The sequence below is a fragment of the Ruditapes philippinarum genome, unplaced genomic scaffold (assembly GCF_026571515.1).
Source record: "Ruditapes philippinarum isolate M1 unplaced genomic scaffold, ASM2657151v2 ctg1734_1_1_1_1, whole genome shotgun sequence".
NCBI lineage: Eukaryota > Metazoa > Mollusca > Bivalvia > Venerida > Veneridae > Ruditapes > Ruditapes philippinarum.
Window position 1 is genome coordinate 177,618 of NW_026853883.1, and position 72,089 is coordinate 249,706.

At 32.4% G+C, this 72,089-nt stretch overlaps 1 protein-coding gene across 1 annotated transcript; it reads left to right on the forward strand.

The window, feature by feature from the left end:
* The first annotated feature begins 4,068 nt into the window (after nucleotides 1-4,068).
* Nucleotides 4,069-39,046, forward strand: LOC132738241 (3'-5' RNA helicase YTHDC2-like). Its single transcript, XM_060725707.1, has 34 exons — nucleotides 4,069-4,188; nucleotides 5,599-5,747; nucleotides 7,298-7,388; nucleotides 7,697-7,884; nucleotides 8,200-8,402; nucleotides 9,464-9,630; nucleotides 10,678-10,780; nucleotides 12,338-12,494; nucleotides 12,919-12,973; nucleotides 13,216-13,268; nucleotides 14,089-14,278; nucleotides 14,804-14,964; nucleotides 15,656-15,848; nucleotides 17,841-18,016; nucleotides 18,275-18,362; nucleotides 19,155-19,242; nucleotides 19,945-20,025; nucleotides 20,338-20,420; nucleotides 20,543-20,648; nucleotides 21,547-21,666; nucleotides 22,394-22,559; nucleotides 23,078-23,184; nucleotides 23,870-23,964; nucleotides 24,617-24,793; nucleotides 26,528-26,760; nucleotides 28,262-28,377; nucleotides 28,898-28,993; nucleotides 29,492-29,588; nucleotides 30,240-30,386; nucleotides 30,995-31,218; nucleotides 31,789-31,934; nucleotides 32,387-32,471; nucleotides 33,234-33,372; nucleotides 33,977-39,046. Exons 2-34 carry the CDS (start codon nucleotides 5,603-5,605, stop codon nucleotides 34,165-34,167), a joined length of 4,467 nt encoding a protein of 1,488 aa, XP_060581690.1. The 5' UTR covers nucleotides 4,069-4,188; nucleotides 5,599-5,602; the 3' UTR covers nucleotides 34,168-39,046.
* Nucleotides 39,047-72,089: the final 33,043 nt, after the last annotated feature.

A 72,089-nucleotide genomic window follows, 5' to 3' on the forward strand; every position in this document is an offset into this window, starting at 1 on the left:
TTATGTTGCATTTTTTTTATTTTCAGGGTATTGTTATTATAATTTTGGATTATTATGGGAAAATGTTAATTTCAATAAATTTTACAGAACCTGCATTATATTATCAATATAAGTTTATGAGTTCTGTGTTTTTGTATTGTAACAAGTAATTTATTATCATCTTTGTCCATCTTTTTTAGGAATATATTATACTTTAATTTAATAACTTATTGGTAAAAAAATGGTCAATGAGTAAGAGAAAATTGCTTTAAGTATATTCAAATAATCTTTACATAACATAGAAGATAAAAAAGATCGTATTAAGATAAAATGATCTTACATAAAGGCCTTAACAGACGGTAGGATTCAGAAGTACAACACCAATTACAACTTAATTAAATGTACAAGCAATTCTTATTGCGTGAAGGCTACTATTTCATGAATTCATAAACCATAATACTAGATTTACAGGATAGGACATGTTCTATATTTTGTAATTCTTGTTGTACAGAACAGCTTAACATTGCAGGTGACACATTTCCCTACACAGTCCCCTAATAATGTGTTTAATGAATGAAATTCCAGGACAATTTGGTCTAAAATGTGAACATAGTAGTACGATGGAGTAGAAATGATGTTGAAAACTCTTGGGGAGCCCTGAAGTTTTGGCATGTTCGAATACAAAATTACTCAGATAATGATTATAGACTAAAAGGTTTAAAAAATGGAAGAATTTCCATTATTAATCATGAAAGAAATATAATTCGTCACCATGAGACCAAAATACAGAACAGGCTTTAATGTACTCAGTCATTCCATTCATTCCAGGATATGGCAATTTCCTAAATGCTCTCTTCATGCTATCCATAGCCGAACTTTTTGGTCTACCTTTAAAACATTCTCCTTAATTGGCAAATACCAACAATTGTAATATTTACATATATTCTAGTAATATTAGAGTGTAAATTATGCAAAGAATCTATTTGGAGGGAAGTGTTCTGGGGGGGGGGGGGGGGGGGTCTGGGACCTCAGAATTCATACAATTTTGAATTACGGTCTGAATGCAAGTATTGTGTTGATTTGAAAAGTGTACACCAGATCTTTATTAAGTGAACATACAACAGAATCCTACCGTCTGTTGAGGCCTTAAGTTGAATTAAAGCCGCAGATAAGCTTTTAAATTACATTTTATTAAACTTGTTTTAACAAAATGTTGTTTTATATTACAATATCGATGTTATATGTTATATTAAAAATGTGTAATAAAATAAATACTTAATAAATAATTACTGCCTTGTCTGTCTAAAAATAATAAAATGCAATAGATATGTGTAAATTAAATGTTGTTTTTTATTATTTGATTAAACGATAAATGTAGGTCCGTCAATAAATAAATTTAACAATTATATATCGCACTTACAGTAAATCTTATCACCTAATCAACTGGGAAAAATACGATGATTGATAATTCAATAGGTTGTATAAACAAGAATCAACTAATCAGTTGTTTATTGGTCCATTTAATGCACACCATTCCTCGGAAATAAATAATGTTTCACTTCATAAAAATTGCAAATATAAATTTTATAATGTTTAAGTAATGGTTTAAGAGAATGTTAAATGCTTAATTGTTACCTGAAGAAAGTAGCGATAGATGTTGAATAATTTGTCAATTTGTCCTAAAGGTAGCAAAATGTAAACACAGTAGTATTTTGACTTCCATACGAAATACTTATATTCACTACAATTGTACTTATTGCCAAAATTCAAAGTTTAATAAGATTGTTTAGTTTAGTTTAATAATATTTTATTGTATAAATATACACACAATATACAGTTTCATTATTTTACAGACATAATCAAGTGTACATACAAAAGGGTATGCCTAAAATACGAAAGTAAGATTTTTGACGAAAGTGAGCGAAAGTGACCTTTAGAATTTAAATTGTACCGTTTTAATAGAATTTTACAGTAACATTGCTGTTTGTAGACGAATATTATTAGCAACTTATAATATATATTATAATAAATAACCATAATCATGCCATTTATTTGCCTAATTTCTATATACAAGTTCAGCGATCTTCTTTTCTCTTGCATAGAAGAATACGAAAGTGACTTGTAAAGTATTAAATATAGAGTTTAAATTGAAAATGTACTAAATTTGCAGTTTGTGTATTATAAGAAATTAATATGATTTATTTTCTAATTTAATCATTATGATGATTTATAGTTTTATACCCCTTTTTTGCATAATTTCTATATACAATATCAGCGATCTTCTTTTCGTTTACATTGAAAAATATGAAAGTGACTTGTAAAATATTAAATATAGAGTTTGAATTGAAAATGTACTTAAATTGCAGTTTGTAAACGTATATTTTCAGAAATTAATAATTTGATATTTAACACTATATTTCAATTAAACTCTTTATTTGATATTTTAGAGGTCACTTTCGTATTTTCTATGTGAGCGAAAGGAAGATTGCTGAACTTGTATATATTAAAATTATGTAGAAAAAAATGGGGTAAAAATCATAATAATGATTTTTTGAAAATAAATAATATCAATTTTTGATATTATACGCCTGAAAATTGCAATATATGTATGACTTTCAATTCAATGCTTTATTTCATATTTTACAAGTCACTTTCGTATTCTTCAATGTGAGTGGAAGGAAGATCTCAGAACTTGTGTATAGAAATTATTCAAACAAATGGTGATTAAATCATCATAATGATTATTTTTGAAAATAAATATTATATATTTCTGATAATATACGTTTGCAAACTGCAATTTTAGTATTAATTTCAATTTAAACATATATTTAATATTTTACATGTCACTTTCGTATTTTCCAAAGTGAGCGAAAGGAAGATCTCAGAACTTATGTATAGAAATTAGGCAAATAAATGGCGATTAAATTATCATAGGGATTATTTTTGATGAGAAATATTATAAGTTGCTAATAATATACGTCTACAAACAGAAAATTCACCGTAAAATTCTATTAAAACGGACAATTCAAATTTTAAAAGTCACTTTCGCTCACTTTCGCTCACTTTCGTCAAAAATCTCACTTTCGTATTTTAGGCATACCGCATACAAAAGGGTTGGGCCAAAAGTTCTAATAACATTATCGTGGGCCCATTAAGTAATTGGCTAATGGGTAGCTTTTTGGACACTATAAACTTAAAACCAAAATTAAAAAACTTTTGAGAAATATATAAAAAAGAGGCATAATGGGCCTTTAAAAACAAAACACCTATAACAGTAATTGTATATAAAAAACATACCTACAACAACAACAACAACAACAACATCACCACCAACTACAGTGAAAGAGTGAAGCGTCTATATCTACCATCTTTAATTGTAACGAATATACATAATTGACAAAGTCTATTTGGGAAAAGTTATGATAGAAAAATACGTGTGACAATCATAATCAATTTAAAAACACCAATAAACATATGTAGTGTATAACCAAACTATATAACCAAAATTAATGTCTAATGATTACAGATATAATTGTGATACATGTTTAAATTTCAGACTGAAGTGTGTACATTTTCTAGTTTATCATAGAGTCAGACTTAATTTATTTTTGCATTTCCTAATATTATACTTAGTTTTGTTTCACCCCTGCCTGCTTGTCATGTAATGTTTTGACAATAATAAGGCAAAAACAGCATGCTTTTTTCTTCTTCACAAAATACACTGCAAATATCACAGCTTTAGAAATAGAAATATTACAAGCAATTATAAAGATTATTCGGTACATCTTATCCAACAAAGACATAATATTATATAGTGTATGTTTATTGTCTATATATAGTTCATCCTTTGATAATGATAAATTAATTAACAAATAGAATCCTCATTATTTTAAAGCATTACCATACAATTGTTTTCATCAGAAAAAACACACAACCAAAACAACAGAAAAAACAACAAACAAAACAAAACATAAAAACGACACAAGACAAAAGAACAAACTAACAAAAACAACATTTTGGCCTATTTGTTAGGCATCCCATGCTATACCGTAGGTACCGTTAATTTTCCGTACCGTTATACACGGAAGAAAGACACGTCTAGTTGCAGCTACAACAACAACAACTACTACAACAACATGAACTTTTGCTTTCTGTTTTGCAGTTTTTGAAAAATAAAGGAACATTATTCATTTGATTGAGGATTGAAAAGTCAGCCTTTTTATTATTTCTTCATACATATTTGAATTTATTTCATATCTTAAGACGTCGTGAAAAAAACTTGAGCAGACGAATTGGAACATTTTTATCTCGATACAGTTTTATCAATAGATCTTTAGATCCATATTACAGTGTATTAATCTATTATGCATACTTTGTATTTTTTCAAAAAAATGTTTGGTTGATGATCCAAAACCAGTGCAGGCCGGTAATAATAAATTGCAAATGAGTCTAGTTGGTGGGAGAAACATAAGGTAACATAATGCTTGCAGTAAACTTCAGTTAATTGAAGATGGCCAGTATTTTGGAAGAAGAAGGTGAAATGAGGTGTAACAATCATTTGCAATTATTTTACTTGATACACTTTTCATTTTTTAAGCATTAAGTACACTAGTTATTAATAGTACTCCATGCAAGTACCACATCCAAGGTTCATTTTAAGCACACTACTAATAGTTCTCCATCATCCATGCTCATCCAAGGTGATATTGCGGTAATCTGTATATATCGTGGGGTGCCCTAAATACATCCCTGTCCTAGAGTCAACACCTATCCTGTGTATGTCATAAAGTCTTAACAAATTGTTGTTAAGAGATAAAGCAGTTGGATATTTTTAAACATCAAAGTAAATTTAATGTATCTGCCAAATTTCTTCAACATAGAATGCTTGGATCATTAGAAAATAGAAATAGAAAAAGTTGCACTGTAAAATGCTTAGGGTGAAGAATCATGGCCACCTGAGGATATGTATTTATTTGCATATGAAAATGCCAGCATAAATATTGCAGATGGAATTAATTATTTCTTTTTTCATCATGGACATTTTTTAAGGCCCCAACTGGTTAATCACGTTAATTTCACATTTATAAATATAGTACACAACTACTACATTTCTATATATAATTCAGAACCTGTGAAGAGGAAGCAGATTCATCTTTAATTTAAATAAACGTATATTTAATATTAATTCAGAGTATACACTTCAGTAGAGTCCACAGAAACGCAAATGCTGGTGTCCAAAACATCAGCTGAAATCATTAATTTCTAACATCCCTTTAGTCCAATGCTTTTACAGTAGCTGTAAAATCAAACTGAATTACACACACTTGTTAATAACATGTTTTGAGTCATGATTTGATAGAAGAAATATACCCAGATAGTTTTAATGAAAAGATCTTGCCAACAATTGTGCAATGTTATCTTTGACTTTAGAACATGCTATAACTTACCAGACTATCAGTGGATTGATTTAAAAGTTTTTGCTGAATTTCTGGCACCAGACTAATTAAGATCAGTAGGCATAGTACATGTATTGCTAAATGATGGTATGAATAATTTTAATAAAAAATGTTTGCAGTGAAGCCATAAAAAAGTAGATCATTATTTAACTTGCTTCTACAGGAAGATGCCTAAGAAAGGAAAGAAGCCAGCATGGGGTGCAAGACCTGATGTTGGACCAAAACCTAATCAAGATGTATGCATCTCAGAAGAAGTAAAGATAGGGATAAACCTAGCTATTGAAAGATTCAGGATGGATGATACACAAAAAGGCATGTGATAGATTTTGTAGAGTTTGATTTTTTTTGCAACTGTATAAAGGATTGTTTTATTTTGAAATTGGGGAAAAAAGAGGTTACATATGTACTTTGAATGAGAATGAGTTCATAAAGCAGCCCCTGGTGATACATGCAGGGTGAATATGCCCTGTTATAGATTCAGGCTCTCCTGCTTAATACCTTTGCAGCGTGCATGGCTAAACTTCTGTTTACCAACTTAAGTTTGATGTTTTGAGATTCAAATTCATTAACAGTTGATCTCTTAGTCTACTGGCAGCCACAGGTCTTACCCATGTGATCAGAGCAGACGAGCAGACCTACAACATGGTCTGCACTGTTTGCTTTTCAGTCACTGTCAGTACAAACCATGTATTTCACCCCCCCACCCCCCCCCCCAAAAAAAAATAAATAAGTAAATAAAAAATAAATAAATAGATAAAAAGAATTAATCCATTTTAGCAGTGTAATAATAATGATTAATAAGTAAAAATTGTGTATGTCAGAATGTTGAGCCAATATTTTTATCATTAACATGATTATAAAGTCATTATTTAATTTTACCCATGAAATATGGTGCTATATCAGTCAAATATATTTCATATTTTTTAAAAATAAATATGAGTTATAAATATGAAAGTGGGCGGAGTCAAAACTCATATTTATTTCAAGGGACTTCTTTCGCCATTTTCATACATGTGAACTTTTTTCAATGATCAAGTGGGAGATTTTTCTTTAAAAAGAGGGAGATTTTAGAATTTGCAATAAACAAAGAAGGAAGTTCTGAAATCAAAAATAGGTAGATTTCTTTAATTTGTGAAAATACCCCTTATTTTAAGAAAAATCTTTGAAAATATGGCTGCAGAAAGTGGTAGTCTCCCGCTAAAAGTGGGAGAGTTCACATGTATGCATTTTGTTTGAAAAATCTGATAAATACAAAACAACTTTTTCTTGAATTTTGTTTTGAAAACTATCTAGAATGATAGAAAATGGTCTAACTAAGAAAATTAATCCGAACACCAATATCTTTAATTCAGTAATTAACGCTGTACAGACGTTTAAAGAATTGTTTACATGACGTCACAATGTAGCGCCAAACAGCGCGTGCTTACGCATAAATTACTGCGCGCTGTACAATTGCAGTTGGTAGCAAGCAAGGGGTTTCGTTACCATTTTCTTTGATAATGAAATTAAATAAAAAGGTTATTTTTTAGTTTTTCGTGAAATATGGTATATATTTTCACTCAACATGATAAAATGCTACATATTTTCACTCGCCGTACCGGCTCGTGAAAATATGTGGCATTTTATCATGTTTCGTGAAAATATATTTCATATTTCACTCAAACGAAAAAATATCCTCTTAGTATTAAGCTTGAAAGTGCATGTACAATTGTACATGAATATGTAACAATTAAAAAGGTTTGAGATTAAAGAAATATGGGTTGTAAAAAATGATAAGAATAGAGAAATGAATGAAAAATCAGTTTTTTGTACTTAAATATGTACATGTAGTAGGAAATACTAAACCTGTCAATTTGTTTCAGAACTGGAGTTCCCTACATCTTTAACAGCAACTGAGCGTGCATATATACACAGAGTGGCTGATGAATTGCATTTGAAACACAAAAGTAAAGGGTAAGTATAGAAAATATTTATTCGTGATTTAATGTGCATGTAAGCTTATAACAAAATATGACCAGGCTACCAGCCAAATATAAACAGTGCAACCTCTTCAGAACATCAATCTGTAAAAATACAGCAAAATACAGTAAAACCCCTCAATTAAGACCACCATTATACTACTAATGTTTGGTTAACAAACATTCTAAGCATTCTACAATTGGTTAAGAAGCATCGTATGGTATATTTTGAAGCATGACATATTCAAATTTCAGGATCAAAAAACCCATCTTTCAATAGCATTTATACATTTTTAAATTCAGGCAAAAAGCGTCTCGGTATCTTGTCCTCGCAAAGAAAGATGTAGGCTCTATGACTAGTAGAAGTGCGACATTTCAGTTGGTTCGTAACTCCCTATACCAGGTTAGCAATATGCTACACAGGTTTCCAGTCAGCAGTAAGGAACGTCTTGAATTGCTACCTAGCACAGATAAAAGTCAAGTAAATGAAGGTACTGGCATTTTGCTTGTTCTGTTTGTTTCACAAAGTCTTATCAAATATTCATTAAGACAGAAAGCAGATAATTTTAAACGTCAAAGTAAATTTTATGTATCTCTCAAAGTTTTTCAGCATAGAAAGCTTGAATTATTAATAGGTAGAGTGTATTAAACTAGCATTGTGAAAATTCTTAGGGTATCGAATCGTGACCACCCGTGTGTATATTTTAAAAATATATGTTATATATTCTATTAATTTACATTTGTAATCTAAACAATCAAGGGAGCAATTGTATTTAGCAAAAAAATACATGTACTTCCATTTTCAGTGTCAAAGGAGCTGGCCTGCACGGCTACGGGGCGTCTAAATAATGGTATACCACAGGTCCCTCCCATGAAAGGACCTTCAGACCTACAACAGTTCACAAAAACCCTTCCCATTAATCAGTATAAAGATGAAATAATGAAAATGATAAGAGAGAATCAAGTTTGCTTAATCTCTGGTGAAACTGGATCTGGAAAGACAACTCAGGTTTTGTTTGTTTGTTTGTTTTGGGTTTTACGTCACATCGACACAGTATAGGTCATATCGCGACGTTCCAGCTTTTACTGGTGGAGGAAGACCTCAGGTGTCCTTCCGTGCATTATTTCAGGCACGAACGGGCACCTGAGTAGAACCACCGACGTTCCGTAAGCTAGCTGGATAGCTTCCTCACATGAAAGAATCCAAAGTCCCTGTCGGGATTCGTACCCACAGCGATGAGGGGCAAGTGGTTTGAAGACGACTCGGGTACATACTTGTAACTTGTACAGCTTTATCATAGTTGATGATGTTTGTTGAAGGGACTCCACTTTCGTGTTTTGACATTAAAGGAATGGAAATATATTTTCAAGATTTATGTACCATTATTTTGATTATGTCTGGACCCAAAACGTGTGTGCAAAAACTTCCCCTGTTGATCTGTATGTAAGATAATCAATTTTTATGTGTTATTTTTTGGCATATCAACCTCCTTTGATTAATGCTTGAATTCATTTCCTTGAGTAATCTTCTCCATAATTCTCCCATATGATTATATTATTTAAAAAAAGAATTGCTTGTTCTGATAAAAAATTTGAACTGAATTAAATTATGCATATATTAGTTGTAAGCAGAAGAGTAGTTTATCACATAAATCACATTGTAGATGAATTATAAAGCCATTAGATTAAAACAGTTATACATTTGTGTAATAACTTTGCATTATGATGTCATTTGCGTTTAAAACATAGTGTAAAAAACACAAATTTTGATGTTTCACTACAGCCACCTCCCATTGTAGATTAATTCTTTTTTTACTGTAAACTGTTCTTACTTTGGGAATGTGATAAAAGGAATATTACACTCTTTTGGGTATGTGATAAAAAGAAAATTACACTCTAATGTGATGAAAAGAAAGATACATTCTTCAGGTTAAATACTAAATTTATTTAACTTGATCAAAACCACCAGAGGAGAGCTTAATATATTTTCATTCAACCCATTCAATAAATTTAATATCGAACCTTCTTCCATAAAATATCCTCTATATATTAATTTATTTTCTGATTCAGGTTCCACAAATGATTCTAGATGAATGTCATCAGAAGAAACAAGCGTGTAGGATATTTTGTACGCAGCCGAGACGTTTAGCTGCTCTCAGTATCTCAGACCGTGTGGCGGCTGAGAGAAAGGAAGATGTCGGGCAAACCGTAGGATTTCAAATAAGACTTGAAAGCCGGTAGTGGTTGTGTTAATATTTAATTGGAGTTATAATTCATAATAACTTGCATTGTACAATTTATACTATTACATGCAGTTATAAAGGTTTAACAGCTTTTATGTCCCTTTATAATACTGCATGTTTGTAACATCGCTTTTCATTGGATAATTGTGACATTTATATGGTTTTATATATACGGCTGCTGTCAAGTTATGAAGAAATCTCACTTTTTTCTCTTAAAAAGGAAGCTTGCTGTATTATAAATTTGTTATGAATACTTTTGACAAGTTATATGGCCATATTGATATATTAAGGTTTGTTTGTAATATTTCCAAAGAACTGTTTATATAGGGCCATATATACTGTCAAAAAAATCTTTAAAACCAGTTTTCTGGTTGTTTGCATATAGTGGCAAGGGTGATATTGCAAACAACCCTTTATATACAGCCATATAACCTATCAAGAATATAATAAATTTATTGTATAACAATATCCTTTATTTGAGAACAAAAATTAAGTTACTTCATAAATTGACAGCAGCTATGTATTTAGTTAATAAAAATATAACAATTATACAATAAAGGTTGATGTCATGAAACATGCAGTATTATAAATTTTTATTTACAAAATGTTTATATATTTCATCATGCTTTATCTGCTTATAAAGAATTTTAATTTGTTTGTATAGGAAGCTTTAAGCTTATAGACACAATTAACTGATTGCACAATTTCTGATTTGTTCCTGGAACACTTGGTGTAAAGTTTCTTGTTCAAATATGAAACAATGATTTTCCACTGACGGGTTTGAACCTATGGGGCAAGCAATCCTTAGACTGCTAGTCAGACACATTAACCACTAGGCCATGCAGCCGCTTTTATTGATAGATGTTGCTAGATGAATGTATTGATTCAGGTCCCTTTCTTTGATGCTTGTCTGAGAAAAGGAACTAACACATCAAATATTAAATGAAATTTCTTTGTTAACATATGCTTGCTTGTGCTTCCGTGTAAATATAACCCTTTTAGGCTGTACCTTAGTATGTATGATTTTTATTTTAATTTCAGGGTATCTCCTAAGACTCTGTTGACATTTTGTACAAATGGCGTGCTGTTACGTACACTGATGGGCAGTTCAGATGCTTTAAGTACGGTGACCCATGTCATTGTTGTAAGTTATTGATTGCTATATTGAACTTCCATTTAAACTTTATTAGTATTTGAAAAACTTAAAATGTTTTATATTTATAGCGTTTGTATGGATATTTAGTCACATTTAGCAACTATCAGATTTACAAGATGTATTCTGACACTGCCATTTGGGAATTTAAAATCAAATTTAGAATCCAAATGTTTTTAAGAAGGTCAACTAACAGAATTTTCCTACAGCTAGAAATTAATTTTGTGCAATTAGTTCTCTTCTTATAGGTTTATAAAATTGTTCAAATGATAATATATAAAAAAAAAGATTAAATTGCAAAGATTTTATCAATTTAATTCAAAGATACTTTTATAAAGTGACATTATGCTCATTTTTTTCATTGCCAAGTTGAGCTGAATTGTCTATATATATATATAGATAAAATTATAATGTTTAAGAAATAACAAACTCTATGTAAAATCGGTAGCGCTTTCAATGCTTTCTTCGCATATCTTCAGCCGAAACTTTAATAAACAATAAACATATAAACAAATGACGTAACGTCATGAAAAAAAGCGGGAACGTTAAATGATAACGTATTTCCCGGCAAACACAATATGGTTATTTATACTGAAAAATTATAATATTACGGACATTGAGCATAATCCGTACAATCTGGCAGTGAATTAATGATATTTATTAAAGGGAGGTAATTAAATTCACAAGTTAATGATTTTATGGCCACAAATTGTATGGTAATTAACAATTTTTACTCAATAAATATTGGTAAATAAACGAACAATTGGACTGAATAAAATCGCAAGCGTTTCTTTCATAATTAAAAATGAAGAGATTGTAATAAATATGAAGTACTTGTATATATATACCTTGTTAAACGACTGCACAAGGAACATTTATCACATTTTAATATATATATATATTATATATGGTGATTGACCAACAGTTGATATTGGACAATGTTTAGCATAAAATATAAATCTGCCTTTGATATAAAAAGACTGCCCCACTTATTTTATAAAGTGAACTTTTCAGGTAAATTCTTATGGATATTTACAGAAATTTCCCTGGGCCACAAAGATTATTTATCATTCATGCGAATAATTTAACTTTCAACTTTCACCTGTTTACTCACTATATACCCTTGGATGGGCATAGTGTCATTTAAATGAGGTAGAAATTCATTACATTTGTGTATTTACAATTAGTTTTTTTTTTATGAAAGGTCACTAAGGTTATTTAGATCATTAAGTTATAATATAAAGATGTGTTGAGTTTCAAAGATTGGATGAATTTAAAATTCCAAAGTTAATTAATGAGCCGCGTCACAACAAAACCAACATAGTGGGTTTGTGACCAGCATGGATCAAGACCAGCCTGCGCATCCACGCAGTCTGATCAGGATCCATGCTGTTCGCTTACAAACACTATTACAAGTAGAGAAACTGATAGCAAACAGCATGGATCCTGATCAGACTGCGCGGATGCGCAGGCTGGTCTGGATCCATGCTGGTCGCAAACCCATTATGTTGGTTTTGTCATGACACAGCTCAATTTCATTCTATACAGGATGAAGTACACGAGAGAGACAAGTTTTGTGACTTTCTGATGATATCTCTAAGAGACAAAGTCCGCAAGAGGCCAGATCTTAAGGTCATACTGATGAGTGCAACATTAAACACGGAATTATTTGTCAAGTACTTCGACAATTGTCCTTCCATATGTGGTAATTGTTTTCCTTTAGATAAATGTTTTCTTTGAAACCATTTTTTGAATTAATGCTAAATTATAACATTTCTTTCAGTAGTTCATCGATTGTGGTAGGTCTGATTTAAGTGTCTTGCTGTCAGTGGTGAGATGTGTGTTTGTTTTGTTGCAATTAACACCACTTGATTTTCTTAAATGGACTTAACCAGCTTCTAGTTTTGGAACAGTCCATTATCAGTAATAAAGGAGATAATCAAGATGAAAAGAAAAGAGACAACAGTCGGAATTTTGACTTTCTATGCACATAGATACTTTTTGGACAGCTTTAAAGAAAAACAGGCATTTTTTCACTTGGGAATAACTTTGGAATGATTCTTTGTTCTACGCCTATTTAAAGAAAGAGATAAAACAGCGAATTATATATATTTTGTATATTCTTTTAGTTCCTGGCAACTTATTTCCAGTGGAAGAATTCTTTCTTGAGGATGTGCTGAAATGGTATGGTTTAAATTTGATATTTTTCTGAGTGTTAAAGAGATAAAAAGCTGTATTTGATGTTGTTTTTTAAATATATAAAATTTATGAATGGTAAATGCTGTTTCAATAATCTTCTGGTTGATTCTGCTTTTATTCAATAATTATTATTTGATGACTTTTGAGACATCCTGTACATTGTAAATGCTTATTGGTTTAGTACCCATGTAGTGAGTAATAATAATTAAAAAAAATGCATTTTTCAGGACAGCTTACACTAATAGAAAGATGGAAAACTACCGCAGAGAACTAGATCAAAGTATGTTTTTGGTAGATTCCTTATCTGTCTTTGATAGATACAGTATCAGCCTTGTTGAGCATTTTCAGCTATTTTATTCTTTGACTGACATCTTTTAGTTGTTCCTCACAAATAAAATAAATTAGCCACATTGAATTTACCAGAGCACAGTTCAGCCACCGCTACATTCCTGGGCAGGCTGTCTAGCCGTTTACCAGTACTTACTAGTTGCCTTCACTTTCGCAAGGAACTGATTACTTTTGTACATGCCAGAGCAGAGGTACAGTGTGAATGACGTTAGTGAGGATTTCATGATCAATCACAACGAAAATGAACTGCGCCATCCGGGAATCGAACCCGGTTGCAGGATTCACAGTCCAATGCTCTACCTATTGAGCTAACCGGACGACTATCTCGCTAATGTAAAGATTTTAGCTGTTAATATCACATCATGGGGCATCCTCATTCATAGCATATTTCTCATTGCATTATCTTTATATACTCTACAAGTGGATACTTTCGCGTGTTGAAAAGTTGGCAAATTTAAAATTGTAGACATTTTGCTGCATGAGGAAATATTAGCAAATCATGCAAGGGTAGAATTTAATGAGGGATTGGTTGATATTGACGTTGGAGGAAATTTTAGCGTTTTCCATCAATTTGCAAAATTTACAAATATTCCCATGTCGTTGACTTTACCACTTATACAGTATACAAAGCTTGAACCAAAATCATATGTTTAACATGTCTTAGACAAGGTGTTATAAATTTTCATATTGCACTTTCAAATTTCTGTATCACACTAAAAAAATCCATAACATTTTAAATTTGTTTTTTATAGTGGCTGCACATACTGAGCAGTTATCTAAATGGTGCAATCAAGATCCGGACACTGTTGATCCTCGCCTTCTGTTATCAAGGAAACGGAAGAAGAGGAAGCAGGTTTTACCCGGCGTATGTGCCGACATTGACCTCGATTCATCTAGTAGTGACTCAGAGAGGGAACCGGATGATCGTGGTGACCTTACACAGTAATGTAGTTTATGAAGATTATGATACGATTTAATGTTGACGCAGTATTTGAAGCGTTTCGCAGTTGTTAAGATTGTATACTGCTTATTTTTTTCTGTTGACAAAAAAGAAGTCTGTGTTGTTTCGAACTAGGTATTTCAGTAATTTTTTTATCTTGGTATAGTATGTTATATCACTGTTAAGCATTCTTGAAAACCGCGTTCTGAGAGCTATTTATAATGTGTTTTTTTTTTTGTTTTTTTTTTTAAATAGAAGATCAAGAAATGAATTGTCTGCTATACTTATTTAAATATAGATTGGTCATATCAAGGGGTTTAGCTATTGTTGTAAAAACACTTTGCATTATATACAAACTTAGCACCAATGTTAAATCGCACTTTTAAATATATACCGTTCTTATTTTGCATGTATGTGATAAATAGAATATTAAATTCGTGCAGATTCAATACTAAATTTATTGAACTCATTTAATAAATTTAGTATCGTTTATACACTCATTAAATGTCTGCTATTTATGTATTCAGACAGTTATCCAGTCTTGGTCTGAGCAAGGAGAAGGAGAAAGACGAGCTGGAGCCATGGTTGATACAGGAGATGGACCAGTGTCTGTCAGAGATATGGTTGTCGGGATCCGAGGAAAAATTCCCACAGGTTTTCTACCTCATAGCTTCAGAAAATGTCAGTGGTATGTGTATTGTTTATACTTGGCAGATAGTGAGGAAGTCTCTGATATATTGAAGCATATACAGTTAAGACACACTTTTTAAAGAAAGCTTGATTTTAAGGTCATCGGTTGCAATAAAAAGAGTCGAGCTACATGTATTACGATAACTGTGGCATCACCATCGTTGTTGTAATCGGCATTGTTGTTATCATGCAAAAACTTCAATGTAGGTCATAACTCAAACAATTCTAAATATGAAACTTTGCATACTTGCTTATCATGGCAAGGTGCAGTTGTTAGACATTGAGCATAAATCTGAAAGCAAATATTTTTGGAAAATTCCCTTTCAAAATCAGTTAATTAAAAGGTAAATTAAAATAGTCATAGATGCTTCCATATTGATAAGTGATATGCGATAAAAACAAAGTATAACCACATGAGCGATATTCGTACTTTTAGCGCTTCGCACCTAAGTATAAATCTTATGTACTCAATCTCAGATTTTCATTAAAGTTATGTGTCTAATTGTTCATAAAACATGGTTTTTACTTTATATTATGTATTATTCCATTGTCTCCCTGAAGAAAAAAAATCCCCATTAATATTTTGATGTATTATGCAAAATTTCAAATTTGACTCAAAACGATACATTTTTTCCCCAATTTGTTTGGTACCGACACCAAACGCTGTAATATAAGTATGTTTTTATCAGTTGATTACCAGCACAGTGAGACAACAGTGACCCCATTGATGATAGCTGCAGGTCGAGGGTTCATAGACATAGTGGACCAGCTCCTTACCCTCGGAGCCGATCCTACTGTCAAGTCATCAAATGACTGGACCGCACTCGACTGGGCAAAAAAATTTGAGTGGACTGAAATCGCCTCCCTGTTAGAGACACATATGTAAGTCGTTGATTATTTTGTTAATATGCAGGCCTTTCCCCAGATGTTTTAAGCACTGTGCTCCCCCTGTGCCTTAATCTCCAAATCAATCTGACCGCTTTGCCATAAATGTCACCGAGGCAATTGATTTTCCGATCCTTATTTACAAATTTGTATAGCACTTGCAGAATCGGCCTCCATGATTAATCAATAAACACAGCGGTCGTCAATTAGAGTGTGTGATAACAGATTAACAGGTTGTTGTGCAATTAATAATCAGTCTGTGCGAAAATCTGTCAGTCCTCGGTCATGGATGAATAAAATTCAAGTTCAGTCCAAGATATATTTCGTTACTGTCAGTCCTCATATTCAAATCAAATTTCAAGAAGCTAAAATATCAATGAGCTGTTTGATAATAAGTTCCCGGTGACGCAAAGAAATTTGTTAAAGAACCAGTCTCTTCAAAAAGTTACATCAGCAACGGTAAATTTTGCCGTAAATTACAAATTGTAGCTTTTTGTTTAACGATGCATCTTGAAATAGCCAATGAATAACAATCTTAAAATACTAAATAAATATTTAATCTGATGTAATCAAAATTAACAACAACTAGAAATGTCAATCTTTTTGCAGGAAACAGACAAAATTTCATTTGTCACATATTTTCGCGATGCTGCTTTTTATAATTAAAAAAGGTAGGCCAAAATGAAGCTATGCTTGGTTAGAATGTGTGTAATAACACTTAAAAATGTAGTTTATGAATTAAAATTACTTAAAGTATTGCTTAAATTAGTTGAGATGGACATATTTGCCAGTATCACATACTTGGGGGGGGGGGGGGGTGGAGTGAATCAGGATGGTCTGAAGATGTTGGGTATTAGAAATTATATATCAGAATTTTTCAATCACTTTTTTATGATACAGGGTTTCCCATTTGGGAGTATTACTATTTCCCTAAATAATCTTTTTTATCTGTTCAAATTCTGACTCCCTCACCCCTTATTCTGTTTATCTATCACATACATCAATTGCATAAATGTAACAACATGGCTTAGTATAGTGAACATTATTTGGGACTCCTACTTTTTCTGGCTCGGGAGTCTCAGAACTCCTATTTTGATAATCCTAGTGAGACACCTGTAAGGCTGTTTTTTTTCAATGGGTCAGAATCTTGTTTTGTTGCTACATTGATGTTCCCACTAATTTTAAGAAAGACAGTCAGTTTTAAACAGTGAAGAGTGACTGTGAAGATAGATTTTTTTCAATGTGTTGTTTTCTTAATTTTATGATTATAGTGTAATAAATTGTTAAAATGTTACATTTATCTGGTATCTTTTATCTTTGTGAAGACTCTTTAATGCAGTAGATTTTGATGTAGCAAACATAAAAATAGCAAAAATTTTCGAACGAGGGACAAGGGCCCTAACTCATCCCACACCCACCCATGTTTTCGCGAAAACTTGCCCCTGTGCCTTGCAAAATTCCTTGGGAAAGGCCTGATATGTATAAGTATAGAAAAAAGGGCTTCTACAAAGAGTATCGTTCCTGTCGGCCCTTTCTGTCAAACTTCGGATAAAGACCTCAATCGCAATAGTATGAATTCCAGAATGGATATGGAATTACGGTCTGACCTAGGCTAAACATGTAAACAAATAGTAGTTAGATACCGTTAAAGCTTCTTCTGAGTGGTTATAATTTGTTAACAATGGGCATTGTTTAATTTATTCTAATTGTCAGACATATTTTTCAATCATAACTTTACTGAAATTGACTACATCTTCTATTGGATATAAAATAAACACCTTCATTACTCATTTTACAAAGATTGCACATTCTGTTGTTGTTTACATCTAAAGTTTAGAAGAACTACTTTCAATCTGTATTATCTCCGATGTATTAATAGTCGAGGTTTTCCAATTGTTGTAATACACAATTCATAGAATAGTATGCAACAGAAAAAGATTTTTTTTGTTTGCTTTGAGTGTATAGGTAATATATATAATTTTTTACCAGGTTAGCATGTGAGATTGGACCTGAACACAAGGATCTTGATATAGAGGACGATGAAGATATCTCGGAGGAAGATAAGAAGATGTTAACAGTATACCAGCATTGTTGGGATGATGATAAAGTTGATATAGAACTCATTGCACGTCTACTGTATCTAGTAGTTTCCACACAATCTGATGGTGAGTTTAAAGTTTGAGATGAAATCTACATAGAGATAATATCATGACCTGTTTTTCAGTGTCTGCAGTGGTTTAATTTTATTTTTGTTCTTGTTCATTTCTTTACTGTAGATATTTACTTAAAACTAGGAGTACTTGTTCGTTCTAAGAATTTTACAGTTTTTACCAAGGGCCAGTACCTCTGTTATATATTTTTATTCTGATATAAAATTTACAGGATATGCATTTATGCAGCGATTTTTTTTATGAATTATCAAGGTGCAGTACTGATATTCTTGCCTGGATATGATGAAATTATCTCCCTTAGGAACAGAATAGAAGATGATGATAAGTTTAAAAGAATCAGGTATTTTATTGCCCTATAATATATTTTATTATGCCATGTATAATAAAGGTCTTATTAGATATACTACCTTTATAAGTGAATATGTTTGGCAAATGTCATACCCTGTCTTATTAGTGGCCGGACTTATGGCTGAGTAAATATGATCTATGATTGCTAAACATAAGAAATGATTTAGAAAACTTAGATTTGTGAACTAATGTTTTAAATGACAAACAAAATTTAAGTAAAAGATGAGATAAGATGACCTGTCAACATCTGGTGAATTTTAGAATTTATTAATTTGATCAAATTTTCATTTTTTTGGACTCCAGTGCTAGTTATTTCCAGGAATCAGACTCAAGAGTTGTAAAAGTTTATATCACAAATACATATATTGTATGGTAGATGTTTTAAGGGGTCTTTGTGCCTGAGTGGTTAAGGTGACCAAGTTCAAATCACTTGACCCTCATTGCTGTTGGTTCAAACTCCATCAGGGAATTATGAATCTGTTATGTGGGGAAGCTATCCAGCTAACTGACGGAAGGCTGGTGGTTCTACTCAGGTTGTTGCTCTTGCCTGAAGTAATGCATGGAGTGGCTTCTAATGCTTTCCTCATAAAATAAACCTGGATAGTCACCCTATGACCTTTACTGTGCCAGTGTGACTTAAAAACCTAACGCAAACAGATAAATACATGTGTTTAAGCTATATGTTTATAACCAGTTTCAGTGACATTTATGTGCCGTTTTATAAGTTATATTTTTCCTTGGTAATTATTTTATCATTTAATCTTTGTAAATTATTTATTTACAGATATTCAATGTTCCTTCTACATTCATCAATGCAGTCAGCAGATCAGAAAAAAGTGTTCAAACCAGCAGCTGCTGGGTTCAGAAAAATAGTAAATAATAACATGATTATATTTATTCTCACTCTAAATGTAAATATGCTGGTAGGGTTAATGTAGTGGTGGTGTTTGTAGTTTACACTCGGAATCATGGAAGTAAGTGACATTGAATTTACCAGAGCACAGTTCAACCACCACATTGTTCCTGGACAGGCTGTGAAGCAGTTACCCTTTACTAGTTGTCTTCACTTTCGCATGGAACTGATAACTTCTGTACATGGCAGGAACAGAGGTACACTGCAAATGACAGTAGAAACAATTTCATGATCACTCACAAGAAAGTCTCTGAGATATATCTTCACTATAGAAATATTTATGCTTGCTAAATGTACCAGTAATCATAACATTGGTGTAGAGATGTGAATATTTTATGGCATAACTGGGTACTCCATTCGAAAAGTGACTAAGTAGTCAAGAACTGAAATCCGTACTTGTTGCCATCCCTCTTTAAAAGCCACCTTTTTTCTTTATAAAACTAGTTTTTAATGGGACAAAATTAACAGTATCAGGATTTTATAAATATCATACTTTCACTTTTGATAAATCAGCATGGTAAAGGATAAAAGAGTGTTAATGGACCTTTTTCATACATTAACACTATTCTTGCTAAAAAAGCATATGTCTAAATCATTAATTCCTCAGTTTTTTTTATGCAAGAATGATTATTATTCTTTTCTTTCTTTGTTTGTGTTACAGATTTTAGCAACAAATATAGCTGAAACCAGTATTACAATCAATGATGTTGTCTATGTTATCAACTGTGGTAAAGTCAAAGAGGTAAAAAAATATAAATAAAAAGCACATTTTCTTACAATACAGTACGGTAATTCTCTGTCTAGCAAACGCTCACTTCATTAAATTTAATTTTCATGCAAGAAAAAAGAAAAAAAATCAAATCTTAAAAAGTGATTATAAAATCATAATAATGCCATGAAAACGAAACTTTCCTTGGATATGAAGGGCGGCATGTTAATATTGCATTGCCCCTATGTCAGTTTGTCTGTGTGCATCCCCTCTTACACAATAATTGTGTCCTGACTCCCGACTGTATTTTTGTCATTCAATTAATGGACTTTTTTTTACTTTCAGAAAACATTTGATGCACTGTTAAAGATAACTATGTTGAAAAGTAATTGGATATCTAAAGCTAGTTCTACTCAAAGAAAAGGAAGGTAAGTTTGCTTGAGGATTTTTTGAGTATTGCATAATTATTATTATACATGGGGCTATAATTTTTGTTTTTCATGGATAAGTCTATCTTCAAATTTAAAATCCAACAATATATTTTTTTAAGGGCCGGTCGTGTACGTCCAGGTGTCTGCTATCACATGTACAGTAAGGTACGGTACCATCATTTGTGCGACTTTGCAACACCGGAACTCCTACGATGTCCATTACAGGTAAAATTTTGTTCTGTTTTCTGTAATAACACCTCACTTTTATATGCAATGTCAAGGTCCCAGAGGTCATGACCTTTTTTGTGATAATAACTGGTGTAAATTGGATATATGCAGACATTTGTTATTGTTGATACTTTTAGGTATGATTCAGTATTCCCTTTGATTAGTAATTTGTATCTGTTGTTTAATAACTACCATTAACTGCAGTCTATTACTCTGAAAGTGCTAGCTGAATATATTTACCACTTATGAGCCCTGCAATATGTGTATAGATTGCCTAAAACTTTACTTGTTATTCCGGGTTTATTAGAAAAACCTTGGATAACAAATTTATTATTATTCAGCCAATCCTCAAACCTGTATGTCTGCTTATGAAATGTAGATAAAAAGCCTTTTGATGATAACTTATCCTTCTGAAATAAGACTGGTTGAGATTCTTTGTCATGAAAGCTTTTGAACCTTTGTTTTCTCTACCCAACTGTTTTTTGAGAGAGAAATATAAGGTAATACCATCTCAACAGATACATTCGTACGCCAACCTGGTTTATTTGCTTGTTAGACAGTCCTTTTATATAGGACCATTTCTAGATTTTGAAACTTGACAGATGGTTTTTTATTACATTAAATCTTAGAAAAAAAATAATTTCCACAATTATCTTCTTCATACAATTAAACTTTTAAGATCAACTCTTAATAAATACCACCTTGTAAATAAAGGCCACAATTTAAAACACTCCATGGACTAAATTGAAGTAAGAGAGTGTGATAGAGTAACCTAACAGTAACCTACAAAGACCACTTGTCTTAAAAGGCAATCTTTTGATCGGCAGGCTTCGTTATCCCATTTGGGCAGTCTTTGTTTTCAGGTTTGACTGTAATTTGATGAATTGTTTTACAGGAGTTATGTCTACAGACCAAGTTGTTATCTCCCTTGAATGAGAGTATAGTGGAGTTTTTATCTAAGGCACCAGAACCACCACCATCCCTTGTAACAAGATCTGCCATCTCTGTCCTGAAGGTAAGTTTTTTGTGTTTGTTCTTTATTATTTATTACAGTAGCTTTTGAATCACTTCAACTTATCTGTGCTAGTTTCTATGAAACTTTTTCACATTGAGTAAATATATGTAAAAAAGTTCAAAATAAAGTCCTTTTAGCATATCATTTGGCATTTTTGGCACTTTTTAGCATATTTTAGCATGTCAGTACATATATATGCAAAATAAACCCATATTCTGGTAGGTTATTGATATTATTCAGATACTTAACATATATTTATATATTTCTTAAACTTTCAGTACAGTTAAAAAAACTATTTTTTATTAGCTCGACTATTCAAAGAATAGGGAGAGTTATTGTACTCACCTTTGCCATGGTGTCGAGGGGAGCATTGCCTTCACACTTTGGTTAAGTTTGCATGCAAGTTGTTAATTGTCTCCAAAACTTCACACACTTATTTTTAAACATTATATGAGGTCACTGCCCAAGGCCCATAACTCTAACTTGGAATTTGACAGAATAAATACCACTTTTTGAAATTGTACATTATCTGTCTCTTGTTTTTCTGTCAAGCACTGAGAATAGTCGCACAAACTGTCCCCAGAAACTGTCCCTCTGACTGCTCTTGTTTTTTTTTGTAAGTCATTTGGAGATAGGCAGAATTAAATCTGTAATCTGTAAAATATTAATATTAATTGCACAGTAATATTTGGAATATGTTTTTATTTGTGACTGTATTATTTTACAGCAAATGGATGCATTAGATAATAATGAAGAACTTACAGAACTTGGCCGTCATTTAGCAGATCTTCCTGTAGAACCTCACCTTGGAAAGATGGTTCTCAACTCTATTGTACTAAAATGTATTGATCCTGTCCTCACTATTGTCTGTTCTCTGGCTTATAAAGATCCATGTAAGTAGGTCTTAAAGATGTTCTTATGACCTAATATTAATTCTATTTAATAACATTATATCGCAATTTTTGCCTATAGTGTGTATTTTTTATGGCTCAAATGGAGAAATTTAGCTGTGTTTTGGCCCTCAGACCTGATGTAATGCTGTCCATCCTAAAATTGACTAAATAGTAAACTAGTCCAAGAGATTGCGTTTTTTTTATGGTATTCTGTAATTTGGTGGCCATATTGGCGATCATCTTGAATTTTTGTACCTTGGCCGTGCTGCGTAACTTAAGAAATTGGTTTCAAGAAACTACAAACAATATGTTTTATAATGGAAATGTTTCTTTTTGTGATACAGTAAATTGCAATAAAACCCCACCCTCTCTTGGACTAAACATTTGTAGTAGTTTGTGTTATTGTTTTTATGAGAGGACGTATAATCTTTTGTCACCAATGATTAATTGATACCTGTTCTTAATAGATATATCAAGAGACATAAATGTGCTGAAAGGGGTATATTTGTTAATTACAGTCTTGTTGCCACAACAACCATCAGAGAAACGTCAAGTTGGAATGATTAGAAATGACTTTTCTGCATCAACCTTTAGTGATCACATGACAGTACTTAGACTGTTTCAGGTATGTTTTATCTAGGGTCCACTTTATAATCAGGCCATCTTGTCCATTGAATATGAATTATTAGTCTGTTTCAATAAAACGCAGCTCTGCCATTGGTTAATTTGAAATATGGTCTAATAAAGCTATTTGCAGGTTGACAACTCTTTGAGTATGTCATATATAGAGGATATTGAATTAGTGTAAGTTCAATACTGAATTTATTGAATAAATTGAATAAAATTATATTATGTGAGCCTCTGGCAAGCATAATATTATGTTATTCAAGGAGTTCAATAAATTCAGTAATGAACTTACACGAATTTAATATTCTTTTAATCACATACCCAAAATAAAGAGTGTTTCAATTCAAAAAGAATAATTTTTTTCAACAACGCGCCTATAATGTAATGCTAACATTTAGCACGTCTTAACGCTATGCTAATATAACGCAAATGACGTCACATAAAAATATATATCTACACAGCCTACAATACCAGTTATACAGAGTTGTAAAAGCAGCAAGAGTATGTGATAAAAGTGCAAGTGAGATAAATGATAAGCTTTTTTTTTTCAATTTTTTACCAATATCTCACTGTTTCTATCCATTAAAGTAATGAATTTTTAAATGAAATTTATATATTTTCTTAAATGTTTACATCACTTGTTAGGAGAGTAATAAAATTGTTTTGTTTTGTTCACTATTTAGGCATGGCAGAAAGCTAGGACAGATGGCTGGGAGAGAACATTCTGTCACAAGAACTATGTTTCACCAGCTGTGATGGAGATGATAGTTGGAATGAGGTGAAATACATAGAAACATATATTTTATATTTAAAGCAACATAGCCTCCAGATTCATGCTAATTTTCAAGTTTTTTTCTATAGATAAAATATTTATTTTTATCGAGTGGTATGAAAATAAATACTTCATGAGTGAAATATGATAATTTTCATAACACAAGATGAAAATAGATATTTTCATAAAACAAGATGAAAATAAATCCTACATTTCTAGAAAAAACGAATTTTCTGTCTAGTATGTACATTTTTTTCCTTTTTGTCATTGAAATTTCGAAGACTTCCCCTTTAATATTTTTTATTGGCTGAATATAAAAAATAAAAAAAGTATTGTGACAAGACACCAGTGAAAATACAAAAAAATATATATCACTAGTGAAAAATATTTTTTTACTGTGAAAATACGGAAAATGAAAATGTGCATTTTATTTCATCAATATTTCATTTTCTCATCGATATTACCTGGATATTCAAATTTTGTAATATCATTACTTTAGATATTAACTGACATTATTATGCTTTAATTTTATGTAAAAGATTCAATATTTTTAAAAGAAAATAATCTTATTTAATGTTTTAATTCCATTTCTATGTAAATAAATATAATACGTAGACATCTGACAGATATTAATCTTCAGTTATGTTCTACTTTTCAGAGCACAGTTGCTCGGTCAATTGCGGGCGTCGGGATTTGTCCGTGCTAGAGGTGGTGGTGATATTAGGGATTTGAACACAAACTCTGAGAACTGGGCAGTTGTGAAAGCATCATTGTGTGCGGGGGCATACCCAAACATTATAAGATGGGATAAATCTACTGGCAGTTTTGTTGGACAGTAAGAAAAAATAAAATTTTCAAAATAAAACAAGTTTTTACAGTTTATACATAAAATGATGTTTTTTTGTAAATTTCAAGTAATACCGGTATATCACTTAATTACTGGACAGTACCAAAATGCACTTAATATATAATAATTGTGTTGTTTAGGTAGATCTAAGAAAGATTTTGAAATCTTTTGAGGAAGGAATGGTTTTCATATGGTAATCATATGTTAATCAACTAGAAATGTTACATGTAGATTTAATCTTGTTTGACTCTTTTTAGTGTATTAAGGGTAACTTCCCCTGAAATGGTAGAAAGAACAGTATAAATCCCTTACATACATTCGTACGATGGCATAATTTAGCCAATAAATACCAATAATAGATTATAATTGAAATGAAACACATTTTTTTTCTTACCAAGAGTGATCTGAGAGACACATAAATAATATTCAAAGGGAAAAAAAAGGACAGACAAAAAAAGCCTTTTCTTGGGCTTGAACCTGTGCATCTCAGTTTCAATGCAGTTGACAGTAGTTCTAGCCTATTTGAATACTCTTCAAAGTGGAGAAAATGCATTAGATGGGTCATACCTTAAGTACGACATTCATGCAAATATGTTTCACTATACAGCAATGATAACTGAAATTTAATTAGGATTTTAATTTGTGTGGGATATGATTATTTACCCTGTATTAAATTGTATTAAATGCTGGATGTAGTTAGTAAGTCATTTTGTTATATATGCTGTACTTAAGAATATTTTCGCTGTTTTCATCAGTTTCACCACCCTTTCCAAGTGATGAATATATGACAACCGAAAATATAATATTTCCAAAATTAAATGCTGTATTAACGTTAATCAATACTCCAGTAGCTTCTTGTAGGTCCAAACTTGATTTGCATATATAAAGGCTTTCTAGTGTAAAGTATACCTATTTATATTTCGGATATCTTTTATTAATGGGTAAATGCTTCTGTGTTTTCCTTTTAGATGTGTGAGATTTAGTCCCCTTATTTAAATTAATCGATATATTATTAAAACAAAAATGGTATGATCAATTAATGGTATATGTGTATCAGTTTTCAGTTCTTTGTATTCACAGGAGTTTTAGCATTCATATGAGAAATGGAAATGATTGTTTAAGATACTACTTATCAACTATTTATTTGTGACTTACCCTAAGTATTGGATCTCAAAACTTAAATGACAATACTGTGGAGAACATACTTGTGTCATCACTTACATCTTTGAACCACTTGCCCCTCACTGCTGTGGGTTCGAATCCTGACAGGGACTTTGAATTCTTTCATGTGAGGAAGCTATCCAGCTAGCTTATGGAACGTCGGTGGTTCTACTCAGGTGCCCATTTGTGCCTGAACTAATGCATGGAGGGGCACCTGAGGTCTTCCTCCACCAGTAAAGGTTGAACGTCGCCAAATGACCTATACTGTATCGGTGTGATGTAAAACCCAAACAAACAAACTTTGAGTCCAGCACTTTTAAGTGTTGAGAATTGAATACCGCTCAAGCCCGTGCTGGGGGGCGTGAGAGATGTCACACTTTTTCATTATCCCTCGTGTACAGACTTGATCAAACCAAGTTTGCAATTGTAATGTTATTTTGCTGTTTTTAATGCTGCTGAGGGATCACTTTTTTTTCCCCAGATATTTGTAAATGTTATGTATGATATAAGTTAATTTTGCAATTGAATTATAATTTTTTTTTTAACTATTATATAATACAGGACAGCTGATAAAATCAAGATACACATATCATCTGTGTTACCTCAACAAGTTGGAGTATTGCCCACCGATTGGCTGTTTTACGAGGAGATGACGCGTGCAGGGAAAGGGTCGTACGGGGGCCTGGCTTGTGTACGTTGCTGCACGGTTGTCTCCCCTGCAACAGTCGCTATATTTGCCGGACCCTCAAAATTACCAAGTGATGCTTTGAAAGACACAGCAGACGAGGTTGCAGGTATAACAAAGAATGTTTTTTTGAAAATCCTTGATTTACTTATATAATGTTCCTTTATGTAGTGACTATTCCATACCTGACATATGATGTTAACATGTATATACAGTCAAAACTGTGGACATAGGCCATCCAAAGGAGCGTTTGAAAGTCACCTTTGAAATATAAGTGGTCCTTATATAGAGGTTATTGTGTATTCTATCTTATCAATGGATAGTTGCGCTAAAAAGGTCTTTATTTACAATCTTTATCTTAAGGTGGTCTTTTACACAGGTATGACTATGTAATAATTTTATGATGTCTTAATCTTTACAAATTTTGCATAAGGGTCATGTTGATGTTTCAATGTACTATTTTGTGATGAAATAATGGAAGATTGGTTAGCTTTTAGGAGGTCATTTCACTCATTTGATAAATCCATACACTATTTTCTGTCTGAGATACATTTTAAGGGCCTTCACTGATACACAAATTTTCTGTCTGAGATACATTTTAAGGGCCTTCACTGATACACAAATTTTCTGTCTGAGATACATTTTAAGGGCCTTCACTGGTGCACTTTTTTCTGACTGAATTACATTAAAAGGGACTTCACTCATACACTATTTTCCGACTGAGATACATTTAAAGGGACTTCACTTGTACACTTTTTTCTGATTTTCTGACTGAGATACATTTAAAAGGACTTCACTCGTACACTATTTTCTGACATAATTACATTTAAAGGGACTTAACTCTTACACTATTTTCTGACAGATACATTTAAGGGGTCTCAACTCTTACACTATTTTCTGACTGAGATACATTTAAGGGGAATCAACTCTTACACTATTTTCTGACTGAAATACATTTAAGGGGACTCAACTCTTACACTATTTTCTGATTGAGAAACATTTAAAGGGACTTAACTCTTACACTATTTTTTGACTGCGATACATTTAAGGGGACTTAATTTTTACACTATTTTCTGACTGAGATACATTTTAAGGGACTCCACTGAAGTTTTGAATTGGCGGGATTTAAAATATTTTTCCGAGATCTGAGTACCATTTTATGTAGGTCTGGACCTATAACTTGTGTGCAATTTTTTAGATAATTCCCTAACCCCATTTCTACAGAATCATAATTTTTGTGTCGCCTGCTACAGAGTAGTCTGTCTATCATCCACTTTTCTTTCAGCCTTTCATTCAAGTCAGGCTAAGCACAAATAGCACAAAAAAAAAATCAATTTTCAATATAATTTTGATAAGATAAGATAGCATGCAATTGGAAATACATAGGTTTTAAAACAAAATGTCATATCTTTATATAAAGAAACAAATGTAATGCTTAAAATCAATCTAAAATTTCTAAGGTTTTCAGCTAACCTCTGTTACCGATTATTGAGATTTCTAACTGGTTTTAGGCTGAAGATCGACCAAACCATTTAAACGAATAATGTGTCACTCCTAGTATTTAACTACCTTACAATTTTGTAATTTTTAATAATCTATAATCATCACAGACAGTTTAAACTCGGAGCATGGACCAACAAGCGACAGTGAAAATGAGGATCCCGAGGACAACAAGAACTGTACTCTGCAGTTTGGTGACTGGCTAACATTCAAAGCTGATGCTGAAGTAAGTGTGTGAGATATTTTTCTATATTTCATCATCATTAGTGACCTGAATCATCTAAAACTTGATATTTTGAAACCTTTAGATTCCACTTTTGCCTATTTAATTATTAAATTGTTATTTATTTATTTGCGGAATTAGCATCATCGACTTTTCCTCCATTGATATAACTGTTGGGGTTTTGACACCAAAATATTTTACTTTACCTGTCAACAGTATGTCTTGTCAGATTGCACATATTTTGAAACAAGTGATATACTTTTGCGAAGCATCACTCCCTAAATTTCAAAATTTTCTCCTTATTATTTGTGAAGGGAGAAGCCACTTCTCCCTAAATTTTCAGTCCAAGGTAGTCCCTGGAACTATACAAGTGATTTTTGAACAGTTCTTTTTCAATATTTTGTATTCAAAAAAATTGTATATATATATATACATTTGTAAAATGAAAGGAGCAATGGAGGAAGAACTAAATTATTGCATGGCATGTACAAGTTACAACTTACATTATTTGTATATATTTCAGTCTGCCAGTTTGACTCTACAGCTAAGACAGAAATGGAACAGTTTGTTCTTAAGAAGAATGAGAGCTCCATCTAAACCCTGCTCTCAGATGGATGAGGTGATCTTACACTTATTTTCATTCATTCTATGATTTGAAATCTTGACTCAGTTTTATTTTCATCTCATCTGTTTTGAAGAAAAAGTTGAGTTTTTATGGCCGCTGCAGCATTGTTGTCATCTTGGTCATTGTCATCACACAAAAACTTAAATTTGGTCCATTACTCAAACAATTTAAAAGGTATCAATGTAAGATAAGGGGCAGAAGTCTGAAAGCAATATTTTTTGGAGTTATGCCCCTATTTGACTCAAAATTTTTGTCAAAAGTGGTTATTTTAGCAGACAAGCATTAACATTGCATGCTATGCTCTTGTAATTTATCTTGTGATATGTTTTATGCTATAATTATTAACTTTTAACCATTCTTCATTTGAAAAATGATGCTGTTTTACTCATACATTGCTATTGTTAGTCAAAATTTTAAAAAATCTGTCATCATATTTATTTTTACTTGATAGTTAATTAGGTATTGCAAATTTGATATTATGAATTATTGTAGGCTGTGATCAGTGCTGTAGTGAATGTATTGACCAATGAGGAACAAGCTCTTGGCATGCAACAACCAGCTGGTATAGGGCAAAGACCAAGACCCATGTGTAAGTTGGAATGTGTTGACTGTTACATTAGTTAATTATAAAAACGCATATAATAGTTAATTATAATTTAAGGATGTTGCTGTAAATAAGCTTTATTTTGCCCCACCCACTACATTTAGAATTCAGAACAAAACAAAACTTTTACTGTAATCAAAATAGTTTCCACATTTTCTGTCATTATTCCACAACAGAAATATAAGATTAAAGATTGTCTTAATTGCGTATTTTGATAATATGTATATATTTAGATTAAACATCTTGTTATAACTGTGAAAATGTTTGTTGTTTGTTTAACTCAGAAAATAAGGAACAGTATTGTCATCCATACATAAGGTTGGAGAAATTAAGTTATAAGATTAATTTTGCCATTTGATGAAGTCATTACATAAGAAGTAACGATTGAACTTGCATGCTTAATATCTAAAATTACTTTCCTTTAATATTAGAACTCAAAAAGGGAGTTTGAGCCGCATGGGTTCAAACCCTTTCAGGGGAAAGTCGTTGTTTCCTTTAGCAAGAAACTTTACACTCATTGCTCAGTACTGGTTGGTTCAAGGAACGGATTCGAAAGTATGTCTATAAGCTTATAGCTTCCTACACAATCTAACTAAAATAAATTCTGTATAAATAAATGATACCTTTATTAATTAGCTGCAGAGAGCATTATGTCAGGTAGTTATGGAGGTCATGGTCAGAGTTCACAGTACGATTCCTCAGAGAATACACGGCACAGGTTTTCTACATCCGCCAAGAAAGCCTCTGGTACACCTACTAAAAGGAGGGACTTTCTCTCACCAAGTTAGTATTATTTTTATATTTGATACTCATAACAGAACTTTTGAAGTAACATTATGCTTATTTTTCCGCTGCAAGTTGAGTTTAATGATAAGTAATATGTTTCAGGATTGACTATGGCGATTGAGCAATATTTGATAATGAAAACTATTTAGAATATAATATAAAAACTACCTCAATTATAAAAAGACCCCCACTCTTTTTAGAATTTGAACATTACAGATATATTTCGATTGATATTTATATACATGTCCTCCGCTCATATGGATTATTGATTAATTTTGCATAGTAAAATAGAAGTTGAACAAATTTATGGCAAAATGTAATGTTATTTTCACTTTTAACTATGTACTCAGTATTTACACTTGAATGGTCACAGTGTCACTTTAATAAAAACATTTATAAAGATCTTTATCATGTGAAAAATAATTTTTTTTTTATTTACACTAATCGTCACCTAAGTGCAGTAATGCGTTAATACCTTATAAATTTAATAGGTGTTAACCAGTAATTGCACTGTGGTGACTACTTGGAGGTTTGTCTTGTCAATGTGAAGAAATTCAGCAAGATAAGAGTAAAAAAAATTAGTAGTTCTCAATTTTTTTTTTCAGAAATAAACAAGTCGGGAGATAATTCTCAACACAACAGTCCAAATCTGAGTCAGAACAGTAGTGAAAAAAGTTCACCGTACCATAGTCCATACATTAGAAGTTCAGCTGCCAGCAGGTATTTTATCATGAAATGTAGTAGTCAGAGAAATATTGATGTGTCAGTCAGCAAAGGCGAGTGGGCCACTTCCAAGGCAAATGAACAAAAGCTTAACAAAGCATTTCAGGTGGGTTGAATAATAATGAATTTCTTTCATGTGTTTCAGTGTGAAAATATTTTGGTAGAAATTAAAATGTGAAAATATTTGATAAGAAGGTGAAAATGTTTAGTAAAAATGTGAAAATATATGAATCTTCAATAGGGAATTAAAAGAAAAAAGTTAGATCCGATTTAGGCTGTAACTTTTATAATTCTTAACTATAGTTCACACTTATTTAAAGCTTGCTTACAGGGTGAGCTGTAGGAGTAGATAAATGCTTGGATATTTTCTTGTTTGTTTACTTCAACAGAACTTAAAATTGAAAAAAAAAGCCTTCAATCATAAAATGTAGATTTTCATGTTACTATTTTACATTTTTGTACTGTCTTCTCTCAAGTTTGTTTACAGTAAACATACAGTGTACAAAGCAGATGAGTTGAACTCAAAATTGATTCAGAGTAATGTAAAAATGTCCCCAAGAATAATGGCATAGTTTCTTTTTTCACCCAACACTTATGATTGAGGATATAGGATTATGGCACGTTTTTATACCCTCATAAAGAATCAATCAAGTATCAATGGTTGTTTTATTTTCAGGATGGAAGCACTGTTTACCTAATATTTTCAATACAAGGCAGTGGTCATTTCCAAGGTTACGCAATCATGTCGTCTTGTGTCAGTGCAGAAAGGTCATCTGATTATAATGGCCAGGGTGGGGTATTCTCAGTTGACTGGGTTAAAAGGTCAGTACTGGCTGGTTGATTGACTTAATTTATGCATTATCCATTGAAATAAAGACATTTCATTTTCAAGGTTGTTAAACTGTATCTAATGTACATGTACTTTGCAAAGAGTTGCATAGAAATGTTTTTTAAATATGAATGATTTTTAAAAAAAAAAAATAGAGATATTGTTACAAATATGTTGGCGTTGCCGCCGCATTGTGGTCCGCAAACTTTAAACTTGATCATTACTTTTTAAGTTCTAAGTGTATTGTCTACTTGGCCAGAACAACCCTTAGGACAAGACGTTCAAGTAGACCTTTTAAACATGACCTTCATTCACAAATGGCTTTGATCTTTCATTATGCAAGTCAAATTCATTGCTAGTATTTTAACATCTCACTTTTTAAACTTTTTGAAAGTACATATTATTTCTCTTTTATCATCAAAAGCATTGATTATGATTTTTGCAGGGGTAACCTTCAGTTTCAAGCCACTCATCATTTACTCAACCCTTGGAATGAGAATAAGAGGGTCCAGGTCAGCAGAGATGGTCAGGTAAATAGTTTTCTCTGTTAGTGATCTATTTGGTAATATGATTATTTCAATACATTGTACTAGTTAATTTTGAAGCAAGATTAGCTCAAGAAAAGGTTACTCATTGGCTAATTACTTTCGATTTTTTTTCTGTTTCTTTTTGGCAATCAGTACAGTTACAGTTAAGTATTTTGAAAAGAAGTCAAAATACTTCTTTGTTTACTTTTTGTTAAATGGGTACTTTTATGACAAATTATCTCACATTTAGCACTACTTTCTTCAGGTAAAAAGCATCAGTTATGCTCTGAAACAATTATTTAAACATTATGAAATTCTTGTGAGCCATTTCTAAAGAAGTAAAAGTGTATTGATTTCTGAGACATAATGTGCCTTTCAAGATTATTTATTGGCATTCTATAAGCTGATGGTCCTCAAAAGCTAAAAACAAAAATTTTTGTTTTTAGCTAGACTATTTGCAAGATAGAGTGAGTTGTTTAACTTACACAGGTGTTGGCATAACACTTTGGTTAAGTTTTTGCATGCTTGTTGGTATCTCCAAAACAAGTAAAGGGAATTGATGGAATCTTCACACACTTATTTGTGAGCGTAATAGAGAGTCACTGCCCAAGGCCAATAATTCTAACATACATTTTCACAGAATTATTACCACTTTTTTACATAGAAAATTCCACATTATCCAGGCTCTTGTTTTACTATTAAGCATGGAGAATAGTAAAGCACACTGTCTCACTGACAATTTTCGTTTAACTTGTACTTATTCAGGAAGTAGAGCCATCTGTTGGTGAAGCTTTAATCTGTATATGGGATGGTTTCCAAGAAAACGGCGGTAGTCAGAATGAGGCTGTAGAACCAAAATGGACTGGTTCCCATCAACATTCAAACAATAGCATGTCTCCAAGAGGTAAGTTATATAACCAGTCTGGGTCCAGAAATTTTTGGGTACTTTTCTTTTAAATCATTTTTTCCAATAGAAAATATTTGTAGGCCAGAATATAAGCAGAATATACTTTAGATTTACATGTCTTTGGACTTTGTGATGTTGCTTATCTTTAGCAATTATTTGTATGAATTCTTTTGAAAAAAATTATATAAGCTGATTAAGGTATTAATTTTCAAAAGTTCACTTAACTGTCATAAAAAAGTCTGTAATTTTTATATGCATCTAGGATTTTGTGATTTTTTTATCAATAAGTAAATAAGCTGTTGGTTAATTCTAGTTTCTATATCTTTTATCGTCATTATTTAAATTAATTGAATACTAATGATCCACATAAAGCAAAGCACAGTCTGATTGGACCTACAAACCGTTAAGATTCTTTACAGTGTCATAAATTAGCAGTAATATACTGATTTATACAGAAGAATGAGTGTTACCATATTGTTGATTCTTCTGCCATCAGATAGCCTTTAGCTTGTCAAAAGCATTTTGTAACTCCCAAATTTATACACTTCTATGTTACCAAAGTTTGCTATTTACATCATCTTTTGACTTGATTTTATTCTAGGAGCTTATGATGATAGTGAAATGTATTCGGACTTTGGAACTGATGGTAGTTATGGCAACAGTAATTCTCAGTATGGTTACCAAGGGCAACAGTTTGGTTACCAAGGGCAACAGTATGGTTACCAAGGGCAACAGTATGGTTATCAGTTTGCCCAGCAGAGAGGACCAGGCGTATGGACAGCAAGTCTATGATCAGTACCAGAGCTGGGGAAGTCAAGGTGGTAACCAACCAAGATATAACTACAACCAGAGACATTACAGAGGTCAAGGTCAAACTGGCTTCGGTAGCTATGGTTACCACAATCAGAATGTAGAATATCAGATGAGAGGATACGATGCAAGTTCACCGCACAACAGAAGTTCGCCAGTAATGATTCTTCAGAGGGGTCATCACTCAGGATACAGCAAGAGTAAAAAGTAGTTAGTGGTGAATTCATATGTGGTGATATAAATATTTACAAGTTAATACTATGACTTCATTGAATATTTATTGTTAACCTACATTGTATATTTATTGTTAGCAATGTATTTTTTTTTCATGAACATTTTTTTTTCCTGTTTTCAAGATATAACTTACTCATGTTAGTGTTGTTGAAATTATGTTTAACTTCCATTTTCAGTTAAAAAAAATAATGTTTATTGTTCATTTAAAAAAACAAAACAATGTTTAACCTCCATTTTAAAGAAAAAAAGTTTAATCTCATTTTCAAAGAAAAAAAGTTTAATCTCAGGTTTCAAAGAAACTAAATGTTTTAATCTCAATTTCAAAGGAACAATGTTTAATCTCAATTTCAAAGGAACAATGTTTAATCTCCATTTCAAAGAAACAATGTTTAATCTCTATTTCAAAGAAATAGTGTTTAAACTCCATTTTAAGGAATATTGCTTAATCACCATTTCAAGAAGCATTACGCTTTTACCAGTTTGATTGACTTTTGTTAGTTTATTTTTGTTACACTAAGAAAATATTAACAATGAATTATTACTTTGCTTAGCTAATATGTTGTGTTCTTTTCTTGTTTTAATTCTTATTTTGGGGTAAACTTTTAGAATGTTATAGGTAGATGTTTTGTATTTGTTTAAATGATTTTAAAAATCAAATATTAAGTGTTATTTTTTTTAAAAATTGATATAAATTGAAAAATCAACTTGGACAAAATCGTCAGTAAGCATTGCATTTTTTTTTTCAGGATTTAAAAAAAATAAATTTTTATAAAATTATGAAAATAAATATATTAAACTCAAGATCATCTACTAGTATTATCAAAATTATGGCCATTTCATAGGCGTTTTAGGACTATGAGATTTATTATAGTTATATAAGTATACATAGGCATTTTAGGATTTTTTTTATAAAAACGACTTACATAAGCATGCAAATTGTAATCATTATAATCATGTAATGCATCCTATATTTTTTTTTCCGCTCCAACAATATTTTGTTGGAGAATTATACTTGCCATCTGTCCTCCCATCTAATTTACTCACCATTTGTATATTATATTATATCATATTATATTATATATTATCACCATTTGTCATAGCATCGTGATTTACTTACTGAAATCATAAACACATAAAGTACGATGGTCCCTCCCCCACAGTATGTCAACCTTTAAAGCTTCTAACTCAACAAGTGTTTCAAAGGTTTAAAGTTATATTAAGATGAAAGTGCCAAATCTTTATTATTATTGATAGCAAGAAACATTAAGAAAATAAAACATATATTTAGTCGCAATTAGTGAATTACTGGATTCAAAATTCATAGGTCTCCATTTGTAATTTTAACATGATTGATGAAATGTTCGGGGTCTGTAATCACAGTGCCTAAAAGGGCTGATGGACCCTTATCAAGTCTAGAGCACACACAGAGAGAAACATATTAATTACCTAGCACCATGTAGACATTTAAACCTGTAGTGTATTTTTAATCTATTGATGACATTTTGATGTTGTTTTTTTTTAAAAAAAGGATCAAACCTTTGCTGTATGGGATAGTAGCTTTAAGGATTTCAGGTTGATTTGATCAACGTCAGGGGTCAATAAGATTTTCCTTCTTTTATGACCCAACTTAGGGATGGGGCTAGGGGGAGGGATATAGATTTGCCATTGTCCATTCATCTGTTATGCTGTCAAAAAAAAACAACAGTGGAATTTCGGGGACATCAGTGTCCTAAGGACAAATTTATAGTTTATATAGTATGGCCACTTTTTACCTTTATTGAAGCATTGATAGGGTGGATTGAGTGTTGTGAGTGATGTTCTTGTTCTGATTGCATTTTTATACATTTAGTATATGCTTTAATGTGTTCTTTATAAGTTTATGATGAAATCCGTCCAAATATATTTCATACATTTCTTTACTGTCATGCGTAATTAGAGCCTGGCAAGACAGGGGTAAAGTTGTTTACTTGTGACAAGTGCTTACTGCAGGTTAATTTAGGTTTTATTTTGTTTATAATAATAAACACATATAAGTTGTTGCTGATGGTTTAGGCAGTATTGTATTTAATCAGAGCTTCCATTAAGTTTCAAAATTTAGAAATCAGAGACTGCGAATTGTCTGACACTGGAAGTCACATTATATGAGCCGCGTCATGACAAAACCAACGTAATGGGTTTGCGACCAGCATGGATCCAGACCAGCCTGCGCATCCGCGCAGTCTGATCAGGATCCATGCTGTTCGCTTACAAACCCTATTACAAGTAGAGAAACTGATAGCGAACAGCATGGATCCTGATCAGACTGCGCAGTGAGCAGGCTGGTCTGGATTCATGCTGGTCGCAAACCCATTATGTTGGTTTTGTCATGACGCGGCTCATATAGGTAAAGAAGGAGGAAGTAACAAGCCAAAATCAAGCCCAAATTCCACTAATGGAAGCCCTTTTCAATATTTCTGTAAATTTATAAGAATCAAAATGACTTACTTTCGTTGACTATAATGGCTGGAAGATTGGATGAAGACAAAATTGAATTCATGAGCTATTAAATTGTTTTTACCCGAGCAATAAAGTCATATTTGAAACACTTGTTAATCATAAGTAAATATTTCCTATGTTGACATATGAATGAAATCTTAGTTGTTAAAAAAGGGCAAAATGAGGAATAATGTATTAGATATAATGATTTTAGCCGCAATATGATACTATTTAACCCTTAGTCTAATGGCAGCAACCGAATTCACCCATGGGACCAGTGCAGAACAAAAAGAAAAAGCCAGCACATGGTTCTATTCCCTCTGTCATGATATGCTATGTTGGCTATACAATTTGTACTTATTTGAAAATTTCCCTGAAAAGAATAAATGGTTTTTGTTCAGATTGAAAGATTGTCAAGCCCATTTAAGATATTTAGCTTGGTAAATGTAAGATTACTGAACATTGAATAAATTATTATTGCTATGATGTGTTGTTTATAATAAGTTTGTTGACTATATTGTTTATTGATGATTGTGTAAAAGTTTTTATATTGAAATGCTTTGAAATTATTTCATTAAATATTTTATTTGTTTAATATCAAACTTAAATTAGGACAAGTCCATTATTCAGCTTAACCTCCTGAATTTATAAAATGGACTCTTCCAGCATTCATTTTTGGAACTGACCTTTATCAACTTTGGCAATAACAAGATGAAAATTCAAAATTAGTTACCTATCAGTATAAAGCATTGTCAGCCTGTAAGGAAGTACGGGCTGGCCTGGCTCTATACTGGTGGCAAAGGTAAATAACTTTTGGTTACAGCAGGTTTTAGATTAATTATGCTTAAATAGACATTCATTAAGACCTTTCAAAATAGACTCTATGTCTCTAAACCATAATTTTATCTTTCTTTGCTTCATAGAGCTTGATTTTTGTTTAAGTAAATTCTCTTTTTCTTTGTTTTTTTATGTCTTTTTCTTTGTTTTTTATTAGAATGATATTTGTTTGTGTCTAGTCCGAATTTATAGATGTTTGTAAAATGAGTGTTTAGAAATGTTGCAATGTTTGCTTATTTACATATTTTTAACAAATGAACATTTCATAATTCAAATAGTTATAGTTGTGCATTTAAAAGATGCAACATGATACAAAGGCAATTCCATACAACAGTGCATTAAACATACTCTATTTTCTTGCCATGTCATTTTTGTCAAACATAGACTAAAAACATCATTATGTATAGAAAATAACTAAATACTAGTAAGACATAAATAAGGCTAAGTTAGAATACATTTTTGGTTTAAACGTATTTTTATTCAAGATATATACACATGTTAATAATAATTTACAATTTAAAGCAAAAAGGAATTGAACCGAGAGCTACAATAGCTCATGCTAGTCGTCTCCTTTAAAATAAAGGAAATGCCTTAATCTGGTCAGTCTCAAAAATATTGACCAGAGCAGAGAGTTTTTAAAAATTAACAAGATTGTCAAATCACAAAGTAACTTCGGGTTTTAGGACAGTGTTACAGTATTATTTGTTGACCATAAACTTTGAAACATTATATGTTGCTTTTTGCAATTTACTAGATATGTGTTTATAGAAAGTTTGCTTTTTTATGCATTTATTATTAACAAATGGTGTTTGAAAGTTAAAGGTACCTACACCAGTCAGTCAATTGTCAGCATAATTATCTCTTTCACAGGAAGACTTTTTAGTATTACCAGCTCTTTCTAAGACGTCGGTAGTTGTGAATATCGCATTACTTAAGCTGTACTTTGCTTCAAATTGTTCTGTTTATCTAAAGATATACATATATCTTGGCATTTAAATTCTTGTTATAATATCTTGTTATATTAGCCAGGACATCAGTGGCTGAGTTGTTCAGGTGTCTGACGTCAAATCACTTGTCCCTCCTTGTTTTAAAGTCCTATCTTGGCAGAATTCTTTGAACTAAGGGAATTATCTAGCACGTAGGTGATTTTACGCAGCTTCCCGCTTGAGCTAAACTAAAGTAGATTTTACCATATGACCTTTACAACGTATGTATGACTTAATATACAGTAAACTCCGCTTATAACGTTATTCAGGGGAACGTCGAGTTTACGTTATATCCGGATATCGATATATCCGAGAGGCAACCAATTTGAGACCGCGGCAACAGCATGGTTATAAGCGGTATATCTTATAAGCGGTACATTGTATATCGTTTTTAGCGATACCGCTATAAGTGGGGTTACTGTATGTATGTGAAAAAAAATATCTTATAAGTGCTAAATGAATGTTTTTGGAGAAGATTAAATTATTTTAGAAGTCTTGATGTTTATGTGTTAAATTATAAGTGTTTTAATTAAATTCTGTAACAGAACTGTTGTTTGTATTATTATGATATCCCATAAATTCTCTTTATATTTTTAAACTGATAGTGTAGTAGGCTGAGTAAGGTTTGGTAATTTTGTGACCCTAGATACATAAGATAAGGTTCTTGTGTCTTAACCAAAATGTACAGAATGACTGGAATTTTATACTTTCATCCCAAATTTAGGGAAGTAAAAAAGTGACTTAAATTCATACTTTTATATAAAAAAAAATAATAAAAAAAAATCGCAGAAATTTATGGCATGAATGGCTATTCATTTATGCATAAAAGATGACTAATTTAATACGAGGGGCATATTTTAATTAGAAGCAACGGCTACGCGCTTTTATAAGTCATACCTGTAAAAAATGATTAGTAGAGTCCTTTAAAACCTTCACTATGGACCTCTTCACACTTTTAAGCTTCAGAGTCCATTCCGAAAAAGCATACTGTTTATACACTGGCAGAGAGCGCTTCCGACGGCACTAAGGCTTGCGAAGGCAAGATTTGATATATGGACATTGGGTTCTTTGTAATGTAATCATTAACTACAGCAGTGAGAACATGGTCACGACAAAATGTTCTAGTGACACTACCCGACACGGGCCACTATTATATTCCATCACTATCCAGAAAAGAAAATAGAGCGTACATAACTCTAAAAACTCCTGCTACAACTGAGCAATTGCTGCTCTCACCTACCCACATTTTGTGACTGAGTTTATTGGGCCATTTAATATATAACATTTGATATTCTTGGTTTGAAGACATTATATTTAGCTTAATGTCTTCTTGGCAGTTAGCAGTGGGTCAAGATTCAACGCCCTATAGCTATGTTCCTATAAACACTTACTTATTGTATTTTAGTAAGCTGCTTGGATTTTTTGAAATACATTGATTAATTTTATAAACTGGGAATATATGAATGTGTTTATCTAATAATTTCTTTTTGTAGGTCAAGTTTTCACCAAAGTTGTAAGACACATAAGCGCCAGTAGTGTGATTTTCCCCACGGTATTTAAGTAGTCCAATATATGGAACATAAGTACTGCATTTATTCCATGATGTTGCATTATACTTGATTCCATCCTGATTTATGGAACTGAAAACCTATATTTTTGCTGAACATCAAGGTTAATTGTTACCAGGGTCTTTAATGAAAAGTTACCATTAACTATGATGTTGTTAGTAAAATATAAGGATCCAATGCAATTTAGCAAGATAGAATAAACGTAACAATCATCACATAACAAGATAAAATAAATGAGCCGTGTCACGACAAAACCAACGTAATGGGTTTGCGACCAGCATGGATCCAGACCAGCCTGCGCATCCGCGCAGTCTGATCAGAATCCATGCTGTTCGCTTACCAACTCTATTACAAGTAGAGAAACTGATAGCGAACAGCATGGATCCTGATCAGTCTGCGCGGATGCGCAGGCTGGTCTGGATCCATGCTGGTCGCAAATCCACTATGTTGGTTTTGTCGTGACGCGGCTCAAATGTGGTTATTCTGTTTCATACCAATCGTTACGAGATGCTTTTATTACATTTAGATACGGAGTTCGCAAAAAGTAAAGAGCATTTCCATAGACAGAATAACGTCACAAAGTTTCAATATGGACTTAATTATTAAGAAAAAGTGACAAGAATAATTTTTCATAAAAGGACTAGACAAAAAAAAAATTAGATATATTTAGTTCGTTAAGTAGGAAAGATGTCGTCTTGTATTTAATATTCAAAAAACAAATTCAAACTGACAAGCTACCCCTGGAGACTTTGTGCACCAACTTTTTATTATATTACTTCGATACGAAAGAACGCCAGCATATACATATATTCTTGGCAATAAAACATATCATAAATTATATCATGTGCTCGAAAAGCACCAAATTACTCATGCAGGCAACAAATGGCGATATACCAGGGGTGATAAAAAATTAACCGGACTTGATAGATAATTCATTCCCTGTTAAATGTTTTCACATAAAATACACAGAACATAAATTGGAATCTATCCACTAATTGATACAAAAAATAGCAACAAAAGAATTAACAAATAAAAAGGTTATGCTATCAACGGCGCGATTCGGCACAAGGTATAACTTTAGAAGTTCACTACGTCACACGCGTATTGTCTTTAACCCGAGTCTCCAAGTTTCCCAATGCGTATTCCACAGCGGATCCACTGACTATATACATCTCTGTACAAATCGGTATCGTATACTAGTAAATGGTAAGTTCAGCGTAACAATTTATGTTATACTGGGAAGTGGCCGGATCATACTAATATGTCCAACGTTTGTCTGAAGTTATGAACGAACGGACGAACACACGCAATGTCAACTGAGGTCTTTCTTTCACAGTGAACTAACTACATTCATACTTTGCGGAACAATAATATATTTGGCAGACATGTTTTAAATTTAATTTATTTACGATGATTATTAATAATTTTTAGAATTTTATATGTTTATAAAAAGTGTACTGGATATGACGGCCGTTCGATACAGTCATAATTATCAAAAAGGTCAGATTGTCCACTCATTTTTTCATTCGAACAAGTGCGAAACGTTTAAATATGTAAATTTTATGGCATAGGATTTCCTAGATAGAATAAGTCAAGGACACGGTCCACATGTGGTGGCTATAGATTGGGGAGGAGGTAGTGAGCAATCAAAGCACCGAACACCTGTTACTGTACATTAATGATTTTGCACGAAAATCACGAAATTTACGTTTATAATGTCTAGTACCCAAATGTATGAAGACTATTGGATTGTAAATGTTATGATTAACTGATAGATGGATAATTTTCTAATTAAAACTAATTTTTGTTAATTTCTCTTAATTGACTTGACAGCTTTAAATTTTTGAAACTGTCTATTATCAACTTTTGGGATGTTACATGTAAGGTCTAATAAAGCCACAATTTTAAAGTCTCATCTGAAAGACTCTGGATAGCAGGGGATCAAACTTGCGACCCCTTGGTTTGTAGAATTCAGTGCTACTCATATATTTATTTAACCCTTCTGGCAGCTGCTAAATTTCTTAAATTGACTCAGCTATTATTTTGATAACTATATCAAGATGAAAATTAAAATTTAATCAAATAATTAAAAATATTGACTCGGGTCAGACATGTGCAGACTTTCTTGGCTCTATACTTTATGGTCGTGTTTTTGCAACAGCCATTATCCCTTAATCCCAATTGTACCTGTCTATTACACGGGGGAGAAAGTGTTACACAAAGGATGGAGTTCTTATGATAACTGTCACGGAGTTCCTGGAAAACGTTACGGATTTCTGTGGAAAACTTTTCTATATACTTTGAGAACTCGGGTACGTACAAAATGGTAATTTCTACCTTTAAATGGGGGAGTTTGAGGTGCTTAATTAAACTTTGATAATTAAGCTTGCCCTACGCATTATATTATGTTTCAGAAAAACCTTTTAATCCATTTTTCATCGCCTTTTTTTTTAAAAAAAAATCTGGTAGTTTTTAATAAAATTTCCAAATTGCTAGCTCATTCGTACATATTGACCTTTTCATTTGTGATCTCCTTCGTTGCTATACTTAATTACCTAATGATAATGGAGAGTTGCAAACATAAAGCCCAGGCTAATAAATTTATACCCGATTTTTCAAATGTCACAGAGTTCTTGTGAAAACTCAAAATATGTCCTGGAGTTCTTATGATAACTTTTGTTACTGCCAGTGTGTTTCTTGTGCTTAATTACGGTATTTTTACGCGTATTTTATTATTTAATAAGTGTTTAAATCATCATGAAACTTTATACTCTCAGCCTTAACACAAAAATAGGTAATATAATGTTGGTTTTGAGCGTGTTTAGTTCAAAAGATATTTTTCTAATCAAATTTGTGCGAATTCATATTTACTTTATAAAACCGAACAAATGCACTAAATGTTTTTGTGTATATTGTTCGTCAACTATAGTTTGAAATGTTAACGCTGAATTTACAGCAACTACGGAGAAATATATAAGTCACATAATAGACATGCATATCGTTATTATGATGACAAAGTAAAGTTAATATGCGGTATATAGCTTGGTGTGTAAATAATTTTATCACGTAAATTTTAGGTAACTGTCATTTTTTTTAGGATTCGGCTGTCAGAAAACCCCAAATCTTTTAAGAATAGATTGAACATGAAACTGCTTTGGTGCGCAGTCTACAAAGGATAAACAGGTGAATTATAGGCTATCTTCAGGAAAACCTGAACCAGTGGTCACCTGTATTCAGCAGTAACATGGCTTAAACCTCCGAGCAAAAATTGTTAAAAACTTACCCTTTTTTCTCAGTTACATGTGTTAAGCAAGCAGACAATATATAGTTGGGCTTTTCTCAAGAAGCGGCCAAGTAATTTGTATCATTTTATACCATAAACAACAAGTATATATCTCGGATACCCTTCACACCCATGCACCCGAAATGTATGATCTTTTTATACATAAAAAATCAACCGATCACTATCGATCTCTTCAACAGATTTGCATGTGCCCTACGGGTTCGAGCGAAAGAAGTTCGACAATATATTTTTGTTATCAATTACAGCAAAAAATTCCACAACTAGGATTATATAGGGGGAATGCCCGAAGGACTCCCAACTTTGATAAGAAAAATGTATGCAATGATTTTCCGCAATATGGAGATTTCTGTACGTCACGTGATGCTGCATTGGATGTAAATGAGAAAGAAACGGCATGAACCTTATGGTGACTTACATATATTATTAAAGACTTACTTTCTATTGTCATATCATTTTCATAGAACTTTATACGTTTCTATGACAAAATTGATACCTTATAGAAATTAAGATAGCCATTGAATACCTAAAGATGACACCCACCTCTTTAAATTTAGATAAAGGTAGTGCATACTACTTCCTATTTTGCTGCAAACCATTTACATGCAATTTGTTTCGGCAGACCGATAGCATAATTACTTAATGTTCTCTAAAACTGCCAGGAACAATGTATACATTAAATTCAAAGCGTATTTTTATCCTGTAAGTAAATGCTCTACATCAAGTATGTTTTCAGTCATTCCAATAAAATGGAACCCCCCCCCCCCCAAAAAAAAAAAAAAAAAAAAAAAGAAAAACAAACACAAAAAAACCCTACAAGAACCGGGGGTAAGAAAAATATCTCTTGAACTGAAATACGCTCAAAAACAACGTTATTAACCAAATGTGTGTGCAAATGATACGCGTACTATGCTTCATAATGACTTACAAATAAAATACGATATAAACGTGACGTAATTATGCACAAGAAACACACTGGCAGTAACAAAAGTTATCATAAGAACTCCAGGACATATTTTGAGTTATCACAAGAACTCCGTGACATTTGAAAAATCGGGTATAAATTTATTAGCCTGGGCTTTATGTTTGCAACTCTCCATTATCATTAGATAATTAAGTATAGCAACGAAGGAGATCACAAATGAAAAGGTCAATATGTCCGAATGAGCAAGCAATTTGGAAATTTTATTAAAAACTACCAGATTTTTTTAACTATGATGGCATGATGATGAAAACGCGATATTATTTTCACCATCATGTCATCGCATCATCGTGATTTCACCATCGACTCATCGTTGTTTCATCATCGTGCCATTGTGTTTTCATCATCGTACCATCGCGCTATCACCATTGTAACATCATGCATCGCGGTTCAGGGAGACAAAAATAGTACTAATGTCCAAAGGGAACACCGTAATCGGGCGATATTTGATATTCTTAAAAAATCATAGCGTTACATTAGCTATTGTATAATTACTAAAAATAAATCACACTGCTGTGACGTGGAAGAACCACCAATACTACAATTGAAATTCACTTTATCAAATACAACCTTTGCTCGCATTTATTTCTACCAGAATGACAAAACACATATCCATGATGAAATTTAAACTGAGCAGCTAAAATTTAGACGTCTATGGCCATGCAGAGTGAAAGAATAATGTCCAATATCCTGTCCGCCATTACGCAACAAGGCCAGCTGGCCCCCGCTCTGGTTCCTTTACCATAGTCAGGCCTTTGAGAAGCACAGATACGAAGCAATGCAGGATATTTTACCGACAGACACGAAAAGCGAAATTCCGGCAAAACATGTAGCGAGACATGATATTCTACCGTGAAATCTCGTGGTACTGGATACTGCGACATTGCGAGATCTTGTGTTACAATATCGTGCCTCGCTTCGTGTCTCGTCGGAATGTCGCGTCTCGCCCGTTTCTGCGAGGCCCGATATTCCGTAATTATGGAACTCCCCGGATTACTTTAGAATAGAAAGTCATGCACGTTGTAAGTGCTTTTTCAATGGCGGATCCGAAAGCAGCAATCCTTGGAAAATGTTGATATCTTTTTAAATTCTGATGAAAACAAAAAACGTGTGTGATGGCCTTTTCATTTTCTTTCTTAGATCATTTAGGGGCCTCCGTCTTCGAGTGATTTCAAAAAGCCAGTTACCCCTAACGACTGTAGGTTCAACACTCACTCGGGGCGTCGAACAATTAAAGCGAGGAAGCCCGCCCATGTAATAGTTATCCAGTGCGCACGCAATAACTATCCCTTAAGAACGTAATAGCTATCGCGTGCCCACGTAATAGTATCGCGTGTGCACGTAATAGCTATCGCGTGCGCATATATTATATAATACATGTAGTATCGCGTGGCCACGTAATAGTTATCGCGTGTACATCTAAAAAATAAGAAAATCCTTTGTCCCTTTCGTGCCACCGTAGATACTACCTTGTTGCTGCTTAGAATATTTCTTATACATTATAAAAGTCTAGAAAAAGTGATCCCTCGAAGCATTAATCACAACAAATTTACATGAAAATTGCAGCCTCGGTTTGATCGAGTCTGTACATGAGGGATAATGAATAAGTGCAACATCCCTCACGCCCCCTTGCACCGGCTTGAGTGGTACTCAATTCTCAACAACTTGTTTGTTTGTTTCATTTTACGCCTTTTCCCAACAGTATTTCAGTCATATAGGCGGGTAGTTTCCTAACCATCGTTCCTGGAGAGTTACACATGTACTAGACTACTTTCCTCCGCGCTAAACTACCAAAGCATCCCCCGGGGATCGAACCCACGCCAGAGAGGTAACTGGATTAGAAGTCATCGACTCTAACCCCTCGACCACGGAGGCGGTATACCTAATAGTGCTGGCATCAATGATCCCAAATGAAAATAAGCATCGAAAAGAAACAACGATAAGAATGGACTCGCTACATATGTGTTTTGGTTCTGGATACTGTACTGGTAGAAATTTTCATTTTGACATTCAGAACAGGGATTTTTTTAAAGTTTATATATGACTCCTATGCAGAGTCCTATGAAAGTTTTTGATTGACCAGAAGTGACCTAAAAACGGTATTATTAATACTTAAAACACAGAACAATGGCTGGTAGCCGGTATATGGACGGGCATAATTGTTATTTTTATTTTGTTATTTTATTTTGTTGAATCCAGTCAGTTACTGTTTGTGTTACCTCTGATCCTCTTTCAAAATAATGCACGGAAGGGCACCTGAGGTCTTCCTCCACCAGTAAAGCTCGAACGTCGCGATATGACCTATACTGTGTCGATGAGACGTAAAAACCCAAAACAAACAAACAAAAATCTTTCAAAATTTCATTTTGTTTAGTTTCGCCCATTGTTTTCTCGTTTAGGACACACGCTTTCTATTACTTTGGGACCAAACGCCGCTTTTCATGGAATGGCACGGAAGTGTCACTTTGAAGGTTCCATGATAACCGCAGTATGAACACATCTTCGGATGTATTTTACCAATTCATTTTTAAAAGTTTTAACAGTATTGTCCATAAACAGACTCAATCAATCATTTTAAATTTTGCCGTGTTGGGCTTTCTTTAGGGATGCTTATTTTCTCTATTTTAAACATACTAAGCAATGTTTCTTTTGGTAACTTTTGGTATAAACACTACTCATTGTATAAGAATATATATAAAAAAACTACATAAGCAAACCTTTTCTACATACAAAAATATACAAAGTTCTATATTTCCCAGTAAACATATTTTTAACCCGTCCCATTATTTTATTCGAACAAACTTAAGTTATGGAGTTGTGTTCGGGGTCACGCTGTGACAAACGTACGGAAAAAGTATCGACACAGCGGCCAGAATACCATTTTATCTTGTTGAGAAACATGAATAAACATATAGTTTTAAACTGGTACATTTAATATAGTACAAATCTGTTTCATATAACTTAGTCTTAACTGGCAGCAAAGCATGTACAAAAATGTCTGACAGTGCAATTTACACAAACTACAATTTAAACAAAACGATACTTTTCATAAAGAAACCGTCAGTCAGTCAAATGGCATTTCTCAAACAAACCTCATACCTTATTGTAATACGACGATAATTTAAACAGCATTCTATTTCCGGACGTCAGCGGTATTGTCATATCAACCAATACCACATACTCTAAGAAAAAGCCAAGCATTAAACCAGTTCCTATTTCTTATGATTTTTCTTATTTCTAACAGCAATCCTCTGTTTCGTCCCACAGTTCTTGAAAGACGTCTGAAACTTATGGGTGTTGGAATGTCACTCATAACATGGGAGCTAATATGGATTTGTGGTCGTTGGCAATTTATTATCGTGAATAATATCCTGACATACTAATGTGACCTTTCTAAACCAAATCTAAATGAAGAATCATTCACGTAATATTTGACTATGTGTAATGGTAACCGTTGAAATAATAGTGTCCTTTTATGCACCCTGCTCCGTTTTTCCAAGACAGCTTTATGTAATCTAATTCCATTTCATATAGTTCCGCCCATTGTTTCTCGTTAAGGGCACACGCAGTCTTTTACTTGGGGACCGCTTTTCATTGAATGGCATGAAAGTGTCACAGTGAAGGTTCCATGACAACCGCCGTATGAACACATCTGCGGATGTTTCTAAATTCAAAATTTCACCATTTTCGTGTTTAAATATTGAATTCTGCTTAAGCCGGTGCTAGGGGGCGTAGACGGTTACTTGCACTTTCTAGTACCGTCCATCAGGCTCAATCAAACCGAGTCTGCAACATTTTCAATTTTGCCGTGTTGGGCTTTCTTAAGAGATTCTGTTTTTCTCTTTTTGAGCATTTCCTCTCGCACATTATTCGTTTAGGTCTCGTTGAAACGGACAATTTGCCATTTTCCTGTTTTCTTTCAGCCGATGCGCCTCCAAGATCAGAGTCTCCTGATGTCTCGTCAGTGCTGTCTGGCTGTTCAAAGTCTGATAAATACTCAGTAAGAATGTTTCTTTGTAGCTCTATACTAACATAATGCATTCCATTATCTTCTGGAAAATGAGCCAAGCTCAATACAGGTACCATTCTATCATAAAAACCATCATTTGATATAAGTCTTGTTTCCGAATTTTTGTTTGTTTGTTGGTTTCATTTTACGCCTTTTTCCAACAGTATTTCAGTCATATAGGCGGGTAGTTTCCTAACCATCGTCCTGGAGAGTTACACCAGTACTAGACTACCTTCCTCCGTGCTAAACTACCAAAGCATCTCCCGGGGCCGGACTTATGTATATGTGCGACCTTGTGGTCATATAACTATGCATTGCATGATATATCCCCCATGAGAGCCACGACCTTAAGATTATCACCATATTAGCCATCACGTGCCATAGAGGAAACATATTCTTCACACGTCATGTTATGAAGAAACTGTCGGTAGAACGCGTCTGCGTGTGGCGGCTGTAAAAAATCTCACCATACATTTAATCAATGATGTTGTATTTCCGATCCTTGAAGATCGTTCAACACGACATTTGTGTTGTGTATACATGTTATGTGGTACTTTTAGTTTCTTCTATTTGGATATTTTCAACTTGGGTGGTTCCAGTATTCCTACTTGAATCGGGTATAATCATCTTTTAGATATCGTTGCCTGCTTTTTTAAGATTTGTTTCATGTCCTTATTCTGTGATATGCCAGCCTTTCATAACCTCAGATCCCCTTTTCAAAAATTCCATTATTTTGTTTCGCCCACTTTTATTCTCGTTTAGGGCACAAAAAGGGGGGGGGGGGCGCATTTTTATTTTTTTTTTACCCTTTGGGGACCTACGCCGCTTTTCATTGGAAATTAGCCATACTGCTGTCACATTGAAGGTTCCATGATACCGCCGTATGAAACATCTGCGGATGTTTCTAGATTCAAAATTTCGCCATTTTCGTGTTAAATGTTGAATTCTGCTTAAGCCGGTGCTAGGGGGCGTGGACGGTAACTTGCACTTTCCTTTACCGTCCATGAACAGGCTCAATCAAACCGAGCCTGCAACATTTTCAATTTTGTTGTGTTGGGACTTTCTTTAGGGATTCTGTTTTTCTCTATTCTATTGCTGTTTAATATGTTCTGTAGCTTCTTTTCTCAATGATGTAGCATTTCTATGTATTCCTTTGAATTGCATTTGGTGCGCGATCGCTTCAAACTGGCAGTTGCCATCTGGAGACGGGTCATACATCACGGAAATTACACTTGGGACATCATCGGTATCGAGCAAATTCAAATAAACTTCGTGTGTTATAAAAATTTTAAATAGTTTGCCAGGATGATTCGTCTTTTTCGTGTGTAACTTTGATTTTGCAACCTTAATTCTACCATTTTCTTTTGATACTGTTGTACTGGTGATGTATTCAACCCCGATCCAATTTCTTACAAAACCTTTCTGATGTTTAGGATCTTTGTAAAGCACACGGTATCTACTTCTTAGCTTATTAAGTCCCAAAATTATTCCTGGAATAACATGACGTTTCAGATGAACCCTCGTCACTGAAAACAAAGGGAAGCGAAGAAGAACTTTTTCTCCAACTTTATATTTACTTGGACAAGGAGCATTCTTTAAAAAGGTTTGAGTAACACGACTTGGTGGCCTTCTTAATCTCCTTGTGTGAACATTCCGCTCAGTTCGATTTGTACTGACAGGGCTTCTACCAGGATATGCCTCAAATTGTGTAATGTACCTAATAGTCTTTGTTACACGTGCGTTTAATTCGGTTGCTGTACTGGTTAGTCTTTCTACCCAAATGAAACCTCCACGTCTTGTACTGGCAAATCTAATTCTTTGCTTCAAAACGCGATTCAATCGTTCACACTTTCCATGAGAGTGCGGATGATATGGTCTGTCATGTACTACTTCTACACCATATTCTTCCATCAATTGGTCCAATTTATGTCCCTCAAATTCGGGGCCGTTGTCACATTGTATGATTTTTGGAGCTCCGTTTTGCATTATTGTCTTTTCAAGTGCTGCAGCTATCTCGGTACATTTTTTGCTTTTTAGCGGTTGCAGCAAAATGTATCTCGAGTATACATCAAAAATTTGAAAAATGTGTTTGTACTTGTGTAACGGTTATGCATAACTGCATCTTCGGACATATTAATAAAATCAATCTGCCACCGATGTCCCGGTCGATCGGCTGTTACAGTCTTTGGAATATGCTTATTTGTGAATCGTGGATACTTTCTATAATAACTTTTAGACAGGACTTCAATGATCTTCCGAACGGTAAATCCTGTATACTTCAATTCCATCTTATTGTATAGCACTCGAGGACCACACCCGTGACTATCTTAAAAAGCCTTTTTGACAAATACATGTTATTCTATGTCTTTGTATGACACAATAACTGTCCACTATCATTGAGTCCATACTGATCCCTACCTTTCCTAAGTTGCATTATCGCCTGTTTCTGTGCTTGCGTTCTTTGACTGACGGGTACTTCGAATTCCTTTCTCAGCATCGACAGCATTATGTCGTACTACGTTTATCGAAAGGCATCCCCGTTCCTTCTGCTTTTTCATTGTGCAAGATAAAAAAAGTCGTGTCAGATATGAAGCATATTTAGTAGCATTTTGGTTTAACGGATGTAAAAACAAAATCACCTACGAAAGCTATAGAAGAATTCATAGAAACATGAGCTGTCATTAAAAAAACCATATGCCCCGAACCGCTTTTACCTATAATAAAGGCATGGTAAAAGGAGGTAACGGAACATTCAAGAATAGTCAGAAATATTGGCTCAAGTATGCCCCCAAAAAGGGAGACAATCCTCTGGTGCATGGTAATTTACTAAAGCAGAGGTTATGTCTCTTACACAACTCTTTCTTTTCTGCAGGGAGCAACCTAAACGATCTGTATAATAAACTATTTTCCCACTTTGTTGTTATATAATAAAATCAGCCAGCCTTTAGTACGAGAGGACATTTGTTGTTTATTGCGTTAGTCCAATAAGGTCATTAAAGTGCCAAAATACAGTGACTCCTGTCAATTTGAAGCTGCACGGCCGCAGATGAACCAAAATAGTTAAAAAAAGTCCAACTTGAGAGAGAAACGTGTACTAAGATTCAAGTGATAATTTACATGCTACTGATTTTGCATTATTTTATTCACCTTATTTCTACTGCTTATTATGACTTAAGTCGGTTTGAAGTATTGTTTGTAATGTGAAAATTACTATCTTTGTTCACTTAATAAAATTTTACTTTTAAATACATTTTCTTATTTTTCATGAAAATTAACATGCATTTTAATCTTACATAAGGAATGCTTTATACCCACAATGCCCTATTTTATCCTGACATTATCCGGTAATAAAACAATTGATCGGAATAATTTTAAGTTTCGGGCAATTTCTCAGGCTTATACATGATGGGAAAATATTCCTCTATATCACAAGGGAACCATAATATAAACGTATACACGCCAGCAGGACTTTTCTGTAACATCTTTATATCCCAAATGAATTTAGACGATAAATTGAATCGTACGTTTATTCATACATACGCTGTAATTTCGTTTGTTTGTTGTTGATTATATTTTAAGGCTATGTATGTTGTAAAAATAATCCAAATATAATATATGATACAAAGGGAAATATGTATATGGTAATAATGTGTACACTGATTTATTGCTGGTATTATTCACATAACATAACATAACATAACATAACATAACATAACACAAACATAACACAAACATAACATAACATAACATAACATAACGTAACGTAACATAACACAACACGTAACGTAACGTAGCGTAACGTAACGTTATGTAACGTAGCGTAACGTTAACGTAATATAACATTAACATAACAAAACATAACATTAACATAGCATAACATAAACACATAACAACATAAATTCTTTTTTTAGCATTAAACAATGTTCTTAGCCAACATGAAGATGAAAATGTTAATAATGGTAAACGCAGTGAGTGTAACGTAATATATAACACTTCATATTCTTACAAGAGCACATCCGCACAGCTTGGATGGATTGCCCATCTCCCACTTAACAGAAGATTTTATAATGTAGCTTTAGAAATAGCCAAAACAATTCAAATGTGTGTTTAGAACAATGACCTGTAAAATGCTAGATATTTTGTACTAAATAGTGTAAATTACCATTTAATATTTTGTAATTACCATTTAATATTTTGGCTGCCTCGTTTTCTCTCCAATATTTCCATAGTTACTGTCAGTTAATTTATTGTATAGAATGCCATATATATCACTTACCGTCTTGATGGTATGAAAATTATAGTTTTTGTATTCCAATTACGGCTGAGAAGCGTAAAATGCAGCAAAAGCTTGTTTTTCTTAACAGAACAAAACAGAACACATGTTGTTTTTCAACTGTTATGTCATACTGAATAATAAAATATGTTCTGTTTTGTTTTGAATAAGTACGACCTACTGTCGGCAACAGATACTACATGCATCCACAAGACTCGTGTCGTCTGAATCATGGTTTGCACTGTTCGCTGTTCAGTCAGTATATATTTTGAATTATTTTCCTAAAATCAAAGAAATAGAGATGGACATGTTGATTGGTATTCATCATGGTAATGAATAGAGTACAAATATCAATTCAGACTCAATCAGACCGAGTCTGCAATTTCTTTGTAATTTTTTTTGTGATTAATGCTTCTGAGGGATCACTTTGTTTCCAGATTTTTTTCTCTATGATTGGTAAATAAGATGTCTTTACCTTAGAAATAATTATAGTTTATTATTATACCACAGTTGAAAAAGTAATGTTTGTTAAATTTCTTTTGAAAAGCTAAAACTACAAAAACAACATTTGCATATTTTGTTAAGGGACATTTCATTCTGTATTCTTATATATTAATTATTTAATATAAATACGTTTTTGTTGAAACCCCACTACTTCCAAATAATATAAAATCAAAGTAAATCATTTGTTTCTGAAATTAAAATATACATAGCCAGCTATTGCCTTACAGCTTTTTAAACGTCCGTTTTAAGCATATGATTCCTTATATTTTTAAAATTTAAAGCAGCATGCCTCCATGCTAGTTTTCATGAAAATTTTGAAAATGTATTTGAAAGTAAAATACTGTGAAGTGAACAAAGAAAGTAATTTACACATTGAAACGGCACTTACAATCCACGTAAATTACCAAAAAGAGGTCAAAATATACATAAATACCTCTTACTGCGTTAGTAACGCAGTAGAATTATAGTGATTGATACTGCAAAATCAGTCATTAATCGCATATAACATGTAAATATTTGATTCAATATTGTATGTTTTTACTTTTCTGATAATAAGATCTTAATACATTTTTCTAAATATTGAATTTTTCGAAATATTTTGGCACATCCGGAGGCGTGCAGCTTTAAACTTCAATAGTGCTTCAAACTCATTTTCTTGCACATCAGAGGGACGGATTCTCTGATCCGAACTGAAACACGTGACATATATTTAAATCTGGCCTTTCTGGGCTCCTTCCCACTGGTCCTTGTTGCTGGGTGGTGTGGGAGTTGCGTCCATTGGACGCCGCCTTTCCTTGTTGATCTTGTTTATCATATTTTTTACAAATTGTTCTTCCCATTTTGCCTACTCCTCGAAAGAATATTAAATTTACATTCCCTCTTTTCCATATTGAATTACAGGTCACAAGAAAATGATACCGATATGTAATGTTATTTCAAATTTTTTATTGTTATTTTATTTTCAGTCGTTTTTCAAATTTTCAAACAATTCTATCACACAGATATATTACTATGCTTCAATAAGTAATCACACCACAGTTTGTTTTTAAAAAAGAGGGCAAATATTTGTCATTTTGCATAAGCACGCAGCTATACACTAGAATCAAATATGTCGGAAATAATTTCAGCAAATTATGGGTTATGACAAGGAATAAACTTACAAACAAAAATTTGAAATCGCAATTTCAAGTTATCTACTCTTGAATTGACACAAAAGAGCATGTTTTAAATTCACTATACGGGGCAAATAACTCAAAAGAACTATGAGGACTCCCATGTTTTCATAAATTTGTTTCACTTTTTTATGCAAAGTTTGAAATTTTTTCTGCCCTAGAATAATGTTTCCATCTTTGCCTTTGTAAAAATTGTATTGCTGTAGGCTTTATGAATTGTTTGCATAGCGGATGACTTTATCTAATGCCATGTTTTATGCATGAAATTTGCACATAATCTGCAATATAGATTGATAACAGTTTTATCATCTCATTTATAGTGAGAAAAAGTAAAACAAGATTAGAAATGTGGTTGAGTGTAACAATAAAAGATGTAGAACAAAAATATTAGTCATTCCATTTTGCAATGTTTGACATGCCATTATAATAGCAATGATTTTCTTTCATATGTAGGGGTTCATATCGAAATATATGTATAAAATAGGTACTTTCCCATGGGTTGTAACGAGGCTTGCCTCTCATTATTTCTATATGGCATAAAGATCCGCAATACTATTGGGCCTATCTTACATATTATTCTAACTTCCTACGTAAATACTATTAAACTTCAATTATTCATTCGTTCAAATTATCTTATTTTGGATTTAGATGGGAAAACAAAACATTCGCAATGTAAATATTTAATTTCTATACAGTCGTTATTCATTGAATAGGAAAAACATTATTTGTTATTTATATTTCCGTAGGGAATCTTAAACTTTATTTTATCTAACGTTTTGATCAAATCTGAATTTACACCATTATTATTTTTACCTTATTTATAATCGGGACTTTGGGGCTTGGTAAAGGAAATAAAATATTGTTTTTAGGAATATAACCTATCTAAACATGAACTTAAACAGGAATTACAGAATTATAACTAAATGAGTGTTTACCAAAATAACAGATTGAGTGTTAACCGAAATAACCACTATCTAGCTATTTCGTTTAATAACAATTCACTTTTACCAGATGCCCTTCAAAAATCGTGTACTTACATATTTAAACAAAATATTTTTAAACCATCCAGTTGTATAACAACCATAAGGGGTCTTCACAAATGGTGAAATTTTTGGGATTCAGACAGATAAAGTCCTTGTATATTCGTGTTTATTGCACTTTAAAAATGTTGCCCAAGAAGGTATTTCCCTTTCCCAATGAATTGGATTATTTAAAAACATTGGTAAACTTTTTTCGTCTGTTTGAGTTTTTTTGGCAATCATTTTAGAAAACAAATTGCCAATGCAATGCATTTGTTTTGGGAACATGTCATGATTTACATAATATAGTATTTATGCATTTATTTATTTATTTGGTATTGTTTTAATCTATACTGTGTTTGTTTATCATGTTACATGTTTACCTTTTGCCGAAATAAATCTATCTATCTATCTAGTAAGAGAGTCCTCGAGAGCATTGCAACATACGCGCACGCGCGCACATCCACCATAGCGCACACACTCACACACGCGCAAACCAATGCATTCGCGTTCTCAACAAAACACAAAACACCGCATTCTACAACTTCGGTTTAATCTGTTCACGAGAAACAATAGCAAATAGTGGAAAATCTCTAAAACTTTCATTCCCTAGCACCGGCTAAAATAATTAAAACTTAACCATCCACTGAAAAAAACTATTATGAAAACTCTACTTTGATAGATCAGGGCTGGGAATCAAAACTGCGTCGTATCCTACAAAATGTAAACAAACGCCGCCATCTTGGAACGAAAAACGTATGTTTTTGTTTATAACTCTTTTTGTTGGAAATGACTGAAAACCAGATATATGTATTAACACGCTACACTATTTTCCGCTTCGTTCGGTATATGTTGCTTGCACAACTATTTTGTAAAACAAAAGTTATAGCGAACTTGCAACTCGAAGCGGGGCAGAATTTTTATGAAAATGTGTGGATACGACGCAGTTCATATTGCTTTATCTATCGTTTTTTCCTTCAAATCAATTATATACTCGTTTTCACCATAAACTTCAAAACATAATATTGGATTATTTACTAAACTTTAATTAAAAAGAGATGTTTATTTTCCAAGAAAATAATGAGTTTTACGAAATGATACGACGCAGTTGAAAATAAAATATGATACGACGCAGTTGTATATTTTCATAGCAGGCTGCATATTGGTTAAACTATTTAAATTATGTGCTAGGTATGCTAATAACGTCCAACAACATTTCTTGTTTACAACTTAAGTCAAAAGCAGAGGTCACTCATTGGTTCCATAAAAATGGAAATGTAAGTCAATTCTATTAAGGCTGCATTTTTCGGTCGCATTTTATTACCTATCCTAAGCATCTACAAATTCCGAAAAAGCTGTATCAAATGCAATATGCCGTATAAGTACTTATTTCTGCGGGCTTAATATTCTGCGATTTATGTTAACATAAGGGGTTTTAAAATTTCTGCTTCAATATTTCAATATTCCAGTGTAACCTCTCCTGGATCCTGTATATTAATCAGGAAATGACCTTTTTTTAAAAAAAGAGATAAAGAATTACAAATTTTGAAAAGGTCTCTCGCTATCGGGAGAGAGCTATGCGCAAATTGCATGCCTTCCTTTGTTACTTATAATTAGCAATAATTTCCGTCAATTCCGTTATTACTTATGTCTTTTTTATTGTATTCATTTTCTTAATAATCGGTGAGGACAGATGAGATTTATAATTTGAAACTGAACATTAAATATTTAAAATTATATTATAAATGGTTAAGCTACAATATATTTTTGCAAGTAGGTTATGCGTTCCGTTTAAACCCCAGTCACACTAGAGCTTACGATTACATGCGACCACCGGCGACTTGTAAAACTGACGATCATCAGCGATTGTCTGCGACCGAAACCATTTTTGCACAGATAAATTTACTTTTGCGAGTATCGTAAGACAAGTCATCATTGACAATCGCACGACAGGTCATAAGTAAACGTACGATGGTCTCAAGATTGCCTGGGATTACTTACGACTACCCGTGACATAACATGCGATCACCTACAACTTGTCGTACGACCATCACACGATTACTAAAGACTACTTAAAAATATCAGTGACTAGTGGCAATTTGTAAAGACTGTCGAAAGATTGTCGCACTTCCGAACGACCATCGTGCGACAGCTTTAAGACCTTATAAGATCACTAGCGACCTGTTTGATCGCAAGGAGGTTTTTGTGCAAGCTCAAAAACCTCTCTACGACTGAAATTGGTCGTGGGACCTAAATAAGATAACCTGCGACTGTCAAAGATCATCGATGACCGTCGTAAGACGTTTTTAAGATTGTCCGCGACCAGAGGTCACTGGTGATCGTGAACTGGTCTTCACTGGTCGTAAGCTCTAATGTGACTGGGGCTTTAGTCATTTTATGTTCAGCGCCGAGAACTTTACCGCTGATTTTGTCGTATTGCATTTCTTTATCGCCGTTGGGAAAGGTCTACGGAATGTATTTTTTTAAATTTGCACTTAAGTATCATTCTTCTCCATCAAAAACTTCCAATTTTCAAAATCGAGTTACATATGATACAACTACAAATTATTTTGTAAAGAAGGTGTCCGTTTTGCAAAGGTATTTTTACGCTGTGCACCGATAAATTTGATACAGATATAGGCAGACATGATCTTTCAACAGTATTGAAGAAGTTTTCACAATATTGAACAGAAAATTTAGGTCAGATAATCGCACCGAATTTTCAACAGACTAGAGACATGACATCTTAACATACCTTTATACTAAAGTGTGATTTTTATTTGATAATGAATTGCCTGAAAACTTAAACAAAAGTTTTTGCCTGAAAACTTAAACAAAAGTTTTCAGAAAATGAGGATTACCCCCTGTTAAAATTGAAAATTTCTCTGTTAGTCATACCGAAATAAGAAATTTAAATGTTATTCTCTTTATAATTAAATTCAAATATTTATAATCTTAAAACTTCACACCAGAAGTTAATAAAAAAGCTGCTTATTTGTACAGCTGACGTTAACAAATTTTGTTGAAAAAACAAATCAGACAGGTGTGTCCGACCGAGGCCGAGCTGTATTCAAATCACTTGAACTGAACTGCTATGAATTCGAAAACCACCAGGGACTTTTTATTCTTTCATGTGGAAAACCTATCAAGCTAGTTTCAAAATGTCGATGGTTCTCTGCAGGTGCAGCATTTTGCCTGAAATAATGCACAATTTAAAGGCGCACCTGAGGTCCTCGCCAATAGTAAATCTAATGTGTAGAGTGAAAGTTTCAAAAGAAACCACAAAAAAGCAGTCATTACCAGAACATGCAGAACCACAGTTAACTTAGAGCATAGCTAGCCAAAATGAATTCAAGTCAATAGATTTCTACATTTTTTTTTGCGAAAAAAATAGGGATAATACTGAACATAAAGGAAAATATAAGAAATTATTTCAGATATTATGATCAATTAGGTAACATGTTCATGTTTAACTGAAAAGTAGCTTCCGCAATGTAACATTTCAAATTATATGTTATATTGGACATGACACAATGTATTCTTAATAATCAAAAGCAACAGAACATTGCTATACACCGCAAATGATCTTGGTTTTTTATCTAGCGCAAGTGATTATTCCATAAATTAGAAATAAATTGACAAAATTATCCGTTGAAAAGACTGCCAAAAATACAACTGCGTCGTATCATATTTTATTTTCAACTGCGTCGTATCATTTCGTAAAAATCATAATTTTCTTAGAAAATAAACATCTCTTTTTAATGAAATTTTAGTAAATGATCCAAAATTTTATTTCAAAGTTTATGGTGAACTCGGAAACAAATATATAATTGATTTGAAGAAAAAAACGATAGATAAAGCAATATGAACTGCGTCGTATCCACACATTTTCATAAAAATTCTGCCCCGCTTCGAGTTGCAAGTTCGCTATAAGTTATGTTTTACAAAATAGTTGTGCAAACAACATATACCGAACGAAGCGGAAAATAGTGTAGCGTGTTAATACATATATCTGGTTTTCAGTCATTTCCAACAAAAAGAGTTATAAACAAAAACATACGTTTTTCGTTCCAAGATGGCGGCGTTTGTTTACATTTTGTAGGATACGACGCAGTTTTGATTCCCAGCCCTGTAGATGTAAATCGTTAATTAACTACCACGTTTCGAAAAAATATCTTTAATGGATATGTCTAAAAACAGAAATGTTTATATCTCATCAGATATTAGAAACAGTTATTTTAGTTTATCAAAGTGCTGATCAAATATTGTTTTGTAATTTAATGTAGTAATTAGTTTCCTTAGTTTTAAAATAGCATTTTATAGACATGAACATGATATATAATCTGAAATAGAAATAAGAATGATTAATCCCAGGGCGCAGACGTATACAGAGGTCGACTAATTGACAAGAAATCTAAACATGTAATCGTTGTTATAATAATTGTTCTGTAGAACTGCATAAACCAATTTTAAAAATCAAAGCGCTGAAAGTACTGCAACACAGCGGACCATTAGAGTAGGAATGCAAATGGTTAGTCCCATTCAAGTGCATGTTTCGGCGGTATTTGACGCGTGCATAACGGCCGATGTGTTAAGATACCAGTCAAGTTGAAAAAACAAAACAAAACAACAACTGTAGTACGGTTGCAAAAATGCGTAGGTATGCCGATAAAGTCGCGTTGGAACTATGGTGAAACTTAAATTAAACAAAGGCGAAAAAGCAATTGCGCGATGGTAAAAACGAGGTGATACGATGGTGATGTTGCACTTGAACGATGGTGAAATCACCATGGTGGTGAGACCGCGATGGCACAAAGATGAAAACGCTTTCACCATCTTACCATCTCATCATCGCGATTTCACTACCCTAGCATCGTTTTTCATCTTTGTTCCATCGCGCTTTCATCATCGAACCATTGCATATTACTACTTCAAGGACTACTTCATAATTCTTTTTCTACAATTTCGATAACACTTTCGTAAACCTTGATTCTGTTTGTTAGATATGTTTATTTAACAAATAAAACATGGGCTTGAGGGCAATATGCAAGTTTACGGACTGGTTGGTCAGACTAAGGGAAGACGAAGCGCAGCTGAGGGACATATACCTTCCGAGGTCTGACCAACCAGTCCGTAAACTTGCATTTTGCCCGAAAGGCCATGTTTTATTTGTTATATTATACCGAATCTAAATCCATTCATCACTTTTGTTGCTGACATTTTTACTATATCTAATTTACTTTCAAATAATAGTTTATTTGTTCAGTGTGTGAAATATTTCAAACCCTAGTCGGAATTATTTTTATCAAGCGATACAGCAAAAAAATCATGCTCTTCTTTTGTTATTCAATTTTTAAATCAAATTAAACAGGCAAAAAATCCGAACTTTAAGATTTGATATGACGTCATCCGGTCCATATAAAAATTATGGACCGCCCCCGGTCTGTATGCGGTTTATGGACCGGATGACGTCATATTAAATATAAAAGGGCGTATGCAAATGTTGTTTAATATTTAACATTGGAAACGAAGTCTTTTTTTCTATATGAGTTATCTTTTCTTTTCCTGTCAAGAATTGTTTGTCAATCATTTTCTCGTCTGGTTGTTATCTCCAACAAAGTCGTATGAAGTTTTTTTTTAAAGCTATGTAATTTTACACTTTAATTGATTACAGACAGTCGGAGCTGTAGTAGATGGGGCTACACAAACCCTGTAGTGGGCGGGGCTACACAAATCGCGAGAACTGTATAAATTATAAGGTGCAATACTCTTAACTATATCGTTCAACGATTTTATATAATGACAATGTTCTAATTCGTTTCATTTCTTGACTTGTCATTACAAATGTATTTATATTTCCTGTTTGTTTGTTAAATGATATAAAACATGATCGTTAAGTATCAAAAGCAAATCGTTCATCTTTTTGGTACATAAAGTGAATCGTTCTCATTGAGAAAAAAAACAAAACAAAAAAAACACCCAAAACATTCCAGAGGGATTTCTTTTAAGCAAAATATATTTTGGTTTGTTCACATTAAAGTTATTTGAGTCTTATTTTATTATTAACTGACCAATTAAACAAATGACAGGAAACAGCTTGCTATATTGTATTGTAAAAAGGAAACCAAACGATCTTAAAAAAGTTTTAATCACATTTCTCCTTTTCAAGATCACTTGTATGATTAGGACAAATTGCAAAAAATCCTTTATTAGATCTAGAATAGACCCAGATCAGAAAAAAACTGGTGTAAATTGAGTTAAACAGTCAAATAATCTAAATTACAGCGCCTACTTTACTCACTAGGGATTGTTTCTAATTATTTTGAAGAAGGTTTTTATATTAACCTGGTTTTTTAAAGTTGCAAAGCGTCAACAAAAGCATTTGTTAAAATATACGGGTCATGTCACGGTGTAAAAAATAGCTAATGTAACTATAAGAATTTCTCGAGGAAACAACTTTTCACATTAAGGATCTTTTACATTTTTTTTGAAAATCGTTAATTTGTTTTAAATTTTGAAGACAATAACTTATTTGCTTATATTTTTTTTTATATCTGGGCGTTGACGTCTCCTTTTGAATATCTTCGTGATTTTTGATGTAAAATGAAACTTAAAGATCCTGTAGTGTGTATACCAAACTTGCAAAAAATTATATATGTATATAATTATGCAAATTAAACAATTTTCAAACATCGAAGAATATGGAAAATGTGTACTGCAAATATTTGTGCACATTATATTTGATCAATAAATTATATGCATTCATTTCTTATAGGAAATGTGACTTAGAATTGATAGAAAATAAATTTCTAATTACCTCCCTTTATTTACATGAAATGTTAAATTCGGTAATATCTTTATAAATAATGCTTATTTGAACTTACAATATTGACAAATCTAAATTTGAGCATCATATTTATGAAATAAAACCATGAAAAAAATGTGTTACAGGATCTTTAATGCTCTCGACAAAGTTTTTGGCGATAGTATCAAATAAAAAATATGATATTAAATGTATGAAATATTAATTCTGGAAATAATTATTTTTCAAAAGAAAAAATGATCGGAATTTTCTGTAAAATGACAAAGATGATCAGCTGAAGAAAGTTAAAAAATAATGCATATTCCTTTTTAAATAGAATTTTGCTCAGGAAGAGCGTAAACTTTCTGGAATATTCTCAACACCTGAATAAGTTTGTTGCTTCTCCAGTTCTAAGTTTTCTCAGTTAGACTCAAGAGGCCTTTTGTAGGACAACATGCCATCATCAAGCATACACGTCATTGTTCTGTTCTGTTTTTATTATGTTTCTAGCTGATGGAATAATGCTTTGAAGTAATTACATTAAGATAATTTCTTACATGTCATTTCTGTGAATTCTCAAAACAAAGACTGTTGGTGAAAATTCCTGTTTGAGGACACATTATTGACATAATATTTGTATCAATATAACACAAATTGTAAAAAATGATATATAGATAACTCAGTTTGATTTTGTGTGAGAGAATAGAAATATCTTTTAAAAGTAATATTACAAGAGAAGTATTTTTTAAAAATAATATTACAAGAGAATTTCAACATTTTTTTAAAGAGAAATACAATTAGAAGATACTGTATGAGTATAATTTCCGTACGCTGTAGTGGATTAAGAAAACATTGAGTGTTTCTTTATTTCACATACACTTACAAAATTTTGTAACATGTAAAATAGTTGAATAAATAGAGGGAACAGAAAGAAACAATAACATCACCACCACCATCAATTCAGTCAATTGTGTTTTCATGTAATTATCTCAAATAGCAGTTTTGTAAATGTTTACTGAGTACTGTTTGGCATATCAGAATTTGTCTTGTAAGAATTCAAATAAAAAAGAACTACAAGATTATTAATGTCAGATTAAATTCTTCGAATACAGAAACTCATAAATTTGCCTTCACGAGACAGTATAGTACAAACAACGCAATCCACAGAAAAAGCATAACAAGACTTTTAGCCTAAACAAATCACTCTCTGTAAAGATTGCGTGTGATAAATCTATTTCTTTTACAAAGAAACTCTTGATGGCTTGAAAAACATATCAATATTATAAACTGCTGTTGAGACTCATCAGTATAAATCTTAGAAGAACAGCAGGGTGCACGGCTAATCGGAACTTTTGATCATTCAAATACGAAAGGATTGGAAGTGTACTTTTAAAAATGTTCTGAAGTGTTAAAACATACTGTATTTAGCATGCAGACTTTGATAAATAACTTATTTTTTCTGATTCCTTTTTCTTTAAGGATATTTTTATCACGCAATATTAATATACATTTCTCATTCATTACCCACTATAGAAAATGTATTGTCCGATAATTGTTGGAGACAAATTGAATCCCTTTTTTTTCTTCTTTTTTTTCGTCTACCCTTTAAAAATTTTGCTATTAAATTCTTGTTAGGTAAAGATTTAATGAAATAACTATTTTTACATGGTTTACATTTTCATAATCCTGACATAAATGAAATATCGGCAGTATTTACACTAAATGATATGCACTGCGACTTACAGTACAGTAATATAAGTAAGGTTACATTTTTGCTAGGTTAGATTTGAATAAAATTAATCTATAATGTAAATAGAAATGGTCTGATTTGTAATAATTTTGTATCATATCTTAAATCTAACAGGTAATGATTGAATTAAAGATATCAAAGATGTTATGAACATAACAATAATTGCACAGTAAGCTATCTTTACCCTTAATCATGTTTAAACTGACACAGTCAAACCTTGATATGGGTGTTTTGAAATATTTTCATGTAAGTTATTTAAAATGGCATATACTCTTAAATACCAGTAAAATTTAATCTTACATTGTAACGATGTTTCATAATTAAATCATATGTTTTCTTTAAAAAGCGTATTTAATAAAAGTGCAATTGACAATACAAATTACGATCTCAAAAAAAAATTGATCAAGTTTGTAAAATTAAGTTAATGAATTACACTGACGTAAAAACAAAAGATAGTACAAATGTCAGTACACGTGTTGTAATGTGTTTGTGAATCCAGCATTGTCTGAAAATACAATCTTATCACAATAAATCAGTGTTACCATCGTGTTATATACGGGTGTGATGTTTAAATGGGTTATTTTCAAATTGCTCTCGAAGACCCATATTCTAGGTTGATTACAAGCAAGTGTTTCTGAATTCGTTGTTCTGAATATGTCATGACACTTCAACCCACTTTCTTGTTGTATATTTTTAAAGTGAAACGTTCTATACAAGTAGCCCATTAGGTTTCTCTGACGAATGGTATACGTATTTTAAATTGCCATGACATCTGTGGTGATAAATTTCACGTAATTGTTCACAAATTATTTCAAAATCTTTCTCCATTTCATATTATCGTCAATTAATCATAAACTTTCGTAGATACATGTATACATATTTAATAGGTCATGAAGTTAATTTTCTGTAAATATCTGAAAACAGAAAGGAACTGTTTATTTCTCATTAAATGTTAGAGACATTGTTTATTTTAGAGGTCATCAACGCAAGATATATTTTTTCCCACCTGAACACAATTATTAGTTTTCCTCATTAGTTTTTCAGTTAGGGGAATTTTATTGACAAGAAAATCATTGTGAAAAAGAAAAACAGGCATATGTAGAGGCCTACTAATTGACAGGTAATCTAAAAATATAATACACATAATAATAATGTTGACTTTGTTGAATATAACAACAGTTATCTTCCCCTTTCCACCCAAGTGTTTGTTTGTACGTCATTATACTAGTTGTTATATTCAACAAAGTCGTATGACTTGTGTATTTAAGCTATGAAATACTATTATCAGTAACGATTATGGTGAGGCTGAGCGAGTGTTAACAGGTGGAGCAAAACAACCCCCGAAAACTGTACGATGTATAGGGTGCAATAATTTTAAGCTTACTGTACAGCGATGCTATAGATTAATGTTTTTATGATACTTTTTACCCTCTATTTCTTATTATGATTTCCTGATCAATGAATGAAATATAAACATATATAACGTCTTCAAATTCCTTTTGGCATATTATATGAATGGACCTCAATTTGTAAATTTTTCATTCATATTATACATTTGTTTTTAAGACACGAGTCATGTCACCGTGTATTGTAATTTAATGTTAATGAATTTTGAGTAGATAACTTTTTACATGTCTGATTGAAAGTATCATTTATGAGAATGTCACAATAAATGCTGTCACTCATTCGGGAGAAAAACGAGGTACAAAAAGAAAACTTGATTCAAAAAGTCTTGAGGTAAACTTAACTTTCTAACATCAGGGTTGTGTACATTATATATTTTTTTGAAATTATTAAGAGAAGAGAATTTAATTTATCGCAAATAAAAATTCATAAAGGGCTTGATAAAAATATTTTGAATTTCATATAAATAGCCAGAAAAAAATGCTAACACAGGAAAAATACACATTATGTCTGTCTTATGCTGATTCATTATCCTTAGTTTGAAACTATATCGTAATCTATTATTTATTCAGAGCAAGAATTAAGCTATTATAGAGATAGAACGTGGTACCAAATCAAAGAAAAAATCACCTCCAAATTTAATATGCCACCATCAACTCTGTCAACGTTGATAAAAACAGCGCCGAAATAAAACAAAAGTACCTTTTCGGAGAAATGGGTCCGCCGAGAAAGAGAGACAAAAATCTTAATTTCCTAAGTTGAACAAGCTCTCCTGTGGTCCCTGTCAAAATGTGTCAGTAAGTGGGGTAATTATGCGTGAAAAAGCTCGTCAGTTCGCTAATGGTTTGGGTGTGCCTCAGTGTGATTTTGATTGTTCTGTAGGTTGGTTAGAACGATTTAAAGTTCTTCATGGAATTATGTTCAAACGCGTGTGGTGAATCAAATAGTGTTCATCACTGATCAGATAGTATGGATGATTGAAAGTCAAATTTTGAAGGATTATCATCCAAATGATATCTTCAACGCAGACGAAACAGAAATACCTATAGACTCCAGCCTGATAAAATATTAGAGTTCAAAGCTAAACACGGTCATGGAGGGAAACAATGTAAGGAGCGATTAACTTGTATGGTGTGTGCAAATATGTCTGGAACTTAAAGTCTACCTGTACTTGTTATAGGAAAGTCCGCGCATCAACGTTGTTGATGACATCAAAGTTTTTATTGAGTGGGTACATAAACGGGATGCGCGGACACTTTGAAAAGTTAAGTCGTGCCTGTCTGACAGGTGTTAGTCCAATAATAGCCTAGGTTTTGATGTGTGATATCAACGTAAATGTCATTTTAATAATAATGTTCCGTCATTTTACTTATGCATACATTAAATATGCACTTCCGATTCACGATATTTGCCACTTTCGTTTTCGGCCGATGATTAATTCACATTCTTAAATAAATGTGTTATTGTGCTTCTATTTTAATGAATTGTCATGGCAGCTTATTGTAAACATGTGCTTAATATTATTACTAATGAATACTGACCAACTTGATTTGCATTTTTGGCATTGCTATGAATGTTTGTGTTTATGTTTTACTATTAATATACATGTTAAATTTTAAATAATATCTTTCTGTTTATTTATAATTTGTAGTTGTAAGTGATTTATTTCAAATTCACCCAAAAGACATTGATAGAATTATAAATATATCCTTTTCTGAACAACTTTGTTTCTTTAAGAATGTGTAAAATGTAAGTCCAATGATGTTATAATATCGCGACGATGTTATTGATATGTCTGCATTTGATATCACGGTGACTCACACTAAGTCTTTATTATCTGTACTTAATTCAACCTAACCTCGGTGTAAAAGCTTGTAGTAAGGTAGTACAACCAAAGTAAGTTTTTAAGACTGACCCCCAGAACTTGATAAGAGTAATAAGACGCATATTTTCAAAATCTTTCTCCATTCCATATTCAATGGTAGGATACTACGTCATCGCGCATCTGCTGAATGCTCCCACTTGGACCATTTTTTCGTCGATTCGAAGGTAAAATACAATTTTATTATTAGAAAGCGTAAGAGTATTAAAAAATCATGTAGCGCACCAAAGAATGGCTATTGTACTTAAGATAATTGTAAAAAAAAGTTTATAGATTTATTGCATGGTTTAAGCCTGAAAAAGGGATGTGTTTTTCTCTAAATGCTACCACTCGGACTTTTTCCGAAACATATATGAAATAAGGTTGAAAACCTTCTTGAAAATTATTTTTAACGTACCGGAACATAAACCGGGTCACGTTTATCCATTTTTCTAGATTAGTTTCAAAAATTTCCATTCAGAAATCAGTTTTTCTTAATTCTTTTTATAAAAATGGAAAATGCTCCCACTCGGACTCATCTTCAGAGATGCTCCCACTCGGACCTAAATATACACATATTTTGAAAGCACATTGCTGTGTTAAAAATTTATTATTTTTTCAAATTATCTTTATATTCAAGTTTATATATTCATATTATCAGTTAGAATTCAATGAAACAACATTTTTAAAATACGATACTAATATTTAGATCACTAAATTTTGACACATTGTATCATAACAGTCTCGTAAATATGTCTTCTTAGAGGATCAGTTATCGGCCTAAGAATAAGGAAAAAAGGTTGTGTTGAAACAATTCCTCGTTAAATAGAGTCGTTGAAATAAGAAACAAATTCATTATACATTTTAAAAATATAATAACGTTTTGTTTTGCAGAAAGTATTTGTGTTTGTGACCAGTATGGGAAAAGGTATAAACCACATTGCGACGTAAGAAAGCACATGATAGGACATCTTGGCACGGCATAGCTGGAGCAAATATTTTAGATACCAACTGTGGAAAACACAAGAATTGTAGCTCTTTGAAGTAATTGTCTTTTGTTCAGTTTTTGCGTTAATCATTGGACAATGTGTCATAAAAGATCACTTTATCTGAAACTTCACTGGAGGATAGATATACCACAAACAAGAATAACAACTCTCCAGTTTTGGAGTTATTGCCCTTTGTATTCACTATGATTAGTTTGCAAGGACCATACCTCCAAAGGTATTTGAGATATAGACTTGAATTTTTATATTGAACAAAACTTCCGTATGCTGTTTTTAATTTAAGAAAACAACACTGGGACAGTGCAGATAGAAGTGAATAGAAGAACATAAGGACCAGAAGTGTTCACTTAATGCTTCTTTGTTGTTGTTGTTTTTCTTTGTTTTTTTCATAGGAGTGTTATTTTTGTCATGATTTATTATTTCTAGGCTATAACTTTTCATTAATTTTCACGAGTGTCATTACTTGGATTTTTACATGTATGTAAGGGTTACTTGCCCTATGAAATGTATTTCCTCCTTTTCGGCGGGGGATTTTACTATCTGTGATTCCCCCTTGTATGATTGTTATTATTATATTAACGTCATTTAAATATCCTGAAATCAATTTTGGTTTTATATAATAAATATAATGCTCAAATGAAGATTTATCAATATTGTATGTTCCAAAAAGCATTATTTGTAAAGATGATACCGAACTAATATTTCATAAAGGGAGGTAATTAGAAATATATTTTCTTTTAAGTGTAAGTTGAATTCTTAAATAAGAAATGAATGCATACATGTATATTTTAATGATTACATATAATGTGGACAAGCATTTGCAGTACGTATTTCACATATTCCTTAATGTTTGAAAATTGTTTTAGTAGCATATTTATATACATATATATAAAATTTCAATTGTAATTACAAAATGTACCAAGATATGGTAAAGACTGTGATAAAGAAATAAAAGTGATCTTTGTTTTCTTATTTATTTAATTTTGTTATTTTAGGTAAAAATACGTACATATGATAACTTTCATATTTAAAAATGTCAAAGTTGTCAATAATTGTGATGCATGCTTTATATGCCATGGTATGGCAGTACATTGACTTTTTAACCAGTTCATGACAAAAATGATTCACATGTTGTTCTTTAATAAACTATTCAAATCAACCGATAGATATTGACTTCTTTATGTTCATAAACGTACCATTTTGATGCTATAAAATCACAAGTTTAACAAACACGCAAATCATTGGGTTTTAAATTATAAACAAGATATTAAAGTCAGCAATTATTGAATAAATGCAGGCCTCTAATATGTGTACGAGTCCAACAGAATCTTAATCCAGTATGGTACTAAACAATGTATAATGACTTCTTTATAAAGCACCACCATTGTTTTAACATCTCAAAAAAACTTTATTCTTGAGATCCAAACTGTCCATTTAAAGTCTTATAGTCCTATCTTTGTTGTTGGCAATAATTTTGAATCATTCCTTCGGATCCAACACAAGCCAAGTGCACCTTTTTGTAAAGTGATCCTGTCAGTTGAAACTTTGCCATGGCACCGGGTCCTGCCCAACGACGTAAGAAGTGATCTGTGTAAAAAGAAGGTAAAAGTTAATGTCGCCAAACACAGTAGTAATTGACAAAATGGTTTAAAAATTGTAAGAATAATACATAAAAGCTTGCCACATCAATGTACTTTCAAAATGTATATATTTGGGTCCGAGTCGGAGCATCTCTGAAATCGAGTCCAAGTGGGATCATTTTCCATTTTTATAAAAAAAAAACTTTAAAAATACTGACTTTTGAATAGAAATATTTGAAATTAATCTAGAAAAATGTGTAAACATGACTCGGTTTATATTCTGGTACGTTAAAAATAATTTTCAAGAAGGTTTTCAACCTTATTTCATATATGTTTCGGGAAAAGTCCGAGTGGGAGCATTTAGAGAAAAACACTTATCCCGTTTTCAGGCTTAAACCAGGCAATGAATCTATAAACCTTTTTTACAATTATCTTTAGTACTATAGCCATTCTTTGGTGCGCTACATGATTTTTTAATACTCTTACGTTTTCTTATAATAAAATTGTATTTTACCTTCGAATCGACGAAAAAATGGTCCAAGTGGGAGCATTCAGCAGGTGCGCGATGACGTAGTATCCTACCATTGATATTATCGTCAATTAATCATAAAATTTCGTAGTCCAAGTGGGAGCATTTTCCATTTTTATAAAAAAAAAACTTTTAAAAAACTGACTTTTTAATAGAAATATTTGAAACTAATTTAGAAAAATGTGTAAACATGACTCGGTTTATATTCTGGTACGTTAAAAATAATTTTCAAGAAGGTTTTCAACCTTATTTCATATATGTTTCGGGAAAAGTCCGAGTGGGAGCATTTAGAGAAAAACACTTATCCCGTTTTCAGGCTTAAACCAGGCAATGAATCTATAAACTTTGTTTACAATTATCTAAAGTACTATAGCCATTCTTTGGTGCGCTACATGATGTTTTAATACTCTTACGTTTTCTTATAATAAAATTGTATTTTACCTTCGAATCGACGAAAAAATGGTTCAAGTGGGAGCATTCAGCAGGTGCGCGATGACGTAGTATCCTACCATTGATATTATCGTCAATTAATCATAAAATTTCGTAGATATATTTAATTGGTCATGAAGTTAATTTTCTGTAAATATCTGAAAACAGCAAGGAACTGTTTATTTCTAATTTAATGATAGACATAGTTAATTCTAGTGCTCATCACAGCAAAATATTTTTTTTCAAATTTAACACAGTTATTAGTTTTCCTAATTAGCTTTAAGTTAGAATTTTATTGATGTGAAAACCTTATGCATTGTAATAAGAAATAAAAAATGATAAATCTCATGGTACAGACACACACAGAGGCCCACTAATTGACAGGAAATCTAAAAAAATATAACCGCCGTTATAATTATGGATCTGTAAAACTGCACGCCTTCAGATTTAAAAATCAAAGCGCTGTAAGTACTGCACACTTGCGAATCTTAAGAGCAGGAATACAAATGATGGCGATGTTGCCTTGAAACAATTGTCAATTCGAGATGATATGTGGTGATACCGCCATGGCAAAATGTTGAAAACGCATTCACCATCGTACCCATCTCATCATCGCAACTTCACGATTTCACCACCGTGTAAATTCGTTTTCATAATCGTGACATTGCCTACTTAACTGATAACTGTTTTTTCTGAAATATTTCTCCAACACGTCCACAAACCTTGATTATGGTTTTTAGACATGTTGATTCAACATTTGAAACATTCGCACTGCAGTTATCTTCCCATTTCTTTGTCCGTCATTATACTGGCTGTTTGTATGTGTTTTTAAGCTATGAAATACCTAGACCATCAGTGAAAAAGTTATTACGGTAAGGCGGAGCGAGAGTAAGTAGATGTAGCAAAGCAATCCACGAAAACTGAATGAAGTATAGGGTACAATAATTTTAACTTAACTGTCCAGCGATGCTATAGAATAAAACTATATTTCTTATTATATTTTTCCTGATCAATGAAATAGTGATACAAATCCGAACATATCCGAAAAGTCTTCAAATCGTTTGTCTTTTTTGCGTATGGGTTGAATCTACCTCAGTTAGTATTTCTTATTCATATCATACATTTGTTTAAAGTCACGAGTCATGTCACGGTGTATTATAATTTAATGTAACCGATTTTTTT

Bases quoted from the DNA above. Each gene is read 5' to 3' on its own strand.
- LOC132738241 (XM_060725707.1), top strand. From the start codon at position 5,603: ATGCCTAAGAAAGGAAAGAAGCCAGCATGGGGTGCAAGACCTGATGTT. The intron at 9,631-10,677 runs GTAGTGGTTGTG...TTTTAATTTCAG, and splicing joins CAAATAAGACTTGAAAGCCG to GGTATCTCCTAAGACTCTGT. The intron at 12,974-13,215 runs GTATGGTTTAAA...TGCATTTTTCAG, and splicing joins CTTGAGGATGTGCTGAAATG to GACAGCTTACACTAATAGAA.